Genomic DNA, 72,089 nt, shown 5'->3' with positions numbered 1-72,089 from the left:
AAATATGCAGGTGACAGGATGCCAGATGTTTTGCATGGTATCATCTTTGAGATTCCTTTTGTTTTATCACCTAATAGAACCCCAGTACAATGACCTTCATGTTCGTCCATTTCCTATATTTTCTTTTGACCTCCACAGAAGAAAAACAATTTATGAAAAATTGGAGTATAAATATATAACTCTAGGCAAATATCCTAGAAAAATAATACAGATTACATAGCAGAGCCTTCTTCTATCTTACAAAGTTTTGTATATATTTAGACATCACCATCAGGAACAACGATCTTTCTCAGACGGAATATAAAATGAGATAAACAAATCTATAGTATATATAGTGTGCATCTAGCTTTTTTTTCTTTTTTTTTTTTTTTTGTATGCTCTATGGCCAGCACATTTCATTATTTTTCCATCACCATTTGTTGAATTTTCTTTGTTTGTTTTATCTCTTCATTTGCTTGTTTGTTTTTTTTTGGGAAGTGCATGGGCTGGGAATTGAACTCTGGTCTCCTACATGGGAGGCGAGAATTCTGCCACTGAACTACCCTTGCATCTCCTTATAGTGTTTTTAAATATAGTATAGTCTCTGGTGTATTTAGTCTATCTTTGTGAATTTATTTGTGTCTGGATAACCAAAGTAGTAATGTGTAGAGCAAGTCTTTAAAATGAATCCTCTTCCATTTTTTCTGAAGTCCTTATTCTTTCCTTTTCACTGTAATATATTTTGCCAACTCTATTTGCTAGACCTACTCGATATTTATTGCTCCTAGATGAATCTTGATCTCTCCAAAGCACAGAGGGGATCACCTATACAAATGTCATTACATTGTTTTGACGATAACATTAACTGCCTCAAAGAAAATGACTAAACAGCAAAAAATAATTATAATTTATGATTCTGCATGTTTTGAACATCAGGAACATATCTATGGTATGTCTAATTATAGTGTTTTCTAGTTAATATTAGCAATGAAATGTCTTTGGACAAGTTGTATAATGTTGAAACTCTTCTTTAATTCATTCTTCATTTTGATACAAAATTCCCACATGAAATATTTTGGGTTATATAAGATTTCTGAATACTTTAAGCCTTTCTTTTGCTATACTTAAACTGGAGGCTGCAGAATTCATGAAATGTTGAACTTAAAATGGTCCAGCAGTCAAATGAAATGATATTTTAAAATCTACTCTATTTCTGAAGAGTCTGTGGTTCTGATCATCGGACATTGGCTTATGGAAGGGTCAGCAGCCTTATCCTTTCAGGCAGAAAAAAATGGCCAGCAGTCAAGGGCTAGTTCTGGACAGTGATTCTGTTTTCACAAAGGCATAGACTAACTAAAGAGTTAGGTTTTCCTTTCTCTGAGCCACTCTTCAAACTCCTTTAGATGGAACCACCATCATCCTGGAAAATAGTTGTTTGGTCACATTTCTAATAAGTTGGCATATAAAACAAAATACCTTGGGTCCAGGAGACATAAAGATATCTCTGTATTCTGCTTATCAATTTTATTGCTTACAATCATATTGTAAAAGGAGAATTAATCTATTGACATCAAATACTAAGTTTCATTAGTATGATTTATCATCAAGAATATTTTTATCAAGATACTTATATATATTGCTTATTTTAAACTTTCTATTTTGAAATACTTTCAAATCTACAGGAGAGTTTAGAAATAATACAAATCTCGTAGAGAAGACTCCAACATACCCATATCTCCAAAGATACCCAGATCCACCAATTTTGACATTTTGCCACATTTGCTATGTCATTCTAGTTATGTATTCATCATTCCATCAATCAATCTATATATATAGTCATTCATCCATGTAGCTATCAATCCATTTGCTGAACACTTAAATAGAGTTTGTATTTATCATGCCTATCTCAAAAACACTATAACTTCACAGTAATTTTCCTTCTGTTATCATGTATTGCATTTCTTTGGAGACAAATGATTTTAAATATTGGTATAGAAAATATAGCTGTATATCATGTTATATGTTAAATGTGATTGAGAACAATGTTATGTAGGAACATTACACTGAATGCTAAAATATTGTAGTCTTAATTTAGTTCATTACCAGAAGGGGAAAGAAGATTAAGTAAAATAATTAACTCTTACTAGGTAAAATGGAGCACAATCACATGAGTTACAAAAATCAATTTCAGGGCGGGCCACAGTGGCTCAGTAGGCAGAGTTCTAGCCTACCATACAAGAGACCTGGGTTCGATTCCCACTGCCACGCAAAAAAAAGAAAGAAAAAAATTGTTTTTAAAGTATAACACATTTTCATATAGGAAATAACACTGAAACATATGAATCTTATTGAATATAAAAATTAGTGTATACATATCCTAAAGCATATGATCCAAAATGAAATTTTACATTTTTAAAACCAGGCATAAGTATAAAATTACAACTAAAAATCATATCATAAAATATAGGAAGAGGTGCCTAAAGACATTATAAGTGGTAATATATGCCAGAGTTACCTGGAATAAGTCTCTTCAGCAATAGCAGATGACCACTAGAGAAATGGCTGACTGTATTTTTTTTGAAGTGTCATCTAACTCATTGAAACAAAAGCAAAATATGGCAAGTTTGGAACATATTTTTGTGGAGTTCGGGTTAATTAAGTCAAAAGTAAATAAGTAGAGACATACATAGTTACATGATAGTCCTGTCTTTACTGTGTATTGTTTTAGACAAAATTTTAAATGTAACCTTTAACAAAGCAAGACAAACAATTTTATAGAATGAGTACCTCAATGAAAAGGTTTTTCAGAGCTGTAATTATATGAGATTCCAGTATTTTTTGAATAATTCTACTGCCACTCAACCTTTTTACCTTGTGAATTGAAATTAAGTGTGAAGTAAGGGAGATGTAAGCATAGGTTTATGAGTGTGTATTTTCAGGAAAATTTTGAAATCACTTTTTCTAAGGCAAAAGGTTTAGAAGAATCTATCCAGATACATTTATCTAATCTATCCTTCTGATTTAGAACTTCTAAGGCAGCTACAAACATATCACCCTAAGGTAGGGAGCTGAATAACTGAAATCATGGTTAAAGAGGAGAAATACAGGATTGTATGCACAATATAATAAAAAAAATTAAAAATGCATGGAATTGCACTATACAAATAATGAATCCTAACTTAAATTATAAACTATATTTAATAATACAATTATAAAAATGTGCTTTCATCAATTTAAACAAATGTACCACATCAATGCAAGTTGTTAATAATAGGTTGGTATTTGAGAATCCTGTATTTTATCCATGATTGCTTTGTAAAACAACAATGCCTCTAGCTAAATAATTATAATTAATTTTTAAAAGTTCTTTTATCATTCATGATTCTTGTATGACATTTTTAAGGGCTCACTCTCCAAAAACATAATTTTGAGGGAAAAAACATATTTAATATTATTTTGCCATTAAAATAATAACTATATATAACAAAATACTTCTAATTATCAGCTTTTGTTATAAAAGTTTTTGCAAATATCTTATTTAAATAACTAGGAAATGAGTCAAAATCATATTTCTAAACCCTGAAATTTAAAAAAAATAGGCACATATTCTTGAATTCAGTATCAAATTGAGAATTGTTTTATACCGATAAACTTGTTTCAGAGTTTAGAAAATGCTGCATCATGATTTTCATAGTTATATCAAGATAGACATCTCTTATGTTATATTATATAAGCTTTTCTTATCATCTTCTCTGTATAATAATAGTCTGGAAAGATGCCTTATAGGAAAATTGTTAACTGTAGTCATATAATTTAGAGAAACAGTGTAATGTGAATCCTTCTTAGAGACTTAAAGTAGACATATGCATATTAAAGAATCAGCAGAACTCTGTGTTAACTAAACCAATTTAATCCTCTTCTCCTTTTTCTAAAGCTCTCTCATGAACTTACCTTTACTTCAAAAAATATATACGTGTTAGGATTATTCAGAACATATTTGGGAACTCTGTTCTAAAATTTATATATTTGATGACAGAAATATTATAATATTTCTAAACATCTTTTCTTAACATGGGGCATATAAGGCCATCAAAAATGTTTACTGAATTAAGAAAAAACTTAAATAAAATGCTTTATCCTTACTGAAACTACCAAACATGTATTAACTTCATATGAAGAGGATATATAAAAGCTGACCTTGCATAGTGCAGGTACTTAAAAATAGCCATTAACAAAAGAAAAATGGTAAAGATTTATGCCTTAAATTTCATTTTAATAGAAAGCCTCTGTCTACACAAACCTAACACATACCAACCAAATCAGAGTATAGTCTTGGAATGCTGAAAGCCTTATGTAGTTTTCTTTGGAAAGAAACATTTAAAGTACCATCCATTCTAACCAATAATCACAGTCATAATTCATGAAGTTCTCCATTGCAATTCACATACAGCTGCCTTTTTTATGCTTCATCTTCTGCCACAAATCTCCTCCCTTATTATCCTCCTGATGAATAACAAATTATCTCTCCATACTCAAATCAAGTATCCTTGACTTTGAAGCCTTTTCAGATCACTGCCTGCCACCTCCCTCTCACAAAGAAAAGTTCTATAGCTCCTACAGCATTATAATCCATTCATTATTTGCATATATGCCTTCCCAAGATAATGTCAGCTCCTTATTCATCTTGATTTCTTAAAACTGTAGCCCAATACTTTGGGTTTATTATGTACAAAGTGGATAGATATTTAGAATTGAATAAATAGACCAAGTCTCTATACTCTTGAGCATACAGTGTTTAATATAGGTGGGAACTGAATGAATTCATGAATATAGCAAAATATGTCTTTTTTTGATGTTATTATCTGTCTATATGATACATAGAAATTGTGTCAGTGCAATCATAGTTATTTCTTAACAAAAGCAACCAACACAAATGGAAAGTCCTGGATATTCATTTTTATGCTACAGCTTTACTGAACCATAAAAGAGAAAAAAATGATTTTACAATATCATTTTCTAACAGCTCAATTTATCTAGAATTAACCATTTTTAGGCTAACATTGCTATGAAAATTATAGAGATTTTGTGAAAAGAGCACAACTAAATTTAGAGTATGGTTATTCCTCAAATTTCTTTTACATAACTCTACTCAACATGAAGTGAGCCTAAATTTATGTCCACAGCTTTAAAATCTATGACATGAACAAGTTATTGGCAGTAAAATAAAAAAAGAGAGAGATAAAGTACAGTCCTAATTCACACATGCAATTGAAATAATTGTACCACAGAGGAATCATTTACCAATTGAAGGACAGAAGGCTTGTTTCCAATTTTTGATGATTTACAAATACAACCAATATAAACATTTGTATAAATTTTTGTGGGAACATATTTTCTTTTGCCTTCAATAAGTGGGATTGTTTGGTAAAATTATTTATGTCTTTAATTTTATTAGAAATTACCAAACGCTTTTGTGATATGTCTACACCATTGTACATGTACAGCAGTAATATATGAGAGTTCTCTCTCTCTCTTATTTTTTTGGTAAAATTGGACTTTTCTACTCACTGTGTAATGACATGTCATGGTGATTTCAATTTTGCATTTCCTGGATAATGATGCAAATTTTCATGCACTTATTTGCTATCCAGATGCCTTTGTTGCTAAAAGTGTTTGCGTAAGTACTTTGCACCTTTTAAAAAAAGTATGAAGGTATTGAGTATTTTTATACATTCCAGGTATAGTAGATATCTGCTTTGCAGGTACTTTTTCACAACTTGTGACTGTTTTCTAGGTTCCTCAGCAGTCACAGAACAGACTATTTAAATCAAAATCAAAATTATGGTGAAGTCTAATGTATCAAGTTTTTTCTGTTTTGGATGTTTTATATCTTTAGTAAAGTATCAAGAAATATTTGCCTAAACTAATGCCAAAAATATTTTCTCCCACGATTTTTATATTTTTGAGCTTTACACTTAGTTCTTTTATCCATTTGAGTTAATTTTAGATAAGGTGCATGATATGGATCAACGTTCCGTTTTCTGCATGTGGATATCCAATCTTTCTAGTACTGTTTGCTAAAGAGGCTCTCATTTTCCCATTGAATTGCATTCACATTTCTTTCAAAAATCCAGACTTTTTATTCTATTTCTGAATTTTCTATTCTATTTCTTGAAACTATATGGCTATGCTTTTGCCAATGTCACCATACATTGATTACTGTACCTTTAATAGTAAACTGTAAAATTAGTTAGCATGTACTTCCTACTATGTTCTATTTCAAGATTATTTTGGGGGTCGCAAGGGTAGTTCAGTGGTAGAATTGCTGCCTGCCATGTGGGAGACCTGGGTTCAATTCCCAGCCCATGCACTTCCCAAAAACAAACAAGCAAACAAACAAACAAACAAAGCAAGCAAAAATTCAACAAATGGTGCTGCAATAATGGGATACTTACATGGAAAAAGAATGAAATATGACCCGTGCCATACAGCATACAAAAAATATATATATATACATTTTTTTTGGCTCTTCTAGTTCCTTTCTTTCTTCATTTACTTTTTTTAATCATCACCTTAATTCCTACAAAAAAATCTTGCTGACATTTATTTCCACAGGGTTTGCAACAACCCTATATGATAAACTTCTTAAATTGCCATCTTAAAAATATTGAATCTTCCAATCTATAAACATAATATGCAGTTTTCTGCATATAGTTCTTGCACATTATTGCTAGTTTTATATTTAAGTAATTCACATTTCTGGTATTATTGTAAATAATGCAGTTTTAAAAATATTTCAATATCCAATACATCATTGTTAGTATATAGAAATAATTTTTGTTTTTGTATATGGACCTTGTATCTGTGCCTACTTCATTTATTAGTTCTAACGGCCTCTTATTTTTCCTTTTGTATGCTGTAGGTAGGGTCACATTTCATTATTTTTCCATGCATCTTGTTATTGCAGCGTCATTTGTTACATTTTTATTTGTTTGCTTTTTATTTGTTTGTTTTGTTTGTTTGTGCTTTTTGGGATGTGCATGGACCAGGAATCAAATCTGGGTCTCCCACATGGTAAGTGAAAATTCTACCATTGAACTACCCTGCACTACCCTAAATGTTTTTTTTTTTAATTTGTAATTTTAGAGTACCTACATAGACGATCATGTCTGCAAATAAAGACAATTCTATTTGTTCCTTAACAACATGGACACCTTCGTTTTCTTGCATTATTACACGTCTTAAAACCTTTAGTATAATGCTGTATAGGGGGCAGTGAGAGTGGATTTCTAATTTTGTTTCCAATTCTAGGGAGAAAATATTCCATCTTTCATTTTGCAGATTTTATTTTAGATGCTTTTTATAACATGAGGAAAGTTCTCTTTTATTCTTATTTTTCTGAGTGTTTTTATCGTAAATCGATTTGAACTTTCTGAGTTGCTTATGCTATTTTCTTTAGTGAGACATGTTTCAAAATTTGAGTCAGCTTTGAATTCCCAGAATAATTCCCATTTCATCTTGATATGTCACATTTTCATATATTACTGAATGCCATTTGCTATATTGTTTATTGATTTTTGCATCAATGTTCATGAGAAATTCAATTGATAGCTTCATTTTATCTGTAGTCTTGTCTTTGTTTTGATATCAAGCTATTATTGGTCTCACAAAATAAGTCTTGAATTCTTCCTTTCTCTTCTGTTAGTGGAACAGTTTTTCTTATAATTGTTACTCTTTCCTCCTTGAGGATATTGTAGAATTCACCGTTGAAGCCATCTGGGTCAGAACTTTGATTACTGAAAGGCTTTAACCATGAATTTGATTCCTTGGATAGATATAATTCATTCACACACTCTTTCACTGGCTCTCTGAGTGAACACACGTCTTTAAAAGAATTAAACCATGCCATTTAAAATTTAGAATATATTGGCACAAGTATTTCATAGTGCTTCCTCTTTATCCTTTTAATGTCGGCACTGTTTGTAATGATATACACTCTTTCATGTCTTATATTTTCATGTTGCATCAGTCTGGCTAGAGGATTATCTTTTTAAATAGATTTGTTCTCTATTTTTCAGTTTTCTTAATATTTACTCTTATTTTTACTGTTTCCTTTCTTCTGCTTATTTTGTATTTACTTTGTTCTCCTTTTCCCAATATGGACATTTAAATCATGAATTTGAGACCATTCTTTACTTATATAACAACTTAATGCTATAAATTTTCCTCTGATCACAGGATTGGCTATATCCCATCTATTTTCATATCCTGTGTTTTCATTTTCACTTGATTCAAAATATTTTTCTATTTTTAAGATTTTGAAATTTACCTTGTCTTCAATAGTTTGATTATCATGTGGTTAAGCATGGTTTTCTTTGAGTTTTATCCTGTTTGGGCTTCTCTGAGCTTCTTGAGCCTCTCAATTCATGTCATTCCCACTGTGGCTTTTTGCTCTAGAACAAATTCTAATTTCTGTACTAATCCATAATTCTTGTCTCATGCTGAGATTTTAATTAATTGAATAATAGAACTTTTGATATAGTTCCACATGAAGCTCCATCCTTTTTTTTTCTCCTCCATCCATTTTTTTAAGTATTTTTTTTCAATTCGATAATTTTAATCATATATCTCCAGATTCATGGAACCTTTTCTCTGTTACATCTGTTGTGCAATTGGGTCCATACAATTTAATTTTTGGTTCTAAAATTTGTTATTATTTTTATATACTTTCTATTTTGCTTTTGAGAACTCTTTTATTTTCATTTCTCACAAGTATTTCCATTTATATTTGTTTTAGTTCTAAGAGCTGCTTTATAATCTTTGTTATTTCCAATGTTTGGGACATCTTGATGTTGGCACCTAATGATCTTCTTTTCTTGTAGTTTGGTAAAATTTTCCTTGTTCATTGTAGGTTGAGTACTTTTGAACTGTGATTTTGAATAATATATTCTTAGATGTTGTCTTATTATAATCCTCTTGAAAAATTTGTCTTTGTTGTTTAGCAGGTAACCAACCTGGTGAGTGTTAGATCAAAATTTCTGCCTCACCTCTGACAGCAGTAGCTCTAATTTCAGTTCTGTTTTCAAAGCCTTTCCTGTGCTGCTTTGCATTTGTACTTCACATGGACTGCCCATTATTTAATCTAAAAAATGGTTTATGCTTTAAATGAAGTTCATTTCTCAAAGTTTTGCCATGCAAATTTTGGTATTTTATACACATGAGCAGGCCAGGGCTAAGCCCTACTTTTATGAGGGTTGATTCACAGAATTAAGAGATCTCTTTCCTTAGCTCTCTTGCTTCTGACATTCTTTCCACTTTCACATTCTTTGACCTGCAAGGGACCTTTTTTGACAACCTTCTGGCTGACAATAAACATAAGATTTCTGTCAGACATGTAGCCATGTGTTCACTGCTCTGCCATGCAACTTCTAGTAAAAGTTGCAGGACATAAATGAATAATAATTAATGAACTGAAATAGAAAACAAATTTGAATCCCTCCATAGTCTGTTTCTTTTGCTTTCTTTTCAGAGTTCTTAAGTCACTGGGTTTGTTTGATGTTTTGTTGAACAATTTTAGTTGTAATCAGTGGAAGAAGGAGACTGTATTGCACTTACCTCACCATGTTGAAAGTGGAGACAGAAACACAACTTTTAATTTCTTTGTAATGAAATATAACCATCATTTTATTAATTCCTTCCAGGTTTCCCGTTTTCCTTAAGGATTCAAAAACTCATATTCTAATTCACTATTGAAGCCAAGTTTAAAATGCATTAAGTAATAGATAGATGAATATAGATGAAATGGTTTCTAAGTCAATAGTGGTTTATGCATCATGTTATATCCTTTTTTGTTTTTTTTCGGTTGGAGTATGGACGGTCTAATAATTCACATATATGAATGCTTGAATATATAACAATTTAAAATTATTTTATGGGCATAAGAAACTGAAGAAGTTCAACAAATAAACGTTAGTTTAATAATAATATAGGAATTTGATAATTTACTTAATAGGTATTTTATAGCATTTTAAGTAGTAATTATTTATTAAAAGTTTCCTTTTTTTTCCTCTAGGGTTCATAATTGCACAGTCCAGAAAGCGCTCCTGGATTTTCCTATATATATGTGAAATAATTCAATTCAATTCATAATTCTAGGAAGGAGTTAATAATCGTATTAGACACTTTTTGACTTCTTTAGGTATCATAATCTTTACATTCACAGAGTAAATTATATAATTATAAGCTGTCAGTATATGATTGCTGATACTTGTAATATTTTATAATTACATAATTTGGCATGATTGCAATTATACAAAAAGCACATGGTAATTGACTAAAATTACTTTTCAGTTTTTCGGAAACACAAAATTGTGTTCTAAATTAAGATAAGTAATAAAATATTTAATTTTGTCTTCACAGACTTTTTAAGAAAATTCATATCGATAACATATTATTCCCCAAAATGTATGAGAATTAAATTTTGGTTATGGAAATATATCTGTCAAGCTAGCATTATGATATATCAGCAAACATTATGATGTCTATTTGATCTATTCAGCTAAAATGTGTAGAATATGATCATTCAGCATCTAGTTTTATTGAGGCAATATTATGAACTGCTAGAACTTTTCTTTCACAGATTTGAAAAGTTATGCTGGCATCTTTGATATGCAAATGATGAGAAAATAAAATAGTGAAAAATAACCTGTGGTTTACATTTACCTATCTTGTGTTCCCCTCCTGAAATTGAAAGTCTATCAATGACAGGAACTGAATCACATGTTTATATAAACCACTTAATCTGTGGTTTCAAAAATTTAATGAATTTGATGACATGATTTTTAGATAGTGTAAAACAATTTTTAAAAGCACATTCTAGGGCAGGCTACGGTGGCTCAGCAGGCAGACTGCTTGCCTGCCACGCTGGAGACCCGGCTTCTCTTCCCAGTGCCTGCCCACGCAAAAAAAAAGAATAAAAACACTTAAAGGTAAGTACATGATTTTTGCATGAAGACTTAGAGAAAAGCATAACAAGGATTGTTGGTTATACTAAAATATTATTTGCTTCTCTTTAGACAAATTTAAAATAAATAAAATGTATAGAATATTATAATTTTAGGTCAAAGTAAACTATGGTTATTGTTATGTTTTTCTTTTATGGTTTTTTGAAGAGAGAAGCATAAGAACTCTCTCCAAAATTCTCCCCATCTGTCTTCTCTGTAAACAAATACAAAACTGGTATTTTTGATATTTTACTCTGTAGCAGACATTATATTGAAAGCTCCGCATTCTTTTATTCAGTACCTGGGTATCTTCTTATCTCCTCTTTTTTAGCACAATGCCCTTCTTTGACACATCACCTAAAGCAATAGTCAAAATTATAGATTGTATTCTCAAAGAAATATAGTTTAAGGAAATGCCATAAAGTATCTGAAAATTATAAATAATATTAACCCCTGCCTAAAAACATTTTTTAATTAACACAAAAATATACTTATTCATGCAGTTTAAGGGTAATTTTTTAAATGTTATAAACTTTACAGGAATATGTTTTTATCTTTATTTTAATTCAGTTTTACATATTTTAATATATACTATTGCAACATTGAAATGGACCAAGAACAATTGTTTGTCTCTTTGCTTTTAATAAATGTTAGATGTATACAGCACCCAGTGATTTAATTACATAAATACAGAACGTGACTTTTACCTTCGAAATAGGCAGGGTTTTTTTTTTTTTCCCCAATATTTATGAAAATCAGTTATAGGCTGTGCTGGTTTGAAAGGATGCCCCCTAGGAAAGCCATGTTTTAATCAAAATCCCATTGCATCAAGGTAGAATAATCCCTATTCAATATTGTTATGTTTGAGACTGTAATCAGATCATCTCTCTAGATGATGTGATTTAGTCAAGAGTGGTTGTTAAATTGTATTAGGTGACATCATGTCTCCACCCGTTTGGGTGGGTCTTGATTGGTTTACTGGAGTCCTATAAAAGAGGAACCATTTTGGAGAATGGGAGATTCAGAGAAAGCAGAGAATACTGCAGCACCACGAAGCAGAGAGTCCATGAGCCAGTGACATTTGGAGATGAAGCAGGAAAATGCTTCCTGGGGAGCTTCATGAAATCAGAAGCCAGGGGAGAAGAAGCTAGTAGATGATGCCGTGTTCACCATGTGTCCTTCCTGATGAGAGAGGAACCCTGACCGTGTTCACCATGTACCTTTCCAGATGAGAGAGAAACTCTGACTGTGCTCACCATGTGGCCTTCTCACTTAAGAGAGAAACCCTGAACTTCATTGGCCTTCTTGAATGAAGGTATCTTTCCCTGGGTGCCTTTGATTGGACATTTCTATAGACTTGTTGTAATTGGGGCATTTTTTCAGCCTTAGAACTGTAAACTAGCAACTCATTAAATTCCCCTTTTTAAAAGCCATTCCGTTTCCGGTTTATTGCATTCCAGCAGTTAGCAAACTAGAACACAAGCAAACTGTCTTTTCTTTTAGTTTGTAGTAAGACTGAAACCAGGGTAATTTCTTCATCTCAGCCATGGACCCAATTGCAAGCTCTACAAGCTGATCATTTAACATGAAGTGCTAGGGAAAGTAGTCATGATTGTATAATTATTTTAAATTGCTTGCCTAAATATTTCATTCTAATCGTGAAAAGCATCTTTTGAGCAGCTCTGTTCCTGAAGGCAAATTATGAAATGCTGTGTTGCTATGAAACAATTCTATTTAAGTCATGGCATTGATAATTAAATGTTCACACTATGAATACATGACAACAAAATTGTAACATTCAATGAGACATTTCAACTCTCTAAATTGTAAGGTAGGCAAATAAATCTTATGGGCAATATTATTTTTTTTAATTTAAATATTTCAATTTTTAAAATACATGAATACCTTTACTTCATACATTTTTCATTTATTGTCAGTATAGTTATTTTAAGCATGTTTGGCATTGATACTACTGATGTCAATTAAATCAATAGAGACTGTATAGTGCTATAAAGAAGTGACAGAAAATGGAACTGTTTAATTCATTTTTGCTTCCATTGAAGGATTATCATTAGACTGAAGGATGTTCATTAGATTTTAGTTATTTTTTTTAGTATTTTAAGTGAGTATGGCAAATTGCTCTTTAAGCCCCCAAAATAGTATTGCGACTTCTGCTTCCACAAATACAGAGCATAATTTCCCTTACTCCTTCAAACAGGTTCAACTGAAAACCTTGGACACTTTATACATAAATCAATTATAAGAGGAGTCTGCAAGATTCAGAAAAGAAGGTGAACTAACAAGGCACACTGGGACCAGAAGAATGGCATGGAGGTGAATTCCACGAACATCTTTTATGCCTCATATATCCCATACTTAGATGTAAGAAAACAGCAATCTGGAAGTGACAACAGGTCATTTGACCAAAATAGAATGAACAAAAGACTGCTCTCTCTAACCAACGAAGCATCAGGAAAAGAAGGCAAGCAAATTTTAGGCACTGACCACTTTTCTCCAGCCAATGACCACAACAAAACTTGGCCCCATCCTCAACCACACCAGCAAAGCCAAATGGAGAGTCTAGACTTCCACCATCATTAGGCATGGTGGTGTCATAGAAGACCTTACAGGAGTCAGGACCTTTATCTTTGTGAGCAGAGACCACGTGGTCAGTGGAAACCACACAAGGAACATGGAATTCCACCCCCACTTGAAGTAATGAAGTTCACCTCCCATTGAGTTGGCATCTGAGGAGGCCTAGCAGAGAATCATGACTCTCACCAATGCCCAGTGGTAATGAGGCCAACACCACCACAGTGTCAATGAAGAACAAGTGAGGAACCAGAACTTCAACTTCAACCCAACATTGACAAGGAGCTCCCTACTTCATGTATCAATGGAGACTGAATAGGGAACCTGGACTTATATCTCCATTTTGCAGTAATAGATACAGAATAAATAAATAATAAATAAATACAGAATCTCAGAACATAATCTAAAACTGTCCAGGTGTCAATTGAAAATCAGTTGCATATAAACAACCAGGAAAAAATCAAACTGAACACAATAAGAAAATCAAAGGATGCCAAAACTGAGATGAGAGAGATATTAGCATTTTATCTGACAAAGACTTTAAAGCAGCCATATAAAATTACCTCGATGAATAATTAGAAATACATTGGAGAACAATGAAAAATGAGACAACTTAAGTAAAATGTAAGAAATTGTAAGCAGGGCAATAGAAGATATAAAGAAAATTTAAGTGAAACTTTTAGAACTCAGAAATACAATGACAAAAATAAAAAGTTTATTAGATTGATTCAACAGTAGAATATAGGAGATAGAGGAAATAATAAATTAACAAGAAAATTGAAAAATAAAAATTACCCAATCTGAATGACAGAGAGAAAATAAGTGAAAACCAAGTGAATAGAGCCTCAGAGAGGCATGGAAATGTTAAAATATGGCTAACATTGATGTCATTAGTGCCTAGGAACAGAGGGGAAAGAGGGAGGACCTGAAAAATACTGAAAGAATAATGCCTGAAAATTTCCCAAATTTGTCAAGAGACATTAATCTACAAATTTAAAAAAAGTGATCAAGCCACACATACAAAGATAATCCATTTTTGCTAAGCCATTTTATAATTAAACTTATGAAAATTGTTGACAAAGAAAACAATTTAAAAATAGTCAGAGAAAATTGTGCTTTATATACTGGAGTAAAGCTCTTGAATAACAGCAGATTTCTCACCAGAAACTATGGAGGACAGTGTAAAGAGGCATGCTACTTTTTAAGTGCAAAAAGAAAAGACATATCATCAAGAATCCATTACCCAGCCAAAATAGCATTCAGTTATGAAGATGAAAATCAGATAGAAGAAGAAAAGAAACTAAAAGAATTTGCCACTAACAGATATACCTAAAAGGAATATCGAAAATACCTCCTCTAAACAAAAAATAAAACAATAAAGGATAGAACTTTGGAATATCTAGAAGGAAGAAAGAACATGGAAAGCAAAATATGTTCAGGCAAACATCCTGAGGATTTTAAATTATGTTTGATATTTGAAGCAAAAATAATAATCCTCTCTGAATTGGTAATAAATTTAGATTGAAGAAGCATTTAAGGAACTCACTTTGTAAATTGGGGAGGGTCAAGGGATTCAAAGGGAAAAAAACATTTATACACTTCACTCAAACTGGAAAAAGTGACAATGGTAGATTATGTTAATTATCTATATACAATGTTAATTATTTATATACAATTCAATGTTTGAAACAATTACTAAAATGAGATGCAGAAGGATATACTTAAAACACTATAGATATATGAAATTAGGCTTTTAATAATGTTTAAATAACCCACAGAAGGCATAAAAATGATAACACAAAGAACAAAGAAAAGGGAAAAAATCAAAATGGCATGATTAAGCCCTGATATTTCAATGATCGCATTATGTATAAATGGCATAAATACATCATTGAAAAGACAGACTGACTATGATTTAAAACACATGACACAATTCCATGCTGACTCACTTCAAATATAATGACATAGGTTGAAGGATAGAAAAAGATGTATCATGCAAAACATCAAGCAAATGAAGGCAGAGCTGCCTATTTCAATATAAAATAAAGTAGAATTCAGAAAAAAGAAAATATTCAAAGACAGAGATGGATTCACATAATGGCAAAAGCGTCAAACCATCAAGAAGAGATAATCTTAATATTCAGAATCAAGAATATGACATAGCTGCAAAATATATGAAACAAAAATGGAGAAAATTGAGAGGAAAAAAAGAGATAAATCCACAATTCATTTTGGAAGATTTAAACACCTCACTCTCTAAAATGGATAAAACAACTTGACAGGAAATAGCAAGGATGCTGAAACACAAAATTAAAAAAGACATTTAACAAAATTAATCATGTTTATGACAAAAGTACATAGACTAATAAGAATAGAAGGACTCCCTCAATTTGATTAGAAATATCTATTAAAAAATTAACATGCTTAATATTGGGAAAAAAAAAGACTACTTTCCCAGTAAGACTAAGAATAAGGCAAGAGTACCCATTTTCACGATTCTGATTCAACATAGTATCGGGAGTTCTATCCAGAGCACTAAAGCAAGAGAAGGAAATAAAAAAGCATATAGCTCTGAAAGAAAGAAAAAAAGTGTCCCTGTTTGCAGATGACATTATTATCTTTGTCAAAAATTCCTAGCTTCATTCAGGAGCGTTTATTACACAATGATTTCTTAGTCTTTACACCAAAAGCAAGAGCAACAAAAGAAAAAAAATAGATAAATGGGAAATCAACAAAAACATTTGTGCATAAAAGCATTTCTTCATTAAAAGACAGCCACAAAATGGGAGAAAATATTTGGAAATCATGCTTCTGTTAAGGGTTTAATATCCAGGATATAGATAGAAATCCTGCAACTCAGCAACAAAAAGAAAACCTAATTAAAAGTGGTCAAAAGACTTGAATACGTATTTCTCCTAAGACGGTATCCAAGTGGCCAATAAGCCCATGAAAAGATCATTCTCCAGCTCATCCATAATGAGTTGGCATTTTCCACCCATTAAAATGTCTACTATTAAACAAATGGTAAACAACAAATGTTGGAGAGGATGTGGAAAAATAGAAACACAGATTCACTGTTGGTGAGAATGTACAATGGTACAGTTGCAGTGGAAAACTCTTTGGCAGTTCTCGGGAAAGTCAAATGTAAAATTACCATATGACTCCCCAATCTCACTTCTAGCTATATATCCAAAAAAGTGAAAGCAGGTAGTCAAACAGATATTGCACACCAAAGTTGACAGTTAGATTATTAATAGTTGCCAAATGATGGAAGCAATCCGTGTCCATCACAGATGAATGAATGGAATTAAACATAAGTCAAGTGGAATATTACTCAGCAGGAAAAAAGGAATGATATTCTAATAAATGGAACAATATATTTGAACCATGATTTCATCACATGGAGTGAAAGAAACCAGACAGAACAAATATTATTTGATCTCATTGATATGTAACTAGAATGAACAAATTTATAGAGTCTGAAACTAGAATACACGTTACCAGGGGCTGAAGTGAGGGTAGATAATGAGGGTGTTGTTAATTGGGACATATTTTCTGTTTCAGGTGATGGAAAACTTTTAGTAATACATGGTCATGATCATAGTACAATAGTCTGAATGTTAATTAACCCTACTGGATTAATATATGTGAATGTCATTCAAAGGGGAAATTTTAGGTTGTATATATGTTACTAAATAAGTTCTTAAATCTATAGAACTGTACAGCACAAACAATGAACTTAATGTAAATTATAGACTGCAGTTAATAGCATAATTATAATAATATTGTTTAATCAATTATAACAAAATTACCACACAAATGTAGTGTTAATAATAGGCAAAACTCTGTGTGTGAGATGGTATATATGGGAACTCTTATTTTCCGCATGTTTTTTTCTGTAAATGCACAAGTTCTCTAGTTTAAAAAATAAAAACTGAATACCATTAAAATTGTTCAAAAAAATACTGGCATAAATATATTAACACATGCTCAGAACTTTCATCCTGAAAAGTACATAATGTTGAAAAAAGTCATAGAACACGTAAATATAAGGAGAAATATACTACATTCACAGATTTTAAGTGTCAATATAATAAAGTTGTCACTGCTTTCCATGATGATACAGAAATTTTAACTCAAATACTAAGATTCTTTGTAGATGCAGATAAGAATATTTTAATATATTTATATACATTCAACTGCACTTGAATAACTAACATAATTTTGAAAAATGAGTATAAGTAAAAGAAAGCAGCCTAGGCATTTTTTGAGACTTACTGTAAAGTTACATTAATAAATACTATGTGTATTGGCAGAGGTATAGACATATATCAATGGAACAAAACAGATTATTCAAAAATAGAGCCTCAGAAATATGTCCAACTGATTTTGACAAAGTTTTAAAAGCAATTCATCCAGAAGAAAAATAGGCTTCACCTATTTTTTTAACTGAACATCCACTAACCAAAAACAAATGAACAAACTAAACACACAAACCCCCGCAAAAAGAACTTTAATCTGACTCCTACATTTATTAAAAAGTTAACTCCAAATGAATCACAAACTTAAATGCCAAATTATAAACATTCCACTAAAAAAATATAGAAGAAAATCTTTGGAATATAGAGTTAAGCAAGAAGTTCCTAAATCTGACAACAAAAAACAATCCAATAAAGGAAAAATTGATAAATGGGACTTCAAAATTAAAAGCTTTAGCTCTGGGAAAGTCCCTCTTGAGAAGAAAAGAGACAAGCTAACAGACTAGGAGAAAATAATTACAAGCCATGTATCCAAAAAATGATTAGTTCTAGAATATATAAAGAAAATTCAAGAGTAAAACAAAACCCAATTAGAAAATGGGTAAATGACTGAAGAGACATCTCACTAAAAAAAGTTCATGGATGGCAAATTAGAACTTGAAAATGTATGTTCAACATTATTAGCTATTAAGGAAATGCAAATTGAAACCATAATAAGATGTCAGCACAGACCTATCAGAATGACTAAGTTCAAGTAAATGACAACATCAGATGCTATCAAGGATACTGAGTAACTTGATCATATATTTCTGATAGGAATGTTAAATGGGAACCACTCTGGAAAACACTGGCAGTTTTTTGTTTGTTACTTTTTTTTGAAAACTAACCAAGCAACTGCCATATGATCAGCAATTGTACACATGGACATTTAATACAGAAATGAAGACTGATGTTCATACAAAAATTTCAAATAAATATTTATAGTAGCCTCATAAAGTAATAGGCAATGACTGGAAATAGCCCACATACCCCTGAACAGGTGAATGCTTTAACAAACTGTAGTGAAATGCATGCATACCATGAAATATTTCTCCCCAATATAAGGGAAAGAACTATTGATACAATTGGATCTCAAATGTTTTATACTGCATGATAAAAAGTCAATCAGAAAAGTTACCTACTTTATAATTCTATTTATATAACACTCTTGAAATGACAGAATTATAGGAATGGAGATCATTTTAGTGGTTGCCAGGGGATAGGAGAGGATAGGGAAGAGGTGTGAAATGAAAGGCAACATGAAGGATTCTTGCGTGATGGAAATATTCTTTACTTGACTAGATCAATGTAGTATCCTGTTTGTGATACTGAAATAAGTTTTACAAGATGTCACCACTGGAGGAAACTGGGTGAAGCATTTAAATGTCCTCCTTGTATTATTTCTTACTACTTCAAAGGTGACTCTACAATTATCTCAAAATAAAAAGTTCAATTTAAGAAAAGGAGGTGGATGATGCAATTTTTTGAAAAATCAAATTCATCAGATTTGATTTTTTTTACTAGGTAAGAGTATAGGTATACTTATTATAAAGCCTGACTATTATAATTCAATATGAAATGTGATGTAGAACCAATAGAATGTCCACGAGGTCACGTCATATGGGTTTGAATTAATAAATTTCCTTTCCAATAAATTTGACACAGATACACATCAGAAGATAGTATTTGCATAAGGTAAACAGATATTCTGTCATGAAGTGCACTAGAGGAAAAGATGGAGAAATGTAATCTGAATTGTTACACACTTAGGCAGATTTTTAATACTTGATAGAGAGTTGCTGCTAGCAAGACCATTCCAACCTATAGAAGCATTTGAGACACTTCCCTTCGTCCTGTTCTGATAAAACTTTTCAATGATTTTGAAAAGAAATTATTTAGGTAATTTGTATTTTATTAAAAGAATGGGAGGAATAATCAATGAAATAACTAAAAGGTCATGGTCCCATGAATCCATAATAGGTTGAAGGGATTGATGAATATATCACAAAATTGAAGTGATTGATGAATCTACCACAAAATGAAAATCAGAAGTAATATATTTGAAACATATAAAGCATGATGTTTGTGTTAAAAATAGGGAATAAAATTATTGAATAGCAATATATTTGAAGAAAATTAAGGTATTTTAGTCATTTAGAAATATAAATGAATGAATACATATTATGCTGATCTAAGATATGCTTAACTAATTTTGGGTGCCTATAGAAAAAGCAGATCTAGAACACGAGATGGACTAAACCACACTAATTCACAAGTATGATATTTTCTAGAATAATGAAACACTTTCTGGGGCTCATAGCTCACTGAAATTCAAGGAAAACCAATCAACCAACCAACCAATATAGTAAACCTAAAAACCTATCAGAAAGGGAATGATTAATGAAAATATTATATAGGAGAATTCAAAGGGAGCATGATGGAAGTCTTAAGATACGGAAAGACTGTCACATAAACACAGTTTATTATAGTCCTGTACATCCCAGGAGAGTAGGACTAGAAACAACGCTGACAAGTAGAGGCAAACAGATGATTCAGCTTAGTGTAAGAAAGGGTTAAAGTGAGGTGAAATGGGATAACCAGGAATACATTTTTTTTGTATTGTTGTTGGAAGTAGCTCAAAACTCACTTGAGGAAGATATTTTTAAAAAGGATGTATCGGATTTGGATTTACAACGTTTGCATCTTTGTTCAAAGTTCATCTTTTCACTGAGGCTACCTTATTTTTATAAACAACATCTCCCTACTCCACCCCCTGCCCTTTCTCCTTCTACCCATTAAAGATTCAAAAAAGATTGAGCCCTATAATATTCTTTTCATATGTCACTTTCCGTTTAAAAAAATCGTGCAATCTGTGGAATGTAATCCACTTATTATCTAACTCATGCATTATTTAAATTGACATATTGTTGTTCCAGAAGTTAATATTTAAGCATGAGAAAGATAACTCTGTACAAGTAAGAAAGTATGAAAAGTATTTTGAGGGAGTAGAAGAGGGACTTTTCCCTTTCAGCCTTGGAACACAAGAAAGAAGGAGTAGCTTTGTCTTTGTTACCTTCAGGTGCTTTAATGTGGAAAGTGATGTCTCCACTGCGCTGCTTCAGTGTATTATTCAGTAGTTCAGTAAACTGCTCGTCTTGTTTTATTTAAGAGAATTGTATTGAAAAGCAGTTACTGAAGGATAAATTTCAGCAACTTTCATTTGCCCTGGGAGGACCCCTTAATGGGTTTATATCACTGTATGTTTTGAAATACCAACTGGTCAAGATTGTGCTCTCTTCCCAGCCTGATGTCCTCATTATCTAATTCCTCCTTCTGTTAAATGGAGTTGGAATGGGTCAAACATTTTTGAGATATGGCTAAGTGGGATTTACGTTGGGAGTGCTTTTAGTTTGTTTTTTGTGAAATGTTCACCTCAGTAGTTAGGTACTGAGATGGCTTCTAGAATATCCTTACCAATTCACCTAGCATCATAATACAAAGGTAGAGGATAAGAGATGGTATAGTGATAGCAATATGTCCTAATCTCATATTATTATTATTATTATTATTATTATTTGCACAGGCAGGAACCAGGAATCGAACCTGGGTTTCCAGCATGGCAGGCAAGAATCTGCCTGCTGAGCCACTATGGCCTGCCCCTCAATATAGTTATTTTTGAACTGAAGAAGCAATAATATCTGAAATATATGGAGCCAGTAGCTGATCCCTGGAAGCTGTGTCTCATCTTCAGACATTTAAAATTATAAGCAAAAAATTACATATCCATCAAGGCTTGCTCAAATTGGAATTTTTCTTCAATCATAAAAGTACTCAATAATATAATATATACAGTCATAAACATACCATGAAATAGAACTCCTGGATTATTAAGGTACATATGGAGCAATACTTGCAGCAAATATTTTGGTTTATCAAATTACAAGTTTTATATAAACCATGGTACGAGGATTATTTCACAGAGTATCTGACATCTTCTTTCAGTTAAGTATAGTGTTTACAGAAGAAACAACAAGCAAAGTACCATCAAGGTATCAAAATGACCTAAAGATGAAGTGGTCCAATAGCAAAAGTTTACATCAGTAAGTCAACATATTATAAGAGTAATTTAATTGTCCTGAACAGGGAATTTTGAAATTTAGTATAACTTTTCATGTGTAATTAATTTAGAATTAATCTTGTATATGTTTCATAATTATTGGAAATGAGAATTATTTTCAGGATTCAAATGTTATAGAAAGTAAGAATCATATTGGAGGTCAAAATTATAAATGAAAAGAAAATACTTATGGTATTTGTCAGCTTTTAAATTTTTAAAAATTTGTTGTAAAAAAATTGTAGTGAGTTATTTTCACACTCTAAAATAAGAATTCACATGTGTACTAATTTCATAATTGCAATTTTGAATCATTTTATTTTAAAGGAGTACTCACAAATGATATATATTTTGCTCCTAAAACCCTGGATCTCTTGTGCCAATTACATAAGTTTTGCCTCTGGTATTGTTAATCAAATTATATTACAAATTTGACTGCTACTTTATTGATTCTGAAGGATAATTGATATAAATGCTATTTGACCCCAGTGGGTTCAGAGAACTTGTTTAAAGTTTTTGCATATAGAAGGAATTCTCATCACTTGTTTGGCATATCTAGTTATTATTTTCTTAAACATTCCTTATTGTAAAACAAGGGAAAAGCAAATATGGAATGAAAGATAATCATATACAATTATTTTAGTTGAGTTCTTCTGAATTATTTTATGGATCTTTAGCTTCAATCATTTGAGAAAATATAAAATTGTGGTTTGATTTATTTATATAGTTTACAAATAATAATTATTTATTTAGCATCATGATTAATAGCAAATTATGGTTACAGACATAAATAATTTAATTTAAGAACTAGAGATGTGGTATTTAAGCAGATAAAACTAATTAGTTTAAGTGGTTGAATTATGAAATATTGACCGATGAATTTATCTCAATGCACAGTGATCCTATTTTGTAATCAAGTATAAGTTTCCAGTATCACATTTTAAATAACATTTTTCTAGCATCTTTGTGTAATGTGAAAAGTATTTCTAATTGTTTTAATTTCTTTTTATTTCTTATAAAATCTGGACATGCTCTATTTAATAATAAAAATGCTTTCAGTGATAAATAATGCTATCTCATTTTATAAGAACGAAGAAGATTTAGAAGGATTCCACAATTCAAAACCAAGCCAGCATCTTTTGAAAAACCACTCATTGCCATTGCCCCATATATATTTCAGTACACTGACCTAGTTATGACACCAACTTGAAGAATGAGCTGTAAAAATACACCTACCCAGATAAAGAGAAGCATTATATTTTAAAGTACTGTTAAATTCAAGAAGGCTATATTGGAAGAATTGTAAAAGATAATTTGAAATATGAAAATAGGTCAAGAATAGGATATTAGAAATATAAATTAATTTCTGTTTTATAAATGTCATTTCACTGACAGGTTCCAAACCATGACACAGTGGTCTGCCTAAAAAGTCTTCCAAAAATCAAATACATTAATCTATTACTCTTTAAAATTATCCTTATACTTACATAAAATAATCCAGACTTACGTCAATTTTATGCTCAGCAGTAGCGCACACATGCGTTCTCTTTTCGTCCCCTCACTCATTTAATAATGATTTGTTGCTCACTTCTCTGTATCGGTTATGCCCTTTATCCTGAGCAACTGTATACCTTTAAACTTTATTGGCTCCTAAAATCTCTAAATTTTCAAGGATTAATTTTATAGCCATAATATATTTGGTGATTATAAATGTCACAGTGTAAAATTATTATAATTTTAGATACATAATTGAACAGGAAATCCAGGGATTTTAAATCCCAGATATTATACTGGATCTTGCATGACATCAAAGCATTTAGCCAGTCCAGGTTTCAGCTTTCTCAAATGTATAAGGAAGGTGTTGCTATAGAGCAGACGAGACAACTGTTAGTTCGTTAGAAGTCATATCCAGGACAATTTTTACATAGGACTAAAAATCCAGCAAGTAAATCAAATTCTATTTAAGAAACTTCGATTTATCAGAAAATCTGAAAGGTACAGTTTTGCGTGATAGTTACACCCCAGTCTCGGGATTAGATCCAGGTTTCTCCAATTTACCCCATGTGGCAGACATCCTCAGTGTTCTGTTCCACTGACATCACATCACTTATCCTGTTCTCACACCCACTGCCTGGTTTCTGTGCACTATTATTTCTAACCTATGGACCTACTTACCTGCTACTTTCTTCAAAGAGCTGCCCCCTGGGCTTCCGCAGCCACGTGGCCCACAGGGGAGGAGCGCTGGAAAGTTTTCTCCTCCTGCAGCGCAGCTGAGTGCCTGCTCTTAGCCAATCCCTGGCCAGTCAGTAACTGACAGTTGATGTGGCACTAAAAAGTCCTGAGCCACGACTCTGTGGGGATAAATATCGAGACAAAATTTACACTTCAAGATTCCCCCTCAGGGACAGCCTGTAGGTGGTACTTCAGAAATGGAATCCTTGCCTTGCTTATTTTACTCCCTCGTCTGCTTTCCATCCTCTAATAATTTCTTAATTTCTTCTGGGGGGCTTTCCTTATGATGTCACTTGCATGGGGTGCTTATCTCCGGGTTTGTTTCTGGGGACCTGGAACTAAGTCACCACATTCTCTATGCTCATCTTCAATCCTTCTCACTTATTTATAACACAGAACTGGACTCCGGGAAGCCTCTGGCCTAGAGAACTGCTGAAGACCTTGAAGATCCTTATTTTAGTTTTCCGGATTTGCTTAACAGCTTTTGACTGACAGTTGATTACTGTCAATATAATCTATTCTGTTTTGTGTCTGTTATTGTTTTTTGTTTATTTGTATTGGTGTTTTTGTTTTGTTATTGTTTTTAAGAGAGATTTTTTCAGGCATAATCCTCAGGACAGCTGATGAGACTGTAGGTACATGAATAGGCCTGTATTTTCACTGACCAACTAAAAGGATGAGAACTGTGCCATTATTTAAACGCAATGTGATAGATGCCTACCATAGATTTTTTTAGAGATGTTAGAAATGAAATTTAGAGGTACATACAAACAGAGGGGGAAAAATAGGTCTTATGTGGGGACACAAAGGAAAAATAAGATATATAACACATTCCATGTAGGTAAATTGATGCGCATAAAACAATGCTGATTTTTCAAGAAGACATATAGAAAAACATCTATTGAAACATTAGAATCATTGCCTATGGGGGTGCAGTGAGAGGCAGATAAAATGAAATCAATCAATCAATCAACCAATCAAGTGAAATGACAGGAAACTTGCATAGAGCAGTAGTGAAAATATATCCATTAACGGAGAAGCATAATTAATTTTTAAACCAGTGGCTCAATTCGATAAAAGTAAATTGAAACAGTTTGTTAGAGTTGAAGTTGGGGGCAGGGATGATGGGACAGTGAGAAAATATGCCAAGAGAACAAAGAATAAGCATAAAATATATGCAACAATGTTTTCTCAAACAAAGTTCAAAATGAGTATTTCTTCTTTTTGAACTCTTAAATGTTTTTATTGATTAGAATAAAATAAGTCTAATACTTTCTAAAATTGGCTAGTTTCTCTATTACATTTCCCCTGTAATGTATTCTGCCTTGTCAGTCTGAGTCTACATCTCTTATGATTTGGGGTGTGGAGTGTTGGTGAGAGAAGCGAAACGGGAAGCAGAAGAGATTAGTCCTGTTATAACTAAATTGCTAAGAGAAATAAAGAGTCCATGATCAGTTTTTGAATACTGAAAGAGAGTGTTAGAATAGAAAGAACAATTACTTTAAAATGGAACCCATGTTGAAAGACAATGATTTTCTAAATTACTGAAGCTCCAATTTAGCTCATCCTGAACCAGGCCTGTCTGATAAGATGAAGCATTTTCCTGCACAAGAAAAATGTTAGGTTATGATATAGAGGAAATAGCCTTCCCACATATAGGGCTGGTTGTCAGTGGAAACAAGCAAGAAATAAGAAATGAAGCAACATGACAAGGGGACACATCTGCCTATATACCTAGAATGGGGAAATCCCTGGAAACAGGTGGGTGGGTGGAGGGGAGAGAGAGAGAGAGAGAGAGAGAGAGAGAGAGAGAGAGAGAGAGAGAGAGAGAGAGAGAGAGAGAGAGAGAGAGAGAGAGAGGGAGAGAGAGAGAGAGAGAGAGAGAGAGAGAGAGAGAGAGAGTCCATGTAAAATACGAAATTATGATAGGTGTGTCTGTGTGTATGTGTGTGGTGTGTGCGCACGTACGTATGAGAGGGAGGGAGGTAGAGGGTAGATACTACTCAGAAGGAAAGCCTGGATTCGGTTGTTTTTCAGTTACCAAATGCAATAAAAGATGTTCAAACTTCTTACATGCTCAGAGGGACCATTTTGAGAAGGTTTCAGGATATCAGGTTGCAATGATGGCAAGTAAGTGACCCGACAACCTGGTCCCCCGACTTGACCACCTAAGGCCAATACCCAACTAAAAGTCACAGTTTCTGATATGGCAGGATCAGTAAGACCCAAAGGAAGTCCAACATGTCTGAGAGGATCACACTGGATCATAAAAAATCGGAGAAAAAGGCAAGAAAAATATATTCTTATTGTAGGATTCAGGGTCCAGAAACCAGGAGAAAGCCCAGGAAAGAATCCAGGCGAGTCACTTAGGAGTGCAGGATGATGGAGTCACTCTTCAGACCCCTTCTTTCAGGCCACTGAATGCTGAGAATTTTAAACTAAAATGAATGAATTATCCAAGAAACTGCTTATATTAGACATAGGAGTTTTCAGAGATATAGTAAAATGATATTTTTCCTTACGTATCTATTTGTTACAGGAGCTTTATAAAAATATCTCGTTACTTATTGGAAATAAGAAGTTACATTTACTTCACTAATCATGTATATATGTAATTTTCCATGTATTTTCATGTATGTAAATTTCCAACTTCAGTAAAATAATTTCCTCAGTTATTAAAAAGCATGCTATCGAAAAACTTCCCATAAGAATGAGGGAACTATTTGTTATATAGAAAAAACATTTTCTTGCCTAGACTTATTACCATTATGACTATTATTATATTGCTATAATTATTTTGTCGTATGCCAGAATGTGAACATACAGATCTCGTAGATAAATTTCTAAGTATATAAATCCTATTAAAACACCTTAAATTTTAAAATAAAAAAAGAATTGAGTGGTTCATTGAAAATATCTCAAAGACAAGTACTATTACTGGATATTTTACGTGAGTGTGAGTTGAGTCCTAAGTAATAAGAATAGCGTCTCAATATTTCATAGCTAAAAAACAGAGGGAAAGAGAAGGAGTGTAATACTGTAATAAAGTGAGAGAGAGAGAGATTCATTTTATTTAAATTAAATAAAAATAATAAATAATTGAAGACAAATTTGAAGCTATTAAAAATAACTTCTAAATTATCTTTCAATTATCCATCAAATAAGGGCAAATGAATGTTTATGTGTTCATTTTTCATGATGGCTATTTTTAAAGACTCCTAATTCAAAATAGGAAGCACATAATGGATTATAAAGAATGTCACTTAAAATGAGTACTCCCTGGGGAAGGTAGATTGTGATTATTCTAACAAGTGTGATTAATCACACTAGAACCAACCGTTATTTCATTTTAAATGCTACAGATGCCATTTCATTATTTTATCAGTAAATTGAAAGAGCTTTAAGGATAATTGATATTTTTTCTAAGCATTTCTTTATATAAATTATAAGGTTATAGGATTTCAAGTCCTAAAGGAAGACAGAGGACTTTCAGTCTAATATCCACACCATTGAGAGAGTCTTCTCCAGCACTCCTAACAGTCATTTTGATCTCTGTGAATAATTCCATGGAGTGGGACCATACTCCCTCATACATTTATTTGTCTATTCACTCATTCATTCATTCAACAATGCTCTCTGACTACACATTCTTACAGACAGTGGCTAAATATTGAACATGAAAATTAAAAAAATACCTCCCTATATCTTAGGATAGATGGTAGGCAATAAAATAAGGTGATTCATGACAATGTAATGAGTATTACAGGATGTTTGATCAACAGACTATTGCTTAGAGCACTGTTTAAATTGAAACCTAAAGATAAGTAAGAATTATTACAGACAAAATGGAAAGCCAAACTCCTTTTATTTTCTTTTAACATTTTTTTTTGGTCTTTTCTCCTCTTTTTTTCTTTTACAGCAACAAAAAGAGAACAATTTTTCATTCTTATAAAGGCATTTAATTAAATAAAAAGAAAAGATTGTGATTTTGGTAAAATTTATCTTTGACAACTTTTTTTTCCCACCACTTGTAGTTTTCCAGTTTTCGCTTGTTTGTTTGTTTGTTTTGTTTTGTTTTGCATGGGCAGGCACTGGGAAGTAAACCTGGATCTCTGGCATGGCAGATGAGAACTCTACCTGCTTAGCCACTGTGGCCTGCTCTGTTTATTTTTTTAAAGTTTTCTTCACACACCGTACACCCATCCTAAATGTACGATCGATGGCTCCCAGTGCACTCACATAGTTATGCATTCAACACCACAATCCATGTGAGAATAATTCCTTTAACTCCAATAGGAAAGAAGAAAACTTAAAAAAAAATTCAATACCCCTCCCTTATATCCCCTTCTTATTGACACTTAGCTTTGGTATATTGCCTTTGTCACAATTAATGAAAGAATATTGCAATGTTACTGTTAACTATAGAATCTAGACTGCATTTATTATACTTTTTCCATGTACAATACCATTTTTTAAAAGCTTGTAATAGTGATATACATGTGTTCTCATTCATGTAAAAGCTTTCTTATATTTGCACAATTAACCACCATCATTGTCCACTCTAGGTTTCACTAAATTATATAGTCCCAGTCTTTATCTTCTATCTTCCCTTCTGGTGTCAAAAATGCCCTTAGCCTTCCTCCTTCAACCATGCTCATATGCAGTTTTGTCCATTATACTTAAAATATTGTGATACCATCACACAGTATTGTGCTATCTATTTATGAACATTTACAATCACTCTTGTTAAAATTTCTATATTCCTTAAGCGTTAAAAACCCAATCACTACCCTCTTTCTAGCTCCTGATAACCTGTGTTCTCAAAAATAATTTCCTGAGTTTGCTCATTATAGTTAGTTCATATTAGTGATATCATATAGTACCTACCCTTTTGTTTCAGGCTCATTTTACTCAACATATTGTGCTCAAGATTCACCCATATTGTTACATGCATCATGACTTTATTCCATCTTACAGCTGGATAAAATTCCATATGTATATGCCACAGTTTATTTATCCACTTGTCAGTTGACAGATATTTGGTCTGTTTCCATGTATTGGAGATTGTGAATGCCGCTATAATCATCAGTATGTGATTGTCTGTTGGTGTTCCTGCTTTCAGTTCCTCCAATTATGTACTTAGTAATGGAATTGCTAGATTATACGACAATTCTATATTTAGCTTGCTGAGGAAGTGCCAAAATGCCTTCCAGAACGGCTGCACCATTCCACATACGCACCAACATGAATAAGTATATTTATTTCTCCACATTCTCTCCAAAACTTATCAATTTCTGTTTTTGTTTTTTTGTTTTTATAATGGCCATTCTAGTTGGTGTGAGATGAAATCTCATTGTGATTTTGATTTGTATTTCCTTAATAGCTAGGGAATTTGAGTATGTTTTCATATGCTTCTGAGCCATTTGTATTTCTACTTTGGAAAAATGTCTATCCATATATTTTGCCCATTTTCAAATTGAATGGTTTGCCATTTTTGTTGTTGAGTTGAAGGATCTCTCTATATATTCTGGATATTAAACACTTATCAGAAATGTACTTTCTAAACGTTGTTTCCTATTGAGTGAGCTGCATTTTAATTTCCTGACAAAGACCTTTGATACAGGAAACTATTCAATTTTGAGGAGATTTCATTTTTTAAATTTCTTCTTTCATTGCTTATGCTTTGGGATAAGGCCTAGGAAACCACCTCCTTCCATAAGATCTTTAAGATATTTTATTACACTTCTTCTAAGACTTTTATGATCTTAGCTCTAATTTTAGGTCTTTGATCTATTTGGAGTTAATCTTTATATAAGGTGTGAAATAGGAGTTAATTTTTGTATAAGATGTGAGACGGGTTATTTTTTGTTCTTTAGGGATGCATAGCCAGTTCTCCAAGCTGCACTCACTGAAGAGGCTGCTCTGTTCCAACGGAATGGACTTGGCCACTTTGCCATAAATCAATTGTCCAGGGCTCAAGGGTGGTTCACTATTAGAATGCTCACCTTCTATATGGGAAACCCATGTTCAATTCCCAGACCACGCAACCACCCCCCCAAAAAAAAAATTATCCATAGATGAAAGTGTCTATTTCTGAGCTCTCAATTTGATTCCATTGGTCAACACATCTACCTTCATGCCAGTACTATTCTGTTTAAACCACTGTAGCTTTGTAATCTGCTTTAAAGTCATATGTGTGAGACCTCCCACTTCATATTTGTTTCTCAAGATGGTTTAAACTATTAAGGGCACCCTGCCCTTCCAGATAAATTTGATAATTAGTTTTTTTTAGTTCTTCAACACATGTTGTTGGGATTTTGACTTGTGTTGTGTTGAATCTATACATCAATTTGGGAAGAATTGAAATCTTAACTATAGTTAATCTTACAGTCTATTAACATGGTGTGTCTTTCCATTTATTTAGGTCTTCCTTGATTACTTTCTGCAATGTTTTGTAGTTTTCTGTGTATAGGTCTTTTATGTCCTAGGTTAAAGGTATACCTAAATATATATTTTTTTCCTTTTGGTTGTTGTTGCAAATGGAACTCATTTCTTGATTTCCTCCTCAGATTGCTCACTACAAGTGTATAGAAACACTACAAATTTTGCATGTTGAACTTGTAACCTTTCACTTTATGAACTTGTTTATTAGCTTAAGTAGTTTTGCTGTAGATTTCTCAGAGTTTTCTATATATAGGATCATTAACCTCCATACAGTGAAAGTTTTACTACTTCCTTTTAATTCAGACACTTTTTACTTCTTTTTCTTGCCTAATTTCTCTAGCTAGAACTTCCAGCACACTGTGAAATAACAGTGGTTACAATGGGAATCCTGTCTTGTTCCAGATCTTAGAGAGATACCTTTCAGTCTTTCCCTATGCAGTACAATGTTAGTTGTGGGCTTTTCATATATTCCCTTTATCATACTGAGGAAGCTTTCTTGTATCCCTACCCTTTGAAGTATTGTCATCAAGAAATTGATTGAATTTTGTTAAATGTATTTTTTTTTGTATTGAATCATCTTGCATACCTGATATAAAACCCACTTGGTCATGGTATATAATTCTTTTAATGTGCTTCTAGATTTGATTTGCAAGTATTTCATTGAGAATTTTTTCATCTATATTCATTAAAGAGATTAATCTGTAACTTTCTTTTTTTGTAGTATCCTTGTCTGGTTTTGTTATTAGGGTGATGAACAGGATTGGTGCTAATTATCCCTTGAATGCCTGGTAGAATTCACATGGAGCCATTTAATCCTGAGCATTTCTTTTTTGGAAGATTCCTGATGACTGATTTAGTTTCAGCTTGTGATTGGTTTGTTGAGTTCTTCTATTTCTTCTCAAGTCAAAGTTTGTTGCTCATATGTTTATGGGAATTTGTCCATCTGCTATATATTGTCTAGTTTGTTAGCATACAGTTGCTCATTGTATCCTCTGATTATCTCTTTTATTTCTATGGTATCAGTAGTAATGTTCCCCATTCAATTTCTGATTTTATCTATTTGAATCACCTCTTTTTTTTCCCTTTTTCCGCCTAGATAAGGGTCCATCAATTCTATAATTTTGTCAAAGAATCAACATCTGGTCTTTTTATTCTCTCTATTGTTTTGATGTTTTCAATTTCATTTATTTCTGCTCTGATCTTTGTTATTTCTTTCCTTATGCTTGCTTTGGGATTAGTTGGCTATTTCTTTCTGGTTCCTCCAGGTAAGTTAAGACCTTTATTTTTGCTCTTTCTTCTTTTTTAACATAAGCATTTAAAGCAATAATTTTCCCTCTCAGAAATGCCTTCACTTTATCCCATAAGTTTTTATATATTTTCTCATTTTCATTTGTCTGGAAATATTTATTGATTTCTCCTGTAATTTTTTCTTGACTCACTGGTTTTTTAAGAGTGTGGTTTTTTTTTTTTTGTTTGTTTGTTTTTATAAGCATTTTTTTATTAATTAAAGAAAAAAAGAAATTAACACAACATTTAGAAATCATTCCATTCTACATATGCAATCAGAAATTCTTAACATCATTGCATAGATGCATGATCATCATTTCTTAGTACATTTACATCGATTTAGGAAAAGAACTATCAAAACAACAGAAAAAGATATAGAATGTTAATATAGAAAAAAATAAAAATAATAATAATAGTAAAAAAAAGACACAAACAAACAAACAAACAGACAGACAAACAAAAAAAAACCTATAGCTCAGATGCAGCTTCATTCGGTGTTTTAACATGATTACTTTACAATTAGGTATTATTGTGCTGTCCATTTTTGAGTTTTTGTATCTAGTCCTGTTGCACAGTCTGTATCCCTTCAGCTCCAATTGCCCATTATCTTACCCTGTTTCTAATTCCTGCTGGTCTCTGTTACCAATGACATATTCCAAGTTTATTCTCGAATGTCAGTTCACATCAGTGGGACCATACAGTATTTGTCCTTTAGTTTTTGGCTAGACTCACTCAGCATAATGTTCTCTAGGTCCATCCATGTTATTACATGCTTCATAAGTTTATTCTGTCTTAAAGCTGCATAATATTCCATCGTATGTATATACCACAGTTTGTTTAGCCACTCTTCTGTTGATGGGGATTTTGGCTGTTTCCATCTCTTTGCAATTGTAAATAATGCTGCTATAAACATTGGTGTGCAAATGTCCGTTTGTGTCTTTGCCCTTAAGTTCTTTGAGTAGATACATAGCAATGGTATTGCTGGGTTGTATGGCAATTCTATATTCAGCTTTTTGAGGGAACACCAAACTGCCTTCCACAGTGGTTGCACCATTTGACATTCCCACCAACAGTGGATAAGCGTGCCTTTTTCACCGCATCCTCTCCAGCACTTGTCATTTTCTGTTTTCTTGATAATGGCCATTCTGGTGGGTGTGAGATGATATCTCACTGTGGTTTTGATTTGCATTTCTCTAATGGCCAGGGACATTGAGCATCTCTTCATGTGCCTTTTGGCCATTTGTATTTCCTCTTCTGAGAGGTGTCTGTTAAAGTCTTTTTCCCATTTTGTAATTGGGTTGGCTGTCTTTCTGTTGTTGAGTTGGACAATCTCTTTATAAATTCTGGATACTAGACCTTTATCTGATGTGTCGTTTCCAAATATTGTCTCCCATTGTGTAGGCTGTCTTTCTACTTTCTTGATGAAGTTCTTTGATGCACAAAAGTGTTTAATTTTGAGGAGCTCCCATTTATTTATTTCTTTATTCAGTGCTCTTGCTTTAGGTTTAAGGTCCATAAAACTGCCTCCAATTGTAAGTTTCATAAGATATCTCCCTACATTTTCCTCTAACTGTTTTATGGTCTTAGACCTAATGTTTAGATCTTTGATCCATTTTGAGTTAACTTTTGTATAGGGTGTGAGATACGGGTCTTCTTTCATTCTTTTGCATATGGATATCCAATTCTCTAGGCACCATTTATTGAAGAGACTGTTCTGTCCCAGGTGAGTTGCCTTGACTGCCTTATCAAAAATCAAATGTCCACAGATGAGAGGGTCTATATTTGAGCACTCTATTCGATTCCATTGGTCGATATATCTATCTTTATGCCAATACCATGCTGTTTTGACCACTGTGGTTTCATAATATGCCTTAAAGTCCGGCAGCGTGAGACCTCCAGCTTTTTTTTTTTTTTTTTCCTCAAGATACTTTTAGCAATTCGGGGCACCCTGCCCTTCCAGATAAATTTGCTTATTGGTTTTTCAATTTCTGAAAAATAAGTTGTTGGGATTTTGATTGGTATTGTGTTGAATCTATAAATCAATTTAGGTAGGATTGACATCTTAACTATGTTTAGTCTTCCAATCCATGAACACGGTATGCCCTTCCATCTATTTAGGTCTTCTGTTTGATTTCTTTTAACAGTTTTTTGTAGTTTTCTTTGTATAGGTTTTTTGTCTCTTTAGTTAAATTTATTCCTAGGTATTTTATTCTTTTAGTTGCAATTGTAAATGGGATTAGTTTCTTGATTTCCCCCTCAGCTTGTTCATTACTAGTGTATAGAAATGCTATAGATTTTTGAATGTTGATCTTGTAACCTGCTACTTTGCTGTACTGGTATATTAGCTCTAGTAGTTTTGCTGTGGATTTTTCAGGGTTTCCGACGTATAGTATCATATCATTTGCAAACAGTGATAGTTTTACTTCTTCCTTTCCAATTCTGATGCCTTGTATTTCTTTTTCTTCTCTAATTGCTCTGGCTAGAACCTCCAAAACAATGTTGAATAATAGTGGCGATAATGGACATCCTTGTCTTGTTCCTGATCTTAGGGGGAAAGTTTTCAATTTCCCCATTGAGGATGATATTAGCTGTGGGTTTTTCATATATTCCATCTATCATTTTAAGGAAGTTCCCTTGTATTCCTATCTTTTGAAGTGTTTTCAACAGGAAAGGATGTTGAATCTTGTCAAACGCCTTCTCTGCATCAATTGAGATGATCATGTGATTTTTCTGCTTTGATTTGTTGATATGGTGTATTACATTAATTGATTTTCTTATGTTGAATCATCCTTGCATACCCAGGATGAATCCTACTTGGTCATGATGTATAATTCTTTTAATGTGTTGTTGGATTTGATTTGCTAGAATTTTGTTGAGGATTTTTGCATCTATATTCATTAGAGAGATTGGCCTGTAGTTTTCTTTTTTTGTAATATCTTTGCCTGGTTTTGGTATGAGGGTGATGTTGGCTTCATAGAATGAATTAGGTAGCTTTCCCTCCACTTTGATTTTTTTGAAGAGTTTGAGGAGAGCTGGTACTAATTCTTTCTGGAATGTTTGATAAAATTCACATGTGAAGCCGTCTGGTCCTGGACTTTTCTTTTTAGGAAGCTTTTGAATGACTGATTCAATTTCTTTACCTGTGATTGGTTTGTTGAGGTCATCTATTTCTTCTTGAGTCAAAGTTGGTTGTTCATGTCTTTCCAGGAACCCATCCATTTCATCTAAATTGTTGTATTTATTAGCATAAAGTTGTTCATAGTATCCTGTTATTACCTCCTTTAATTTCTGTGAGGTCAGTGGTTATGTTTCCTCTTCCATTTCTGATCTTATTTATTTGCATCCTCTCTCTTCTTCTTTTTGTCAATCTTGCTAAGGGCCCATCAATCTTATTGATTTTCTCATAGAACCAACTTCTGGTCTTATTGATTTTCTCTATTGTTTTCATGTATTCAATTTCATTTATTTCTGCTCTAATCTTTGTTCTTTCTTTCCTTTTGCTTGCTTTGGGGTCAGTTTCCTGTTCTTGCTCCAGTTCTTCCAAGTGGACAGTTAATTCCCGAATTTTTGCCCTTTCTTCTTTTCTGATATAGGCATTTAGGGCAATAATTTCCCTCTTAGCACTGCCTTTGCTGCGTCCCATACGTTTTGATATGTTGTGTTTTCATTTTCATTCACCTCAAGGTATTTACTAATGTCTCTTGCAATTTCTTCTTTGATCCACTTGTTGTTTAAGAGTGTGTTGTTGAACCTCCACGTATTTGTGAATTTTCTGGCACTCCATCTATTATTGATTTCCAACTTCATTCCTTTATGATCCGAGAAAGTGTTGTGTATGATTTCAATCTGTTTAAATTTGTTAAGACTTGCTTTGTGACCCAGCATATGGTCTATCTTTGAGAATGATCCATGAGCACTTGAGAAAAAGGTGTATCCTGCTGCTGTGGGTTGTAATGTCCTATAGATGTCTGTTAAGTCTAGCTCATTTATTGTAATATTCAGATTCTCTATTTCTTTATTGATCCTCTGTTTAGATGTTCTGTCCATTGATGAGAGTGGTGAATTGAAGTCTCCAACTATTATGGTATATGTGTCTATTTCCCTTTTCAGGGTTTGCAGTGTATTCCTCACGTATTTTGCGGCATTCTGGTTCGGTGCATATTATTTATGATTATTATGTCTTCTTGTTTAATTGTTCCTTTTATTAGTAGATAGTGTCCTTCTTTGTATCTTTTAACTGTTTTACATTTGAAGTCTAATTTGTTGGATATTAGTATAGCTACTCCTGCTCTTTTCTGGTTGTTATTTGCATGAAATATCTTTTCCCAACCTTTCACTTTCAACCTATGTTTATCTTTGGGTCTAAGATGTGTTTCCTGTAGACAGCATATAGAAGGATCCTGCTTTTTAATACATTCTGCCAGTCTATGTCTTTTGATTGGGGAATTCAGTCCATTGACATTTAGTGTTATTACTGTTTGGATAATATTTTCCTCCACCATTTTGCCTTTTGTATTATATATATCATATCTGACTTTCCTTCTTTCTACACTCTTCTCCATACCTCTCTCTTCTGTCTTTTCATATCTGACTCTAGTGCTTCCTTTAGTATTTCTTGCAGAGCTGGTCTCTTGGTCACAAATTCTCTCAGTGACTTTTTGTCTGAGAATGTTTTAATTTCTCCCTCATTTTTGAAGGACAATTTTGCTGGATATAGGAGTCTTGGTTGGCAGTTTTTCTCTTTTTTAATTTAAATATATCATCCCACTGTCTTCTAGCTTCCATGGTTTCTGCTGAGAAATCTACACATAGTCTTATTGGGTTTCCCTTGTATGTGATGGATTGTTTTTCTCTTGCTGCTTTCAAGATCCTCTCTTTCTCTTTGACCTCTGACATTCTAACTAGAAAGTGTCTTGGAAAATGCCTATTTGGGTCTATTCTCTTTGGGGTGCGCTGCACTTCTTGGATCTGTAATTTTAGGTCTTTCATAAGAGTTTGGAAATTTTCAGTGATAATTTCTTCCATTAGTTTTTCTCCTCCTTTTCCCTTCTCTTCTCCTTCTGGGACACCCACAACACGTGTATTTGTGCGCTTCATATTGTCATTCAGTTCCCTGATCCCCTGTTCAAATTTTTCTATTCTTTTCCCTATAGTTTCTGTTTCTTTTTGGAATTCAGATGTTCCATCCTCCAATTCACTAATTCTAGCTTCTGTCTCTTTAAATCTACCATTGTAGGTATCCATTGTTTTTTCCAGCTTTTCTACTTTTTCCTTCACTCCCATAAGTTCTGTGATTTGTTTTTTCAGTTTTTCTATTTCTTCTTTTTGTTCAGCCCATGTCTTCTTCATGTCCTCCCTCAATTTATCGATTTGGTTTTTGAAGAGTTTTTCCATTTCTGTTTGTATATTCAGCATTAGTTGTCTCAGCTCCTGTATCTCATTTGAACTACTGGTTTGCTCCTTTGACTGGGCCATATTTTCAATTTTCTGAGCGTGATCTGTTATCTTCTCCTGGCATCTGGGCATTTAATCAGATTTCCCTGGGTGTATGACCCCGCATGTTGAAAGATTTTTCTGTGAAATCTCTGGGCTCTGTTTTTCTTATCCTGCTCAATAGGTGGCACTCATGGCGCTCATCTGTCTGCGAGTCCCACTAGTAAAAGATGCTGTGGCCCCTTTAACTTTGGAAAACTCTCGCCGTGGGGGGGGGGGGGATCGCCAGCCGAAGCGGCTGGGGGGAGTGCCAATCCAAATCTCCCAGCCGGCCCAGGGATCCACACATGGGGAGGGACACTTGCCTCTGCGGCTTGGGGGAACGCCTGTCCAAATTTCCCAGCCGGCCCGGGGCTCCAAGCATGGCGGGGGGCGCCAGCCGCCGCGGCTTGGGGAAGTGTCTATCCACCGTTCCCAGCCGGACTGGGAAGCCACGTGTTTGGAAGGGACCCTGGTTGCCATTCTCCACAGCTTGGGGATCTCCGATCCAATTCTCCCAGCTGCTCCGGGGGGCCGCGCATGGGGGGGGGTCGCCAGCCGCCACGGCTTGAGGGGACTGCCTGTCCAATTCTCCCAGCTGGCCCGGAAAGGAGGGAGGGAGGGACTCCAGCCACCTGCCGCTCCGGCTTTGGGAAGCCCGCGACCCTCAGCGATCTCATCGAAGCAGGTTCTCCCAGCCAGTCAGCCACTCCAGAATGGGGTACGCTGTCTTCTTGGTCTCTGTCGTGGCTCCAGGAGCTGTTCTGAATCGTTTCTACTTCTCTAGTAGCTGTTCTGGAGGAGGAACTAAGACCCACACGTCTTACTAAGCCGCCATCTTCTCCGGAAGTAGGAGTGTGTTTTTTAGCCTCCATATATTTGTGAATTTCCTAGCCATCTACCTATATTTGATTTCCAGCTTTCTTATATTATGATCTGATAAACTGTTCTGTGTAATTTTAATATTTGGGGGAGGGCTTTTATAAAGTCCGAAAAAAGCCATATCTTTTCATCCTGATTGAATATTGTAGGGTGGAACTTCTTGATTAAGTTGTTTCCATGGAAATCAGACCCACTCATTTGTCAGTGTGATCTTTTGATTTAAATGGCAATGTGACTCCACCCATTTAATGTGTGTATTGATGAGTTTACTGGAGCTCTTTAAAAAGAGAAACATTTTGGAGAAATTTCAGAGCTGTCACAGAGATGATGCCTCTGCGGAAGTGGAATGAAACCAAACCAAAGGACTAATGATGCCAGACATGTGCATTCCCCGCTGACAAATGCGTTCCAGGTCCATCAGCCATTCCTAAGTCAAGGAATCTTTCTCTTGATGCCTTAGTTTGAGCATTTTTATGGCCTTAGAACTATAAATTTGTAACTTATAAAACTCAGCAGGCCAGAGTGTGGGAGTAGAAGAGCATGGGCTGTGATGGTGAACAGATTTTGTTCATATTTTGGGTTTGTCATTTACCAAATTTGACCTAGTTACTTAACTTTACTTTTTTTAAACATTTGTATTGACAAATCTTCACATACATACAGTCCATATATGATGTGCAATCAATTGCTTAAAATTTCATCACATAGTTGTGTATTCATCACCATGATCATTTTTAGAACATTTGCACCACTCCAGAAAAAGAAATAATCCATATGTCCCATACTCTCACCTCTCCCTCTCATTGACCACTTCTATTTCAATCTATACGATTTACTTCACCCCTTATCACCCCTATTATTTATTTTTTATCCATATTTTTTAACTCATCTGTCCAGACCCTGGATAAAAGGGAGCTCAGACACAAGGTTTTCACAGTAACATAGTAACATTATACAAGTTCTATCTTTATATAATTGTCTTTAAGAATCAAGCCTATTGGAACACAGCTCAACAGTTTCAGGTACTTCCCTCCAGTTACTCCAAAACACCATAAACTAAAAAGGGATAACTATATAATGCATAAGAATAATCTCCAGTATATCCTCTTGACTCTGAAATCTCTCAGCTATAGATATTTTATTTTGTCTCATTTCTCTCTCCCTCCTTTTGGTTAAGAAGTCTTTTACAATCCCATGATGCCAGGTCCTGCCAAATCCTGGTATTTCTGTCCCACATTTCCAAGAAGATTTATACCCTTTGTAGTCATATACAACATAGGGAGGAGGGCAATGAGTTCACCTGCCAAGTTGGCTTAGAGAGAGAGAGGTTTCATCTGAGCAACAAAAGAGGTTCTCTGGGTGTGACATATATAATTATAAGTAGGCTTAGCCTGTCCTCTGCAGGAATAGTTGCATATGGGCAAAGCCCAAGATCGAGAGCTCAGCCTCTGATACTACTTGAGAGAGTATCAGAAATTCTCCAAATGGGGAAGCTGAATATTTCCTCCTTTCTCCACAGTCCCCCAAAGGGACTTCGCAAATACTTCTTTACTGACTGCCCAGATCACTCTGGGATATATCACGGTCCCACACCAACCTGGACAAACCAACAAGATCCCATGCCCTATTCAAGATTCCATGTATTTAAGGTGTTCAGCTAAACTGACCACACAAGATAAATTAGGTAATGTGCTGCCCAAAATACAACTTTTTGCATCAACTAAACATCTATCCCTTTGGTCTCATGTGCAAGTTGAAGTTTCAAAATATGGATGATATCTTCCTTTATGAAGTATTCTGATTTACCTTCATCCTATTCAGATCAGCTTCATTCATATTTTAGGTTGAAGTCTGATCCCATTTTCAACTTTGTAAACAGTTCCTGTAATGCTGACTTTATAGCTTCAGACTTGCAACTCTTTAGGTGTCACGTACATACCTGAAGTTTCTGGGAATGACCAGGTTATATACAAACTGCTCAGTATCTCAGAATTTAGAACTAACAGTTACCACTCCTGAATACATGTGACTACTATAAGAGTTTACAATCTAGGAACCTTTACAGTACTCCCCAACCTGATAACTCATGTTCTTGACATCAGTTCACCAAGTTTTAATATTATTCTTAGTCCATAAGAGTGAGGCATGATAACATTTTTGTTTATTTCTGACATTTCATTCAACATACAGTCCTTAAGGTTCAATCTCCTAGTTGCATGCCTCACAATTCCATTCCCTCTTGCAGTTGCTCAGCAGTTCATTGTGTGTATACAGCTCAATTCCTCCTTCTATTCCTTAGTTGTGTACCCTATGCCACCTCCATCCATTGAACATTGCTGCCATAAATACCAGTGTTTAAATGTCCATTTATGTTCTCAAACTCAGTTCCTTCAGGTATATATTGAGCGATAGGGTTGCTAAATCATGTGGGAACTCCACGCCTAGCCTCCACCACACTGCCCTCCAAGGGGCTGCACTTCTGTTTCCCTACTGATATTAAATAGCTACATCTCTTTCTCTGCATTTTCATTAGCACTTGTTTATCTCTCTTCATTTTTAAAGTTTCTTTTGCAATTTACACAATACAATGTAAGTAAATAGACCTGCCTTCACCACAGTAGTCTGTATGAAGACATTTAATTTTCTTCCACAAACAATCTATACCCTTCCCCCATGTCCCCTGCCTGTTGACATTTAGTTTCAGCATAATGCCTTTGTTACATTCGGTGGAAGCATATTACAGTGTTACTGTTGACTATAGACCCTAGCTTCATCGATTGTACTTTTGTCTGTATAGCATCCATTTTCAACACCTTGCAATGTTGAATTCATTTGTTCCCCCTCATGCAAAAATGTTTTCTTTTGCAATTTCTACATTTAATCACCATCATTGTCCACTCTAGGTATTCTTAAACTATACTGGTCTCAGTCTTTGTCCTCTTTCTTTTTGGTTTTATACATGCCCCTAGCCCTTCTCCCTCAACCATACTCACATTCACCTTCATTCTGCATGCTTATATTATTGTACTGCCATCAGGGAGTGTGGTGCTCTCCATTTCTGGATTGTTATGATCAGTCCTATTGAATGATCTGCATTCCTTCTGCACCAGATGCACAATCTCTACCCTATTTCTGTCTCCTGATAACCTGTATTCTTAACTTCAACTCTCAAATTTCACTCATTAATACTAGTTCATATTAGTGAGACCATATAGTATTCATCCTTTTGTTTCTGGCTGATTTCACTCACCGTAATGTCCTCAAGGTTCAACCAAGTTACATGCTTCATGACCTTATTCTGTCTTACAGCTGCATAATATCCCATAGTATGTAGATAACCAGCTTGTTTAGCCACTCATTCATTGACTGACATTTGGGCTGTTTCCATCTCTTGGCATTCATAAATAATGCTGCTGTAAACATCTGTGAAAATGTCTATCTGTGTCCTTACTTTCTGTTCCTCTGAATATATACCTAGTAATGGGATTGCTGGATCATATGGTAATTCTATTTTTAGCTTCCTGAGGAAACTCAAAACTGCCTTCCAGAGTGAATGTACCATTTTACATTCCCAGCAACAGTGGCTAAATGTGCCTCTTTCTCTTTATTCTCTCCAGCATTCGTCATTTTTATTTTATTTTTAAATTTTTATTATGGCCATTCTAGTGGTGTCAGATGATATTGCATTGTGGTTTTGATTTGCATTTCCCAAATAGCCCGTGAAGTTGAGCATCTTTTCATGTGTCTTTTATTCATTTGTATTTCCTCTTCTGAGAAGCATCAGTTCATGTCTTTTGCCCATTTTTAAATTGGAGTGTTTGTCTTTTTGTTGTTGAGTTGAAGAATCTCTTTATATATTCTAGAAACTAAACCCTTATCAGATATGTGGTTTCTAAATATTGTCTCCCATTGCGCAGACTGCCTTTTTACTTTCCTGGCAAAGTGCTTTGATGCATGTGCCAGCTTGCAAGCTGCCTGAATGTGATATACAAGAATTGGAATGGCTTTGTATAAAGGGATAATTTAATAAGTTACAGCTTTACAGTTCTCAGCCTATGGAAATGTCTAAACAAAGGCATCCAGGAAAAGATAATTAAATCAAGAAAAGCTTATGCATCTGGTACACCTCTGTCAGCTGGGAAGGCATGCAGTTCTCTTGCTCTTGGGCTTAGTGCTTTCAGCCTCTATTCCTGTGTAGGTTGCCCACTTTGCTTCTCTGGGGCCAACTTTCATCTCTTGGCTTTCTTTGGCGCTTGCCAGATTTGGCCTTGCTTAACATCTAATGGCAATGTCTGCTGGGCTTCAAGGATCTCCAAACATCCATGGCTCTGCTCTCCAAATGTTGGTCCTGAAGTTTCTATGGTTCTCTCTCTGTTGTTTCTCCCATTTATGTCCTTTCTGGGTCTCTCCAAGATGCTTCCTCTTTTAAAGGATTCCAGTGGGCTAACTAAGAACCATCTGGAATGGGTGGAGTCATATCTCCATCTATTCAAAAGTTAATACTAATGATTAATCGTGCCACATCTCCATGGAGCTAATATAATCAAAAGATTCCAACCTACATGAATCAGGATCAAATGAAAGGCTGCCTCACAAGATTGGATCAGGATTAAACCATGGCTTTTCGGGGGTAACAATGTTTTCAAACTGGCACTATGTGCAAACATGTTTAATTTTGAGGAGATCCCATTTATCTATTTCTTTCTTCAGTGCCCATGCTTTGGATGTAATGTCTAGGAAACCACCTCATATTACAATATTTATAATATATTTCCCTTCATTTTCTTCTAAATGCTTTATAGTCTTAACTCTAAGGTCTAGGTCTTTGATCCATTTTGAGTTAATTTTTGCATAGGTTGTAACATATGAATCCTCTTTCATTCTTTTGCATATGAAATCCAGTTGTCCAAACACCATTTATTGAAGATGCTATTCTGTCCAAGTAGGCTGACATGAGCACCTTATCAAAGATCAATTGTCCGTATATGAGAGGGTCTATTTCTGGACACACATTTCAATTCTATTGATCAGAATATAGATCTTTATTCCAGTACTATGCTGTTTAGATCACTGTAGCTTTGTAATATGCTTTAAAGCTAGGTAGTATGAGACCTCCCACTTCAATTCTCTTTGTCAAGATTTTTTAGCTATTCAGGGCACCCTGTCCTCCCAAATAAATTTGGTTATTGGTTTTTTATTGCTTATTGGCTTTTATTCTATTTGTCCAAAGTAAGTTTTGGGGATTTTGATTGGTACAGCATTGAATCAATGAATCAATTTGCATAGAATTGACATCTTAACTGTATTTAGCATTCCAATTCATGAACACAGTATGCCTTCCCATTTATTTAGGTCTTCCATGATTTCTTTCAGTAATTTCTTGCAGTTTCCCATGTATAGATCTTTTGTATCCTTAGTTAAATTTATTCTTAAATATTTGATTCATTGGGTTGCTATTGCAAATAGAATTTTTAAAATTGATTTCCTCCTCATATTGCTCTCACCAGTGTTTAGAAACATTACTGGTTTTGGGGTCATCCATCTTGTACCTTACCACTTTGCCATACTCATTTATTAGCTCTAGTAGCTTTGTTTAGATTTTTTGGGGATTTTTGACATATGGTATCATATCATCTCCAAATAGTGAAATTTTACTTCTTCCTCTCCAATTTGGATGCCTTTATTTCTTTTTTCCTAGCCTAATTGCTCCGGCTAGATTTTCCAGCACAATGTTGAATAGCAATGGTAACAAGGGGCATTCATGTTTTTTCTAGATCTTAGAGGGAAAGCTTTCAGTCTTTCCCCATCTAGGATGATGCTAGCTGTGGGTTTTTCACATATTCCGTTTGTAATGTTGAGGAAGTTCCTTTCTATTCCTATCCTTTGAAGTGTTTTCTTAAGAAAGGATGTTGAATTTCGTTAAATCCTTTTCTGCATCCGTTGATATGATCGTGTTTTTTTTTTCCATTTTGATTTGTTGAAGCGGTGTTTTACATTAATTGATTTTCTTATGTTGAAGCAGTCTTGCATACCTGGAATAAACTCCAACTGGTCATGGTATATAATTCTTTTAATGTGCTGCTGGATTCAACTTGCAAGTATTTTGTGGAGGATTTGCATCTTTATTCATTAAAAAGATTGTTCTGTAATTTTCTTTTCTTGTAGTTTCTTTGTTTGGCTTTAGTACGAGGGTGATGTTCACTTCATAGAATGAGTTAATAGCTTTCCTTACTCTTTAATATTTTTGAAGAATTTTAGCAGAACTGGTGCTAGTTCTTTCTTGAATGCTTGATAGAATTCACATGTGAAGCCATCTGGTCCTGGACTTTTCTTTTTGGGTAGCTTCTTAATGACTAATTCAATTTCTTTACTTGTGATTGGTTTGTTGAGGTGATCTATTTCTTCTCAATTCAGTGTTGGCTGTTCATGCCTTTCTAGAAAGTTGTCTATTTCATCTGTTTTCTAATTTATTAGCATGTAGTTGCTCGTAGCATCCTCTCATTAACTTTTTTATTTATGGAGGTCAGTGGTTATGTCTCCTCTTCCATTTCTGATTTTATTTATTTGCATTATCTCTCTTTTTTTGTCAAGTTAACTATAAGCCCATTGATTTTATTGATTTTCTCAAAGAACCAACTTCTGGTTTTGTTGATTTTCTTGATTGTTTTCATGTTCTCAATTTCACTTATTTCTCCTCTAAGCTCCCTTTTTTCTTTCTTTTTGCTTGCTTTGAGGTTAGTTTGCTGTTCTTTCTCTAGTTCCTAAAAGTGAACAAATAATTCCTTGATTTTTGTTCTTGCTTATTTTCTAATATAGGCATTTAAGATAATAGATTTCCTTCTCACACTGCCTTTGCTGCATCTCCCAAATTTTGATATGTTAGGTTCTCATTTTCATTTGTCTTGGGATATTTATTGATTTCTGTTGTAATTTCTTCCTTGATGCACTCATGGTTGTGTAAGACTGTGTTTTTAGCCTCCAGATATTAGTGAATTTTCCAGCCTTCTGCCTATTTTTTATTTCCAGCTTCATTCCATTATTATCTAATAAAGGGTCTTAATAATTTCAGTCTTTTAAAATTTATTGAGACCTGCTTTGTGACTCGACATGTTGCCTATCCTGGAGAGTGGTCCATGCGCACTTGAAAAGAATGTATATATCCTGCTATTGCTGGGTGCATTGTTCTGTTAGTGTCTGTTAAATCTAGTTCATATATCATATTATTCAAGTATCTCTTTCTTTATCAATCCTCTGTCTACATGTTCTATCTACTGATGAGAGTCATGTGTTGAAATCTCCAACTATTATTGTAGAGGTATCTATTCCACCTTTCAGTAGTGCCAGTGTTTGCCTCAGGTATTTTTAGGCACTCTAGCAAGATGCTTCAATATTAATGACTGTTATTTCTTTTTGGTGAATTGTCCTTTTTATTAGTACATAATGACTTTCTTTTTCTCTTTTAAGTATTTTACATTTAAAGTTTAATTTCTGTGATATTAGTATAGCTAGTCCCACTCTTGTCTGGTTGCTGTTTGCATGGAATATCTTTCTCAAAGCTTTCATGCAGCCTATTTTTGACCTTGGATCTAAAGTGAATCGCTTGTGGACAAAACACAGATGGATCCTTTGTTTAACATCCATTCTGCCAGTCTATTCCTTTTGATTGGGAGTTTAATCTATTAACATTTAATATTGTTTCTGTAAAGGCAGTACTTCAACCATTTTGTGGTTTGAATTTTAAATGTCATATCCTATTTTCTCTCTCTCTTTTCTTACCCTTTTAGTTACCCTGACTGATAATGTTCTTTTCTACACTCTGCTCAAAACCTCTCTTTCTCTCCTGCCTTTTCCTATCAGCCTATAACACTTCCTTTAGAATTTCTTGAAGAGCAAGTACCTTGTCCATGAACTCTCAGTGTCTATTTGAAAATATTTTGAACTCTTTCTCATTTTTGAAGGACATTTTTTTTGCAACTTTTAATTCTCATTTTTTCTTGTGGGGAATTCAGAATAAGTGTGCATACTTTTTGAGATGATGCTATTTCAAATATTCAAGTGCTTCATCACTTCTCCCCCTTGTAATTTTTTCTCCTACATGTTATTTCTCTTTAGTTCCTTCATACATATTTGTTAGTGCTTAAAAACAATTTTGGAAGTAATTTTGTAAAAAAATCTGAAGCTCTGCAAAATAACTTCAAAATTATCTTCCAGTTCTTCATAAAATAATGGCAAATAAATATTTCTCTGTTCATTGCATATTATGGCATTTTGAAAGATTCTTAATTAAAAATGGAAACATATAATGCTTTGTGTACATTTCCATTTGCTAATTTCTCTCATATAGGGACAACTCTATTTAGAATTCTGAATAGGAGTTAATAATCGATGAGGGGACTGGAGGGCTCTGGCTTTAGTCTGACCTGATTGTGAATCCTTGCTCAGTAATGAAAGACATCAAAGATCAGCAAATCAATTGACATCATTTGGAAAACAGCAACTTTCACACCAACATTTTATGGAGACTGTAATGATTTCATAATACTTGTATTTATGCTTAAAGCATCGAGAATAGGCAAAACTTAGATACTTTCCTTTTCTTTTCTACTTTCTTAGTTTTGCTGCAATTATACAATGCTTCCGTTAATAATTATGACCAACTGCTCCACCCCATTTTATTTATATAACTATAGCCAAGTCAAGCTGTTTCAGTCCTAAACTTATTCATTTCTCCTTTTTAAACTTAAATGCAAATTTTAAAACTTTTCATGTTTTCACTGGCACATAAGTCTAAGATTTATTTTGTATATGCATGCTACATGCTGTCATATTGACCAAAAAGTTCTAAATTTACATGCACACACACATGTAAGATCATACTCTGACTTTGATCTCAAGATCTAAGCTTTGTTTCTCTAGAACAGAAACTGTCCTGCAAAGTAAACTTCAGTTATTAAATGATTTATTTATTCAAGGGTTTTAATACACCTGGATAAATTTATCAAACAATATTTAAATTTTGCCAGTATTGCAAAAACATATTCACAATGATATCTCTATAGAAATTATCAAATATTTAACTGAATTCAAGATACATGATGTCTGTGGCGCTAATCTTACAGAATACTTGGTAATACCTTCATATAATGAAGCGAAATTTGTTTGACAGATCTTCTGTTTGGAAAACTGAGATTGAAAGCTAAAAAGAACCTCATTTAAAAGAAAACAATTGTGCAATCTAAGTTTTTATCATTATATTATATAAATTTGTTGGATTTCAGCATCAAACCTAGTGAGTCTCCATTTTGAATAGTAGAAGAAAGTTTACATAACTCTGAGTTCTTTCATTACTCTTTCCTTTTTTTACCATCCACTTCTGGTTTTGTGTAGTTTTTGCCAAATACTTAAAGGAGAAATAATCTGTTAGAGTAAATATTGTAGAAAATAATTTTAACTTTATTCTTTTCATTCCCTGGTGAAACCATACTCTTGAAAAACATTCAGTAAAGACTTGGGGTTTACATAAACTATGATGTGACTCTAAAGATATAAAAGAAGGATAATACATTTACCTGCTAATGATGGCCTGAAAATCCCTCTTTTTATTGGAAAAGCCAGAGATAAATGTTTATCATTGTTTGTCATTGTGTTCTTTCCATCATTTTTAATACTACATAAACTTATTTAAGCAATAGTCCCATTTAAGACTTGTTCTACCTTGTATAACAAACATATTGATGAAACTACCCTTTAATATTTAACATATTTCATTAATCTCACATTTATTTGTTATCTCAGGTTTTCAAAACTATTTTTAAATGTAATGCTTCTGGCAAATATGCTTTTTACATGTTTCTCTTTCTCTTCTTTGCAAATAACTAAAATTGGCAGTAACTTAGGATTTCCTTGGGGACCCATTCAGGACTGAAGGAAAAAAAGACTCAGGTGCCAAAGTAACTTTTAGGTGTATGTACATGCATCACATGACACTCTCAAAAATATATTTAGTAAGAGAAAATCTAGATGACTGTAATATATGAGATTTTGCTTCTCTATCCATAGAAGAAAGAAAAACAAACATACAAACCAGAATTCTATAGCTAGAGAAATGAACATTTAAAAGTGAAAGGAAAAACCTTAAGAAAAATTAGTGAGCATATGAAACAACAAAAACTGACAGAAATTATTACCAGTAGACCTGCCTGTAAGGAAGGCTAAAAGAAGTTCTTTAGGAAGAAAGAAAATGATATAGATCAGAAACTCATATTTATATGAATAAAAGAAAGAGCATGAGAGAAAATAAGTGAAGGTAAATTAAAACTTTCACTTTTATCTTTCCTTATTTTTCTTAGAAATAACTGTTGGTTTAAAGTTATAATATTAGCATGATATTAGGTGCTTATAGAGTCTGGATAAGTGAAATGAATGCCAGCCATGCAACAAGGGGCAGAAGGAAAGTATTGGGAATACTTTGTTACTGTATAATTTGAACATGGATTTAAACTAAAGATGTTAAATTGAGAGCAACAACTAAAAAATTAATGACGCATAATTGATCTAAGTGAGGAAGTGGGAATGAGCCATATAAAATGTATAATTAAAACTGGAGAGGAAAGAAAAGGAAGGGAACAAGAAACAAAGAACAAATGCAATGGTTAGAAAACAGTAACAAAAATGGAAGAAATGAGTCCAACTTTATCAATAATCACTTTAAATGAGAATGGTCTAAATATACCAATAAAAGAGATATACTGCCAGAGTAGATTAAAAACAAAACAAAATGTAAGACCCAAATATTGACATTAAAAAAAAAAACTTTAGACATAATCTCTCAAATAGACTAAAAGTAAAGGGATATAGAAAGATATACCATGCAAACACTAATCAAAAGAAAGCTGAACCAGTTATACTAATTTTAAATAAGGAAAATTTCAGGACAATAAAGCTTGTTAGGAATAAAGGGGAGTATTACACAGTGATAAAGGGGTCGATTCATCAAGAAGATATAAAAATTCTTAATGTGTACCCATCTAATAACAGAGTGTTAATATACTTCAGGCCAAAAAAATGATAGAAGTGAAAGGAGAAATAGGCAAATTATTATATTTGAAGCTCTGTCAGCCATTGACAGATAAAACATGCAGAAATTCATTAGGGATGGAATCAACTGAAACAACTCTATTGCTCAGTTTTATCAATTGATATTTAGAAAATACTCCATCAAACAACAACAAAATGTACATTTCTTCCAAGCTCACATGGAACATTTGGCAAGAATAGCACATTCTGAACCATAAAAGATACCATAAGTTGAAAAGAATAGAAAACATTCAAGTGTGTTCTCACACCACAATGGAATTAAACTAGAAAGTGATGACAGGAAAATAGCCAGAGAAGTCCTCAATTATTTTGAAATTGAAAAATATTCCTCCAAATTATCCATGGGTGAAAGAAGTCTTGAGAACTTTAAAAAGTATTTGGAAGTATGTGGAAATGAAAATACAAGTTAGAGACTTTGCAAGATATCTTGAAGTAGTGCATAGAGAAAAATTTCGTGCATTAAATGCATAGGATAGAAATTCTCAGCAAAATGCTAGCAAATCAAAGAATGTATATAAATTATATACCAAAAAAGTGTGCTTTATTCTACATATGTAAAACTGGTTCAAAATATATAAAGCATTTGACAAAATCCAATGTGCTTTCATTATAAAAATTCGCCACAAATTAGAAATACAAGGAACTTGTTCAACCTGATTAAAAAAATGCTAGAAATCTTAGAGGGTGATTTCATGCTCAGCTTAGTAGAGATATAAATATATATAGAACTATTTATATTTATATGTATATATGTGTGGGATGGTATATCCCTGTATATTTTCTTGCTCTGTCAGTTGAGAAAACTTAGATTCAATGGTGCCTCAGTAGCCATAAGCAGACCCAGTGCTCAGATCTTGGTTTTGACACTATTTTCCAAGGAAATGAACAAGGGATCCTTGAAGAAAAAGTTGATCATAGGATTGGGTCAGGAAAAATATAAAATAACCGGGAACATCTTGCAGTGCCAGAAAATAAGGAAGTGCTACACACACACACACACACACACACACACACACACACATGCACACACATACATATAAGGACATGTACACACTGATAGGGGTATGTCAAATGTATACAGATGGGGGCTAAATGAAAAAACTCCCAATGGCCAAGGCTGGAACAATTTGAGCAAAAAAATGAATAAAATAATATTAGTTTATAACTCATTGTACATAAGTAAATATCTATGAGTTCATATTGAAATAAATGGTGGCTGATACATATATATATTTATTTATAATAAATATATTATATTTATATTATATTATATTATACATATAAATATAATATAGTTATAATAAATATATATTTATTTATAAAATATATATTTATTTATAATATATATTTATTTATTTATAATAATATATATTTATGCATATATATATAAATAAAATGGGGAAAAATAAACAAATTTCACATTCAGAAGAATTCTAAACAATTTATATAGGTGTTTTGCTCTCAAGCATGGGTTGCGTATCTTCCCCCTCCTGAAATTGTGGACTGTTCTTGTTCATTTATTTCTAAAGAGCACAGAATAGTAAAGGGAGGGGAGTGGATTCAAGGTGGTGAAACCTAACAACTCTATCTTAACCAAGTGTTCATGCTTAATATCAATAATGTTAGTAGAATGTACCCTTGTTACAATGTGATAAACATGGCTATTTGCCTTCATGGTCTCCATCCCAAAATCACATAATCCCATACAAAAGAAACTTCAGAAAAATACAAACTGAGGGACATCCTACAAACACCTGACAACAACTCCTACAACCTATAAAGGTCATCAAAAATAAGTCTGAGCAATTGTCAAGGACAAAAGGGATCCAAAGAGATATGGCTAGTTGTCATAAATTGCTGGGATGGGATTTTTGAACTGAAAAAGAAATTAGGGAAAAAAAAGAAGGAGATCTGAATAAATTATGGATTTTAGCTAATAATAGCATATTAATATTTGTCTGTAAATTATAACATTTGTATCATATTGGTGTAAGAGGTTAATAAAAAGGAGAACCAGGTAGAAAAATGGGAACACTGTAGTATCTTTGCAAGTTTGCTGTAATTTTGAAACAACTAAAAATTAAAAGTATGCCTATCATATGTATCAAAAAGAAAAAAACCCTCCATACTTTCATGTATATATGGTACAATTTGCAGTCTATCCCTGCACATTACTTCTGCTCCTCTGTTGCACAAATTACATGGGAGTTCTTAGTGGGCTCTAGATATATTCTTTGGTTGATCAATATTCTGAAAGAACCTATTGAGTACCTATATATTAACACCCTTCAGGGGTATGCAGAAAATTGTTCAGAGCAGTAATATGAGCCAGAGATATTATAAACCAAAAAATACACCTAAATTCAATCTGAAGGTGAACTTAACAGGAATGTGATTTCTGAAACAATTGGAAATTGACTTCTCTGTTCCAGGGACAGGAATAAGTTCAACTATTTTTCCAAATACAACAGAACCAAATATTTTACGTGTGTAGTTGTCTACAGTTCAACTCCCCTGGTATAATATATGCCTATCATGCATTAAAGAGCATATAGCCATGAGCTTGAACAGGGAGGAATGAATAGGATTTGAAAATAGCTTGCACTGTTTACTCTGATTTGTTTCCTGGGATAATGTGCCTCTTAGGGCTGAGCATTAATAATTTACACAGATATAAATGCAAAGTTAATGAAAAACAATTTGAAATAACATTTATGAATCTGGACTCCAGTACTGTGTGAACTGAGGAAATTCATTTAACCTCTCTGTGCCTTAGTTTTCTGATCTGTAAATGGTAGTGCCATTTCTGATCTGTAAATAGTAGTGCCATTACAGTCTTTGAGTGTTTTGAAATCAAGTGAGTTAATAACGAGGAAGTGCCTAGAATAATGTGTAGGACATAATGAGACATACCTATGTGTTAACTGCTATCTTATGACCTCAATATTAATTTCCCCTTTTGTTGGTGCTGTTTATCTCTTTATTGAAATGATTTGTAAAATGCTCATAATATGCCATGTCCTGCACTGTGCTAAGCACTTTACATATATTAGATCATTTATTCTTACAGCAAATCTGGGCAGTGTGTACTATTAAGAAACTGAGGCACAGAGAGAATTTGGGAACTTGTTTATTATCACCCTATTCACAATGGAAGAGCCACACTTCAGTGTATGAAGTGGATTTGGGATGAGCTGCAATTCCAGGGTGTGGTGTCTGGAAACAAACATCTTGGTTTGGAAAACTTATTCTAGCAATTCGTACTCTGGTGGTCACAGGCAAATCAACTTACCATTCTGTTCCTCAGATTTCCTATCTGAAGATTATGTAAGAAAGAGCAGTAAGGCATCTAGATCATAGGGTTAATACCTGTAAAATACTGAGAAGGGTGTATGGTACAGAGTCATTACTATCATAAGTTTCAGTATTGTTATTTCAGATAAACTTAAGTGAACTATCAGGGCATGTACTGGGGAATTGTCAAAAGATACTTTCTTCACTTTTCACAACCTGTTAAACATATATTTTTTTCCACTTCTATAATTTACTTGCCTATAGTGCTCACTAACTTTCTCTCTGTTTATCCAAATCCTACTTTTGTAATCAACCCTGTCTCTATCCTATTGTACAGAATCCGTTCACATACAGTCTCAATCATCTCCTCTATGAAGACTTTGCATTGTCTTCTGGTGTTAAAAGTTTTCTAATACAGTTTTATTTTGCCCCTAACTTTAAAGTAAGTTACTACAGGCTGAACTCTATTTCTCCACCCACACAATTTTTCAATGTTTTGAATGAGAAAATAGACTTTATAAGGATAGGTTATCAGATAACAGAAGATTTAATATCAAATGGCTTAGATTTTTATAAATAATCCATTTTATTGTATCATTTACTCTGATTCTCCAAAGAAATAATAATTTCCTAAAAAAAGAAAGAGAAATATTTTCTTTGTCTAATGCCAATAACAATTGGAAATAGTTGCAGAAAACTTCCTTGATGACTGTTTAATAGTTCAGCAAGAGTTCTTAGAGTAATCTCAAGAAAGCTTTGAGAACCATATATTGTGACTCTCTCCACCAAGACATCAGAAAATAGAGATTCCCCAAACTTCTACTATGTTCACCATTAAATGCTGAGGAGTGCAGGGAAGTCTCCACTACTTAGGGATTGAAATCAATTACGCAATCATTTTACATTGGAATTTGGTCATCTAAATTTGTATGCAATGAAAGTAAGGATTTTTTTTTTTTTGGAGGACATGGGGAGAAAAATTGTCATCCCTCTAAAATACCTATAATGAAAAAAATAGGAACAGTTTATAAAGGCAAATGTAGTGGCAGCCTGTAGGAAAAAATGGAACAGAGAAGAGGTTTGTGCAAAGCTTACTTATTTCTCACAAATATATTTTAAAACGTGGATTGACATTTGATGTTACTTTTCATTCTAACGAATTGACTAGCACCTGAAGTTATTGATTCCTAGATAGCTTCTAATAATTATTAGATGCAAAGATAATAAGCATTTCTGGCTTGGATTTTTGAGACAATTTGCAAAGTGTAAGCACACTTTTAATGAAATTCTGAGGCAAAAAAAAAAAATACTAACCTACCAACATCAAGCTCAGTGCCTGGTATAGTATAGACATCTGAATCAATAAATTATTTAATTAAATATAATTAATAAAATCCTTTATATATACATATATATTTAATTTTAGAATGAATATAAAAATGAAGCATTCTCAAAATGCAGAAAAATATCATGTGTAATCACTGTAGTAGAATGAAATGGAATTTTGGAGATTAAAAATCTTATTTGTATCTGGCTGTGTATCAACACTAATCAGCCAGCAAATTTTTAAAACCAGATGGCTTTAATTTTAATTTCATTGAATAATTTCCATGTCTATAAAATGATGTTCTTGGCATAGATCTCGGCTATGAGGCCTCTGAAAAGTGGTCATCTTTTTCTTTTAAGAAAATTCGAAAGTATTCTATCAAATCAGTATGTGGATTAGCTTTATAAATTAATTTCTTGAGTTTAGTGATAGTCTTTTCTCTATCACTAGCAAACTACTTTTTTCTGCTGATTTTTTAAAAAAAAAGCATGCTATATAAATATCTGATAAAAACAATATATTTAGATGAAATTTTCAGTTCAACTGGATAAAATTCTCTCATCAAGAACAAAAAAATTGCTTGTGATTCAAATAAAATCGCCTACCATTTACATTGATTTTCTCCACTCTATGGCCTACATCCTCATCATCCCAGGAGGGTGCCCTCCCCATTATAGAGTTCTATTGAATATAATCTTTCAGAAAAATTGTCACATAATGATCTCTTTTTTGATATCATGTACAGAAGCAAACTAAAACAAAACCACATTTGGTAATCATCTCTAATGAGTTTAAGACAATAGCAACTTGATTATATAAGCCATAATAACTTCTAAGAAACCTGAAGCATAATTGAGGATAGTCTTGCAGTCAAACTACTTTGAAGATAAATGATCAGAATCGTAGCACACCGCACCAATCAACATGCCAGGCTTCTCAGATTGTGAGCTTCCACATGAAAATATTCAGAAGTCTTCCCTAAAATGTCAATCTAAAATATATATGAGTATTTTGGAAACAACTATCATTATTTTAATTATGTACTTTGAAATATATAAAAGATACTTTTTTTTCTTCCTGGATAGTGCTAGTTGTAAATGAATCAAGTATAAAGTACATATGATCTATTTTTTTTTGAGAATGTGCAATATCAGAGTAATTTTATTTATGACACACACATATACAGCTTATAGTAGACAAAGAGAGACAAACTCTACTGTGCAAACCTTTAGCTATTCAGGGAATCCTATCACTTTTAACCTGATAATAATAGCTAGCCCACTAGAGACTGGCTTTTAGATAAAGCCAGCAGCCAAGAGCAGGGCAGCTCAGTCATGGTAGCAAGGAAATGGACTAAGACAGCATATTCTCATGCCATGTGGTACCTGATGAAATGTAAAATGAGTAATAAAGTCATTTAATATTCCCACATTTTCTACCCTCACTGCTCTCTTATATTGGTGCTCCATAATTTGACTCTCATCTTCACTCCCATCTAGTTTTAAAAACTTTATGTTGCTAAATCTTAGTTTGGTGTTCATTGGATTTTGATAGCCTGATGTGGGGGGAATTTGTACTCATAGTGGCAGCTACAGCAAGAGCTGACTTAAATTGTTTCTGATAAGTTCTATTATTTTATACACCTAAACTCAGGGTTTATAACCTGATGCTTGGATCAAGAATAGATATTTGTGGTATTCCAAGGTCAAGTGACGTTTCAATGGGTATTAAATGTCCAATTTTGCCTAACAACCTGCAAATAATTGAACTCTCTTTTGATGTTGGATGATCATCTTGATCAGACAAAAATTCTCAAGCACATTCTAAAAAAACCTGCAATGTATTAAAACAGAAACTCAGTTTTTAAAATTTTATTTAATTAGTGAAAAATTAAATATGTGGCATAATTTGTTAGTCAAATAATTTGTCCTGCCTCTTCTCATGCCCTGGTTAATAGATATAAACAAGAATAAAGAGCTCATATTACTTAGCAAAACAGGCTGCTTTCTTAAATGAAAAGATTAGTCACACCACCCTGGATTTGGGAATATTTCTTAGTTGAGGGAGCTATTATCTTCCAGATTCTAGTCATAGCCTCATAGCTCCCTCCAGAAACTGCCTGAGGAGTCTTAGATTCCACTGGAGGACTGGATTTGTAGGTTTTCATAGCCTCTCCTGAGCTTGATAGCAAAACCCCTTTACAACTGCTGGATTTGAAACCCAGCTGCTGGATCACCCTATGGATCTAATTAGGAAACTTTTCTATATATTTACATATTCAATTCAACTATAATTCTAGTTAATTGGCTTTAGCTTTCTAAAAAATACATGAAGCAAGGCATTTCACAAAAGGGATACTTTATTTCAGTTAGTTCTCAAACTTCATAAAATCTCCCTCTTACACAATACGTATTTTCATGCTTTTTATGTTAGCAAAGCAGTAAAAGTTAGGCCTCGGAAGTGTTAGTTAGAGGAACTTAGGTTAATAATGCAAATCACTTACAATGCATCACTATCCAGCACTTCTTGGCCATGGTGGCTCAGACTGTGTTGAACTATATTCATTGACTGATGATAGGTTCTAAGTGTAACAAGGTCAAATCATACATGTGGAGGAATATTTGGATTAATTCTCCTATAAACCTACCAAGAAAATGCCTACAGGAACTCTTGCCACCGAGCCACTGTCTTTTTTTGAATTGATGCAAATGTTCTAAGAAGTGATAATGATGATGAATATGCAATTATGATGATATTGTAAATTACTGATTATATATGTAGAATGTAAAGATCATATGTTAAGAATGTTTGTGTTTCTTTCCTATCATATTTTTTTAATTTAAAAATTAATTAAAAAAAAGAAAATGCCTACAAAAATAAACATGCAATGGCTTCTAAATTTTTAGCATAAAATGCATTCATGAATTAAGATGTTATACAACTATATAGCAATATATTATATTCCAGGAAAGTCTGTTGAAGACAGTAGTCGATCATTAGACTAGGAAATAAATAAGGATTGAGAGCTTTGATGCAGAAATACAGTCTTGTTTATAAATCTGTTGATCACTGCAAATATTAGGCAATTATTTAACTTTAGTTAAATAGCAACTTTAGTCCTGCCATCTGAGGTTTGTTTCCAGTAATAATAAATGGCATATTTTGTCTATTGTTTAGAAAAGTCAGAGGGAGGATGTTTATATGATAAGAGGACATTTCAATTATCCATTGGTGTGCAACAAACCATTCCTAAATTTCGTGATTTAACAACAAAGGCAAAATAATTTCCTCTGTTCAAAACCTACATTTTATAAGAGACTAGTATATATAAGCTTTCTATCTCACTCTCCAATACTTAGAGAGATTTTTTTTCTTTCACAGTTCTTATTACTGAGCTAATTGGACCTACATGTCCAAGGACTGCTAGCCCCAGCTGACCTCTGGATTTTTTCCTCTAAGGGGAAGTTGTCCATGATTTGAATCCCTTATCACATGCTTCCTGTGACTGCACTCATTCACTCTATTTTCCAGAAGGTGAAGGGATAATCTTATTTACTAAATGGGCTGTGGTCCCTAAATTCCTTTATAGGCCCTACCCTAGCTTGGTGAGTCTATCTCTAAGGTTTAAGCCCTTCTGTTGGCCATTCTAGAGGCAAACATTAAACTAAAGGCTGCAATGTGCTCCCTTTCTCAAGGCCCCTCCCATATTGCTACCTTGTCTTTGAAGCATCTAAACTCTATAGGACTCTGGTCCCCTCATATCACACCTGCCCCCTGGGAAATTGGTTGAAAGAAAAAGAGAGAGAGAAATAATAAAAAAGCATTAAGAGATACAGAACAGGCAAACAATAGAATTGCACTAGTCTACTTCCATGAGATAATTTATTTTCTAGATGATGCCCTAATTTTATAAACTTGAGATGTCCATTCTGCCCTTGTCCCCACTGATTGCTTTTCTTCCTCTTTGAGGGTATAATGAATAGGGGTTGCAGACAGAGAGAAAGCCTTGAGTTACTGTGCCAATATGTTAACAACCATACCATGTTTTCACTCAAAGGGAATGAAAAGATTGTTTCAAACTTGGACCCCCATCAGAAAATTTCTCTTTGTATTAGAAGGAAAAAAATTCACTCTCCCTCCCAAGACCTCAGAGCAGCTACAAAACAAAATTCCAAAAGCTGCGAAGGTTAGTGTGCTGTGGTCAAAAAAACAAACAAACTGCATTTTAAGCAGGGTAAGGCTGGCTTGTCTCTGCTTCCTGTAGTTAGTGTCAGCAATAGTGATTGACTGGGGCTGGAGGATCCAGTTCTAAAATGGTTTGTTTACATTCAACCAACCTGGTGGAGTTCACCTGAGGCTTTGGTCTGAGGGTCATAATTCCTCTCCTCCTAACATGATCATTCAAGTGTTCCATGAGCTAGAAAATAGAAACTCCCGTTTCTTAAGGTCTAGAGATACTGAATTGTCCAAAGAGTCCCACTTGCTGAAATGCTGCCTCCTTTTCCTGATGGGAGGAGTGTTTAAGAAAATGTGGCCATCTTTTATCTACCTTGAGGATGACTGATGTTGCAGCTTAGTTGCTGTAGCTGACTTTTCATATAGATACAAAAACAGAAGATCAGTGATGATAAGTGATCATCTCAAAGTCTCACAGTGGTTAAAGGTAAGAGTAATAACAATAAATCAAATTTATGGAGGATTTGCTGTGGACTAGATACTATGAGATTACTTTGCATGAGCTAACTCATTTAATCTCCACAGCAATTCTCTGTGACATATATACATAATAAAATAAAGCACAGACAGATTTAAAAACTAGCCCTAGATCACACAGCTAATACTTGGAAGAACACAATTTAAACACAAACTTTCCTGCTATCATCTGTAACACTTTGTTGCATCTTGACTGGTGCCATAATCACCTAATTCTAATTCCATTGCTAACCTATACATTCCCTCACCTATTCTTCTATTATACGCAGAAACTTTCTAAGCTAGCATTCTTTAACAGGAAATTAATTCAACCTCAATAAATTGTCACCTTAATCATGAAGGTCAAACAATGTTCTTGAAGGATAGAGTATTATTATTTTCCTCAACATTTATCACATCATTTCTCCAACTAATCGGTCCTCCAGAGGGTGGGCTATATCGTTAACCAACATTCAGTGTCAGATAGCAATTATTCACAGATGCATTCTTTTACATTAGGCACTCATAGTATCACTGTGAAGCAAGTTTTTGCTGTATTTTATTACAAGGAAACTGAGATTAATACATGACATGCTAAGTTGGGAGCTGATATTTTCTAACTTTAACTATATTCATCATTTTTCAAGGTGCCAGCACCATAAAAGTATATACAAAAATGAATGCAAGCATTGTCTTAAACATTAAGGTTTATGTTATTTGAATTTAAATTTATTACCTTAATTTGTTAATATGCTTCTAAATAGAAAAACAACCATAATTAGAGTATATCAAAAGCTAAAAATAGACTGTGGGGTTGTAATGTGAGAGCAAAGAAGGTGACCTAAATATATGTGTCTTATCCACTGAGCCCATCAATATCTGCATGCTGTTACTCCAATAACCAGATGATCACTCAGAAAGAGCAGACTAAAGCAACTGCTAAATCCATGTAAAATCTCTGCTCTATTTTTAAGAAAGAGCTATCTTTGTAAAGTAGCCTGGGCCTACACATCTAGGATTCATCACTGTGATCCACAAATTATTCAGAGCTCATAAAAAAGAATCTAGGAAATAATAAACTTCAAAAAGTAAGCAAATAAGATTATGTTTAAATAGATAGTTCTCCATGAAAATGCTCTCTTTGCTAGGTAAATAGTGTCAAGAGCGTGATTTGACAGAAATGTGTGAATGACTTCATGTATATATATATATAGGGGAGTTGATGTTTACCAATATTCATTCTTTTTATATTAAAATGTAGTGAAACCCTCACAGTTACAGATTTAATGAAAATATTCTTTTTGTATAGTTAAGAATCTATTTTATTGAAGATGAAAATGAAATACTCAGGAAATGTTTACTGAAAATTTTAAGGAAGAAATACAGCTTAGAGGTTAAAAATTCAAGCTAGATATCCCAAGACTTGGTTTAAAGTTCTATCTTTGTCAGTTCCTAGCTATGTGATCTTAGGTAGGTTACCTAGGTTTAGCACAGTTCATCTTTGTTGGATGGAAAAATTGGCATAATTTATGATAAATGTTTAATTTTCATTACACATCAAATTCACTCAGTACATTGTGACTGCCATTTGATACCCATTAAATATTGTTATATATTATTTGGTAAAAATGATTTATGATCATTCTTAATTCTTTTTACATTTTACTAGTTCTTACATATGGGCCTAACTTAAGTAATATTCCTGTATTTCTTTACTGCAGTGGGATCACCAGTAATTGTAAATTTAATATCATTAAAAATTGTAAAGAAATTCTTTTCGGTTCCTATAGTGTGCAAAACTATATGCTCAAGCTTAGGAAAATATATAGATAAGTACAATTAACTCCTGGAGGACCTATATTTCTGGATAGGACATAGTATATCATGGAAGTCCAATATTCCTATTGCAACAGTTGAAAAATAGATAAATTATAACAATCATATTTTGAAAAATACCAGACTACTACAGAAGGAATTAGGAATATATGAGCTAAAGTTACAGAGGGATGAGCCCTTCCTAGGTGAGCCTAATAATTGTTGGCCATTTTCTTCCCTGGAATGCAGTCTGAGAACTAGGCTTAAAATACCTAGAGGGACACTATGGGAGGGAAAGGGAAACCAACAGCATTTTTTATGTTTGTGCAGAAAGTTGTGAGGTATTAACATCTAAAGGAGCATTATATGCACAGCATGTTTTCACCCAAGTTTTCAAGTTTTCACAATTTAAGGACGGATCCTAAATTCATGGCTTGGGAGGCTGGAGAACTGAGATGAAACATCTAAAGGATATAGTGAAATATTCTGCAGTCTCCAACATTTGGTAAAAAAAAAAATCCTTCCAAGTAAAAGAGCCTGGAAAAAAATATTTGGTTATCCTTCAAGATATTCACCAGACATTGAAGTTATTATTGGGCAGGAAGAATCAAGAAAGGCCATCAAAAGCCCTGGATGGAAGAACAAAATTTCCTGCAGTATATCAGGCATGAGGAGATTATCAATAGCCTGAGAGGGTCACGACTAAGTAACAAGCATGAACCAAAGATATAACAAGTCATTCTGAAACTAGAATCCAGCTGTGATACAGTTCATGGTTTCATTGAAATTTCTAGAGAAATCACTGACTCATTGCACAATGCATATTTACAATACATATATATATATACACAAACACAAAAGCAGTGAACTAAGAGTCTCTATAAGGCCTTAATTTGCTTGAGTGCAATGCCATGGGCTGCTGCACCTGCTCCAATTAAAATGTTGAAAACCAATACAGGCACTGAGAATACAAATTAAAGTGCCAAATACTTTACAACTTAAAAAAGGAGTGATAATAATTTATTGTTTCCTGTGCCTCAGACCATACAAAATGGGGAAAATGAGGTTAATTGGCTTTGGTGCTTGTCTATGCAACCATATTGGTTAGGAATCCTGTGTCTCTAGGGAGTACAAGTTATGCAAAATACCGTAAGAAAACCTTAATTTATACAAAAAAAAATGCCTGTTAAAATCATTATCACCAATCTGGTGCTTCCTATTCCCATGGGACCCTTATGCATAACTATGTGGACCCTTCTTATGCCTAAATTAAAAATTAATATAATGATAAAGAACTCTGAAGATTTCCTGGTGAGGGGTGGGGAAGATATCTAGTATTTAAAACCTCCTTATGTTCCTCTGCATGGAACAATGGAACCAAAGGAACTCTAACATGTATACTATTAAGTTGGTAGGTATTGCCTGTATTGTTCCTCATAAAGATCTTTCTTTTTCCCCATAGCCTCTTAGCAAACAGCTTCCTACAGTGTGCTTCAGCAGTAATTCATGCCTGCAATTGAACCCATTGTTAGGTTTGTGTGGTCTTGCCCTCTTTGGGTGCTACCAGCCTTCCTTGGACTATGATCCCTGTAAATTAGACTGTGTCTAAGGATTACCTTGCTGGTGTGTTAAAATTCAGCGCATTGGATAACCTAAGAAAAGAATCTTCTCATTTTAAACTTAAATCCAACTACTATTCTTAACAAGACCAGGCTTTACATCTTCTTCCTTGTACAGGAACAGGTGAACAAGCCCCAGCCTGTTTTAGGGTATGCTGTGTATAATAGTTAAGGGTGGCTGATATCATAAACAGTAACAATAGACCACAAGGCCCCATCTGTGTGGAATGACTTAATGAAATTTATAACGTGGGGTGGCTACACCCTGAATTATATAATTTTACTGTAAAACTACAAAACAATCGTCTTTTCCATGGCAAAATATCTCTAACCAAATGGGGACTATCCCTGCCCTAAGGGATTGCTATGGATATGTGGGGAATATGGCTGGCCCTATTTACCCTTAACTGGACAGGACTTTGTATGGGGGGCGTCAGACCTATGTCCCCACTACCTTATATAACTCTTTATCTCATAATAATAGAAATTGGAAAATGATTAAACCTAGTTATATAATAAAATGCACTCCCTGGTGGTGGTATTATCCTTCTGCCATTTTTATACGAAGTGAAGCTGCAATAGTTACTTTTAAAATATGTGGCAACTTTAGCCAATCACATTGCCCAAGTACTTAATAATTCTAGAATAGCTATATCTTTGCTAAATGAAAAATCATATGATTTAAAAATGTAGCTTTACGAATTAGAATAGCCATAGATATCTGGTGCCTCAATTAATATACAGTGCTGTGTATATATTCTTGATTATTCACACAATGTTTCACAAGTTCTAAATCATATGCAAGAACACATACATAATATTGGTCAATTACCAGTAGACTCCTTGTTTTAATAGTTTAGTTCCTTCTCTTGACCAGGTGGCATTTCTTTGTAGGGCTTTTGCCTCTGTGAGGGGACTCCTAGTGTTCTGTTGATTTTTATATTGTTGTTTTAAAATATGAATACAATGTCTGTCTTATGGTCAACATAGTCTGATCCATGAGGGTAGAATGTGGAGAATCAGACTGTGACCTCCCCTTCCATATTAAAAAATAAGTTACTGCAGGTAGCCACCTACATTATATGACCGAGACAGAAGTCAAAGGTCAACAGACCTCCTCAGGGAGGAAAAGAATGTACAGATGGTACTGCAAACCACCTATCTTGTAAAGCATTAAATCTTCTCCCCTGATGTGTTGATATCAAACCTCTAAACCCCTGTGTCATAAGGCCCTGCTAAAATTCTGTTTTTAAAAATCCTTGTGGTTCTTTGTCTTTCATGTCCTATAACAAAGTCCTCTCCTTTCTCTTCCAGGTTTTATCGACTTCCAGCTTCTAGTACCACAGTGGGGCATTTTCTGGCTATGACAATTTCTTCTGCTTATAAAGCATTCCAGTTACCTGCTGAGGCCACCCTCATTCAGATGAACTACACTCTAATTAAAGTAACATTTTCAAGAGATCCATTTTCAATGGTTTCCATTGCATGTGGATCAAGACCAAGCACATGTCTAAATTGTGGTACATAATTCAGTCCAACACAGTCCACACTGTGGACCCGAAACAGAATTGTACTCCCTCTGAGAAAAATATATCCGCCCAATCCCAATCCCAATCCAAAATCTCATCAAAATAATTATCAGTGAGGTTCATCCTGTGGCGAAATTCCGCTCTGTCAGTGGATCTATTGAAACTAGAAATAAGGTGATTCCAAAATGGTAGGCCAGGCATGGGATAGGTATTTGTATTTCAGAATGGAGAAATTGGAAGAAAATATGGGTCACAGGTTCCTAGAAAGTCTGAAACCCAGTCAAACAAATTCATTAAATTTCAAGATCCAAGAGTCATCTGTGGATGAATGCTTTATCTCTGGGTCTGCTGGAGTGGCGTCCTTACCCATTCCAATTGTTTTGAAAGTCCTTGTCCTTGGTATCAACTTTTGTAGCAAATGATGTTTTGTCATTTATTGCTGCTTTTTGTTGAAACTCTCTTTCCTTTGAATCTTTTTTGCATTTAGCAAAATTCATATTTATTAACAGGCTTGTAAGACTTTTTAATTGCCATGGAAACAAATTTTAAATAAATTAAAATAATTTTAATATTAATTGCCTCTACTTTTACTAATACACCAGTATGAATAACAATATTTCACTATAAAGATATAGAAAAGGTGGTATAATCACCCCAATAGAGAAATTTACTGTATTCACTAAGCAAATGGAATGGTGTATTCATTTTCTATTGCTGCCAGTATAAATCATCACAGATTTAGCAGCTTAAAACAGTACCCATTTATTATCTCACAGTTAAGAAAGTCACAAGTCCAGCATGGTTTAGGTGGTGCTCTTACGCACAGCTCTTAACATATCCATAGAACGGTGATTTATTTTTTCTAGAGAACCTGAGGACGAATCTTCTTCCAGGCTCATTGAAATGGTTGATATTGTTTAGTTACATAGCAGTTGAAGGGCTGAGGTCTTCATTTCCTTACTGGCCATTAGTTGGTGATACATCTCAACTTATTGGGGTCACCTAAATTTCTTGGTTTATAGACACTTTTCCTTCTCATTCTAAGCCAGCAGTGGAGCATGAACTCATTCTCATGCTTTGAATATCTCTCTCCCCTTTAACTTCATCTCTTCCCTGTCCTTCCTCTCCTGTTTGCATTACTCTGACTTTTCTGCCTTCCTCTTCTGCTTTTCGGTGTTCATGTGAATGCCTTGTGCACATCTGAAAAATCCATGGTAATCTATTTAATGGTCAGATGAGTAGTAATCTTAATTATATTTGCAAATGTCCTTCACAGTAGAACCTAGACTAGTCTAGATCGGTATTTGATTGAATGATAAGGAGGCAGAAATTGGGGAGGGGGATCATTAGAATTTTGCTTAAAACAAATGGTGAATCTTCTAGTTTTATTATTTGCAGTAAAATATCAAAGAATGTGATGTAGTACACCATTATGATGGTGAATACAAAAAGAATTGGTAGGTTAATATGCCAAGGTGTCATAGGATTTATTCAAATAAATTCAATAAATAGTAGTGACTGCAATCAGAGATATTTTCACTTTGTAACTACAGCAGGTAGTGCTAGTTAATGAATTGAATTTTTATCAAGTTGAAAATCCATTTACTTCCTTGAAATAACTGAGGAATTTGAAATAGAACTAAAACTTGCATTTTCCATTTCATAAGTACAATTTCCTATAAGTACCATTACTTGAGGGATTTATCTTATAAAATTTCAAGATATTTATGAACATCATTCAAAAGTTCTTATGACTTTATTAGTACCATCAACTTAGTATGAAATAACCCTCCATCTATTTTGTCAAAATAAATCTGGATCTTTCAAGGACTGACTTCTCCAAATTCACACTTGAGTCAAGTGTAGAAAAGAAGATATTTGTGCGTCTTTCTCTTTATTCCATATATTAGAGCACATTATTTCATTTCAAGGAGTTAGGTTCTTACATCCTATTATGGATTGAATCATGCAGGGGCAGAGATTTGCTCAAGTCCTAACTCTTGGTCTTGTGAATATGAACCCAATGTATATAGGATCTTTGAAGATGTTATTAGTTAGTGCCAAACTGAATCAATATGGGCCTTAATCCAATATTACTGGAGTCTTTCTAAGTAGACGAAATTTGGACACAGTAATAAGAGACAGATGGGGAGAGAGATGGCCATGTGTTGGAGGTAGAAATTGTGAATTAAGGATTGTCAGCAAACCAGCTTTGGAACACAGCAGACTTCAGAGAAGGTGAGGCCCTTGCCAACACTTTGATGGCAGACATCTAGCCTTTAAAACCTTTAAAACCTTTAAAGTAAAAAAAAAAAAAAAAAAAAAAAAAAATCCTGTGACCTTTAAAATAGGGAGGCAATTTTCAAACTTCATATTACCTTTCACCAGTATGGTCATATAGTTAATGTAACTAAATATATTATATATATTATTTCTTCCTGTTTCTTTATCTCTTTGCTTAGGAGAATAGTTGTAAAGCCTCAACAAGCCTTGTAGATTTCACAGAGCTCTTCAGATATTAGGATTTTATAAACATCAAAGAACTATGAAAGCATTAATTTTATGATATAAGCAGAAAGGGATAAAAACATTATTTAATTTCTCAAAAAAGTCTTATTAGTTTTAGAAATAAGCTGTTTTAGAGAAACATTTTTATAGTCACTTCAAGAATAATTCAAGACATTAATAAGATAAAAATGCAAGAGGTTTTATATTTTGTCTACAAAATATTTTAAAATAACAACCCAATGATCACCACCATTAACAGGAATAGTGATTGTAGCGTGTCTAATTTGCATATGCGACTTCATAGGGCCTTAATAATAAGGGGTATTTACAATGTTGGTCCTGCAATTAAAACACCAAAAATATAGTTAAAGATACAGAACACATACAAAATGTTAAAAAAAAAAAAGTTTAAAGTGACTTATGGGTGTTAAGTGTGCAATTCATTGAAGGGGTCATTGTGATCCACACAATGTTGAGGAGACGTTCTCTGAGTGTTATGGCAAACCATCAGAACCATCTGAGAACCTGTAAGAAATGCAAATTCTCAGGCCCAGTTTTAGACCAACTGAATTAGAACCTCTGGGAGCGAGGCAGAGCCATCTGGGTTTTTAAAAGCCCTTCAAGTGATTATAATGTAAGCAAAGTCTGACAGAATCATTGTTCTACAGGTTAGCATTTTGGAAAACCTTAAATACCATCCTAAAGAATTTGGACTTCATTCTGAAGACCTGGAGAACTTTAACTTAAAAATTATGAAGTGAGCATTTTTAAAGGTTATTTTGTTTGTTAGATGTATTTTTTAGAGGAGCGAATGGGAACAGATAAGGGACACAAATATTTAGATTCGTTTCTTTCTCTTCTGAAAGAGAAAAAGTTAAGCTGTTTATCTGCAGAATAGACAGCATTCTGACAGCTCTTTATTTGAGAATGAGGAGGTAATTCTATGTAGGGAATCTCAAATGAGGGGCAGAAAATGGCTGACAGAATGATGATGAAATAGCGAGAGAACTTAGGTTCTTTCATAATGTGCAGACTTATTACCTACATAAACTTCTGGCCTTTTATGCCAAGGTAATTTAAAGGAGAGGATTATATTTATATAGGATTGCTCTATTATGCAGAACAGAAATTGTGATTCCATCTTTTTCTCAGCTCATAAATATGTCCCTCCCTGCTTTATTTAGATAAATTATAACATTTATATAATGATTAAAGAAAACATCTAATTTAAAATGTGTGGGTTATTATATTTCATCAAGCAAATATTTCACTTCTCTAAGAATATTTTAAATGATATTTTCTTTTATCCTATTTATTTTCTGATGAATATTTTTCTTTTTTAGTATTGTTATAATTTTTAAATAATTAAATAATTAAATCCTGGGCTATATATGTGATGTTAAGTGAAAGGCATAAATAATTATGGTAATTAGAAAAATTATGTTAATTCCTAATTTCAGTTTTATACTAAAATACTCAAAATTATAAACCTAGAACCAAAAAGAGTAATTATTTTGAGTTATCAATTATGGAACAGCTGTGTCAATTTTATTCTAGAAATTAGCTTTTCCTCAAATTTGTATATACAAGCTAACTGGCTATTCTATAATTAGAATAGATTAATGGTACAAAGGAAATAATGTGAGACTTAGAGAACTTGAACAAAAATTTCAAAGCAGAAATTCCTCTAGAAATCATTTACAAAATTAAATTTTCTGAAGCTTTTTCAGAGTCCTGAGATTATTTTCTCTGAGGTTATATATTTTTTAATATTGTTTTATTTTGAGACCATCTTAAGGGATAGAAGTATAGATTGTGGGGATTGCAAACTTTTTTAGTATATATTGCAACAAGATTTCAATGGCAATATTTGCTCTTGTATTTAAAACAAAGCAGGCATGAACAGGCTAGTAAGAAATGAGTTAATATGTAACCAGGTGTTCTAGTTTGCTAGCTGCCAGAATGCACCAGAATGACATTTAAAAGGGGGAATTTATTAAACTGCAGGCTTACAGTTCTAAGGCCATGCACATGTCCCAGTTATAGCAAATCTATAACAATGTCCAAATTAAGGCACCGGCAAGAGGTTACCTTCACTCAAGAAAGGCCAGTGAAGTTCAGGGTTCCTCTCTCAGATGAAAAGGCAGGTGGTGAGCATGGTAACTTCTGTTAGCTTTCTCTCCAGGCTTCTTATTTCATGAAGCTCCCCTAGGGGCATTTTCCTTCTTCATCTCCAAAGGTCTCTGGCTCTGTGGGCTCTCATGGTTCTCGTTGCGCTCTCGCTCCAAAATGCTTCCTCTTTTAAACGATTCCAGTAAACTAATTAAGGCCCACCTGGAATGGGTGGAGTCACAACTCCATGGAAGCCATTTAATCGAAAGTTACCACCCACAAATGGGTGGGTCACATCTGTATGAGAGCAATCACAAAGCTCCCAGCTAGCAATACTGAATGAGGATTAATGGATATGGCTTTTCTGGGGTCCACCACAGATTCAAACTGACATACCAGATAAAGAAGAAACTGCTCATAAAATGTTTTCTACTTTTTTGAAATAGAAAATGCGTTCAAATGTGCAATATCAAAGTGCACAAGAAAAGGAAATAATACCAATGTACTACTTAAGGAAACAAAATAGACAGGAAATCTTTCTAGATCTATCTATCTATCTATCTATCTATCTATCTATCTATCTATCTATCTATCATCATCTATATAAATATCATAAACTTTAGTGTAGGCATTGTCTCATGTGACTGTGCATTGGGCAAGTAAGAATTCCACAGGTCAGGTGTGGTAGTTAGATTCAGTTGTCAACTTGGCCAGGTGAAGGCACCTAGTTCTGTTGCTGTGGCCATTAACCAATGGTATGTGAACCTCATCTGTTGATGATTACATCTGCAGTCGGCTAGGAGTTGTGCCTGCTGCAATGAATGATGTTTGATTTAATTGGCTGGTGCTTAAATGAGAGAGCTCAATGTAGCACAGCCCAAGCAGCTCAGCAAACCTCATTCAGCACTCACAGCTCAGCCCAGACCTTTGGAGATGCAGAAAGAAATCACCCTGGGGAAAGTTATTGGAACCCAGAGGCCTGGAGAGAAGGCCAACAGAGATCATCCTGTGCCTTCGCACATAAGAAAGAACCTCAGTTGAAAGTTAGCTGCCTTTCCTCTGAAGAATTAATGAAATAAATCCCCTTTAATTAAAAGCCAATGCATCTCTGGTGTGTTGCATTCTGGCAGCTAGCAAACTAGAACAGAGGGCCACAAGTTGGGAATCCTACTGAAGGTGTTAAAAGAATTCTCCAGGAGAAGCTGACTGGCTGAAGTAAAGATAAAAATTCTCCCTTCTGACTGCCGAATCATCAGTTTTCCTTTTAAGGCCTTCAACTGACTGGATGAGACTTCTCTTGTTGAAGACAATCTCCTTAGCTGATTGTAGATATAATCAGCCTTAGATGCAATGAAACTATTTATTTAAATCCACAAAATGTCCTCACAGTAACAGCCAGACCAGTGCTTGCTTGACCAAAACAAATGGACACCATAACTGTTTTTGTTTGTAAGCTGCCAGAATGCAATATACTAGAAATGGAATGGCTTTTAAAAAGGGAATTTATTAAGTTGCAAGTTTATAGTTCTAAAGCCATGAAAATGTCCAAATTAAGCCATTCAGAGAAAAATACCTTAACTCCAAAGAAAGGGTATATGAAGTTTGAGGTTTCTTTCTCAGCTGGGAGGGCACATGGCAACATCTGCTAGCTTTCTCTCCTCATTTCCTAAGGTTTCCCCAGGGACATTTTCCCTTATGTGTCTCCAAAGGTTTCTGGCTGTGTGAGCTCTATCAGCAATAAAGCTTTTTTCAAAATGGTTCCCTCTTAAAGGACTCCAGTAAGCAACCCCACTTTGAATGAGTGGAGACACATCTCCATGGAAACTATCTAATCAAAAGGTACTACCCGTAACTGGGTAGGTCACATCTCCATGGGAACAATATAAAAGATCCCACCTAGAAATATTGAAGGAGGTTTAAAGAACTTGGCTTTTCTGGGATATAAGAGTGTTTCAAACCAACACATTCCACCCCTTGGAACCTCAAAGGACATGTTTTTGTCCAAATGCAAAATAAATTCATTCCATCAAAATATCAGAAAGCCTTAAACCATTTCAGTAACAGTACAGATGCAATACAAAGTCAAAAACTGTACAAAATCTCATCAAAGTCAGCTAAAGGCAGGGTCTATCTTAAGGTACAATTCATCCCTGGTTCTGGACCTGTAAAACTCAGAACAAGTTATCTGCTGCCAACATACAAAGGAGGAACAGTCATAGGATGCATGCTTTCATTTCCATAAGGCGAAATTGGAAGGAGCACAGGGGTCACTGGACCCAAACAGTTCTGAAAACCTGCAGGGAAAACTTCAATAGATTTCAAAGTCTGAGAGTCATTTATCCTCAGGGCTTTAGAAAGCAGCAGTCCTACCCTTTACAAGGGCCTACTCAGTGACCCTTATCTCTCCAAACACTGGCCTGGAGTTTGCAAACTTGAAGGACATTGAAGAGATCACCTTTTTCTTGGCTCCACCCTCTCCAAGCATCAAGGCAGCACCTAGACTCTCTGCCAACTCTGGGGCCCATACTTATCCCTCCAGAGCAATAGGGTGGCATCCAGGGTCTCCCCAATCCTCATGGAATGTGCTCCACCTTTTCCAAGACCTGGGACCCAACTCTTCCAGAATATCGAGATGGAAGGCACACCCTCTGCCTTCAGGGGAAACTCAGCCTCTCTAGATTCTTGGATGGGTCTGCTCTCGTGGCCTGAGGATTCTTGGCTTCAGACCTTAGTTTCCATGGTTCTGCCTTTGAAGTTATTTTTCCTTCAATGTGTTCATTTTCTGTCCCTGTTACAACAGACTGATAGTGTTTCCATGTATACAGATCCTACAGCACTCTTGTTAGTTTTTTATGCAGTTTTCTGGGATCATATCCATCAGACAATAGGACTTTCCACAAATCCTTCCTGGATAACTCCATTTCCAGTCCTGGATTTTTCTAAAATGGCTGACTTGTTCCATGTTTGATTAAATCCTCCATCGGGCACTATTCACTGGGGTCTCACTTTCTGGAAGTATGGAATTTTCCAGACCATCGATTTCTGATTTCTTTATATCCAAGAGTTCAGTTGTCAGTTTATCTCTTTCCTGTTGCATTTCACTAGAAGATGCAAGGAGAAACAAGGCCATACTTTCCACATTTAATTTGGAAATCTATTCTGCTAAATATCGAAATTCATGGCTTTTAGAATCTGCCTTCCATCCAAAACCAGTTATCAATTTTGTTATATTCTTTGCCACTTTAAAACAAAGCCCACTTTCCTTCCAGTTTGCAATAATACATGCATCATTTCTATCTAAGACCTCATCAGAGGAGTCTATAGAGTCCACATTTCTACCAACAGTCACTTCAAAGAAATCTAGCCCTTCTCCATCAAGCTCCTCACAACTCTTCTAGAATCTTCCCCTTATCCCTTTAAAAAAGCCATCCCAACATGTTTGATATTTGCAAACTGCAGTAGCACCACACTTCCCTAGTACCAAAATCTGTTTTAATGTGTAAGATGCCAGAATGTTATATACCAGAAACAAGGTGGCTTTTAAAAAGCTATTTTATTAAGTTGTAAGTTTAAAGCTTTAAGGTTGACAAAATGTCCAAATTAAGGCATCCAGAAAAAGATACCTTAATGCCAAAGAAAGGGCCAATGAAGTTTGGGAATTCTCTCTCAGCTAGGAGGGCACATGGCAACTTCATATCATAAGGTTTCCCTGGGGGCATTTTCCTTCTGCATCTCCAAAGTTTTCTGGCTGTGTGGGCTCTACGGGCTCTTTCCAAAATTGTTTCCTCTTAAA

This window comes from Tamandua tetradactyla, chromosome 5, assembly GCF_023851605.1.
Source record: "Tamandua tetradactyla isolate mTamTet1 chromosome 5, mTamTet1.pri, whole genome shotgun sequence".
Taxonomy (NCBI): domain Eukaryota; kingdom Metazoa; phylum Chordata; class Mammalia; order Pilosa; family Myrmecophagidae; genus Tamandua; species Tamandua tetradactyla.
This window is presented reverse-complemented; position numbering follows the sequence as displayed.